Source organism: Poeciliopsis prolifica, unplaced genomic scaffold (genome assembly GCF_027474105.1).
Source record: "Poeciliopsis prolifica strain line A6 unplaced genomic scaffold, Auburn_PproV2 SCAFFOLD009, whole genome shotgun sequence".
Taxonomy (NCBI): domain Eukaryota; kingdom Metazoa; phylum Chordata; class Actinopteri; order Cyprinodontiformes; family Poeciliidae; genus Poeciliopsis; species Poeciliopsis prolifica.
Window position 1 is genome coordinate 8732019 of NW_026562384.1, and position 50490 is coordinate 8782508.

A 50490-nucleotide genomic window follows, 5' to 3' on the forward strand; every position below is an offset into this window, starting at 1 on the left:
TTCATCATCTGTTTGATTTACTTAATGGGACAGAATTCAAATATTTCAGGTTTTTATTTGCAACAAAAATGTTGAAAATCACAACAAAAATCTCCTTTCCCTTTACAATTATGCACCACTTTGTATCACATCACACCTCAGTGAAATACATTGAACTTTGTAGCTGAAATGTGACTAGAGATGAAAACATTCAGGATTTGTGAATATTATGTGTATTGTCGGCATAATATTTAATTTGCATATTCCAATAGTTCAGTATCATTAGTCCTTAAAACAGCTGACTGATATATGTGGGGCAGACCAGTGTTTATTCACCAGAGTAAGTGACAGGTACTGGTGGTGCAATAAGGCTGATTTGGTCTCAGGTGAACTTGATGTATTGTCCATTCATCAACACGGGATCAGCCGAACCTACTGAGGCCTTCCTACTTTTACCTTCATTTGTTCACTGCTAGATCACTCAGTAATCAATTTTCCTCAGCAGTGCATGGAACCTGCGTGAAAGGTTCTGTCTCTTTTCTGAGCATGGAAAAAATTTTAGGAAGGTTAGCCAATCTCTTTGGATATATTAATATGCCTAAAAGATATAAAGATGATATGACAACATGCATTCTCCCAAATGCATGTTGTCAAAAGCACTATGCATTGATCGAATCAATGCTCAACCTTTTGGTTGTATTTCTGAATGACATCGGCCGTTTGCTGATGTCACTCATTTTGTGCAAAAATAACTCACCTTAACTCTTTGATGTGCTAGTTCTGGGGTTACGTTGACATGAATGGAAGATTTCTCTGAGTTATGACTACAACGTGTGTTATTTGGATGTTCAACTTGTGCCTGCATGTTTTTTTTTTTTTTTTTTTTTTTGTCTCAGGTTCTCCAGCTGCCTCTCACAGTCCAAAAACATGCATGATTGGTGATCTTTAATTGACCGAAGGAGGAAGCGTGTGCATGACTGGTTTTGTGTCTCTGTGTTGGCCCGGGACTGACAGCCGATGTGTTTCAGACTGTACCTTACCTCTCTCCTGTGTGCAGCTGGGATGGGCTCCTGGTGTGAGCAGGAAAAAAAAGCCTGAATGGAAAACAAATCTCGTAGACAAATTCTAGAAAAAGCTCCGACTTTTTTGGATAAACCTGGCTGTTTATTACCTCTACCTTCAATGGAAAGAATCCTCTGCCAAAGAGACACTCTGTGTCCTTGACGGTGACTCCAGGCAGATGTACAATACCAAAGCAAACAGCATCTAAACCTAAGGGATGACAGATTTCCAGCTGCCATATGTGGTCAGTGCTGCTCTGTTTGTATCTCACTGGTGCCACTTAACAACCACTTCCTATTTACTCAGTCAAATAGCATATATTGCTCCCGTGAATTGCTTTCATGGAAAGCCGTCTGAAGGTGATGAAAGTAGGCCTGAATAAGTGGGCCGCCTTTTGTTCTCCTTGTGTTTGTGGAGAGAAGGGTTATCGCTATTCCACTTTTTCCATAAGTTGTTTCCAGCACCGATGAGGTAGTTGAGTTTAGACAGGCAGCGACAGTTTTCCGGCTTTCAAGAAGGTCCTTGAATGCAGCGAAGTGCCTACGCCTCTCCTTCAAAGTTCTATTCTGAATATTATCAGGTGGCTAAATACATTGTGTTGCTGTATCATGAGGCAAAGTATAGCTCGGCTGTGTGAGGACAAACGATGATAGCGGTGGAATGAATTTTCTTCAAATGCCGTCTCCATCAAAGCCATTAAAAGAGCTCCACAGAGAGTTTCAGGAACACACAGAAACTGCCCACGAGTGCTTGACGTGCCTGCAGTGTAATGAAATTCCTTTATTAAAAACGCATATAGTCCTCCTATGTGGCGTGGCCATTGAAGTTTCCATGATTGTCGAAGACACAAACACGTCTCCACCCTTGAGCAGATTTATTTTCACACATGCTGGGTGAGGTGTCTGCAATTCCTCCCTGCCCTGTCATTGTTTGTTCTGCTGCTGAGTGTGAATATGAGCAGAGGCTCTGCAGAAATTAACCCTGTTAACGGGCTTCTCCCCGTCTCCGCCGAGGGCCGTTGGCTGATGTCACAGCAGCTCCGCGGTTTTCCAGACGCCCTGAGCCCACCGTGTCCATCAGACCCCTGAGACTCTGCAGCCGCTGTCAGAGTCGGAAACATGTGGCCATGTGACGTAAAATCCAGAAGCGGTGCATATTATTCTCCCTGACATATCCATACATGCATAAGGTGGCAAAACAAGCCATTTTTTCCCCCTGAAATGCACTGGTGTTATTAAGGTAAATTTAGAACTGAAGTAATCTTTCTCTGTGCTGTGTTCAGGTTAATTGCAAATGATGTGGGAGACTGTAATCTGTGAATTCAGAGCTGTGTTTTCTCGTACTGGTCTGCTTTTCTAATTACACCTTATTGCTTATGTCTGATTTCTGCACACACGTTTTCGTATGAACGTGCGCTACTAAAAACAGCAGCTCTTTGATCTGAACCTGAGGCACGTAGGAAAACAAAACGTGTAAGTCAACAGGTCGCCTCCGGGACTCCCCTCTTCTCACACAGCGAAATAGTCAAAACTTTATATTGTTCTGCAGGTATTTAAAAGCAACTCTTTTCTTTTTTTATTTAAAAGTTACATGTACTTGATGTTAAAACTTGATGAGAAATTTATAAGAATAATCTTTAGAGTTTAATGGCCATGTTGTGCTCAAATCGACGCCCCCAATTTGTTGTTTACGTTGCGGTCTGAACTGCTGTTTCTGATTTTCACCAATTTTGACTTATTTGTTTTATTTTAAGGACTTCTGCTTGATGTTCATTGATGGTGGTTCTAGTTTCGGGTCTAACAGAAAGTGTGCAAACTCTCTGCTGAGGATGTAGCTGTGTTCACAATTAGCCCTAAAAATTAGTCCAATTGTCTGGTGCTGCCGTTCAACAGTCGTGCTTCTAATTTAATCCAGTTAAGTAGCTCTACAAAGTTGACACAGAGGCTGTGTGATGCAAGTGACAACATTCTCTTATAGTCCTTATAAATCTTGGCAGCAGCACAGGAGCGAAAGACAGAAGCCATGCTCAACTTATTATTCAACTTGATTTGAGCAAAACCAGATTAAAATTCTCCCAAATGCATGTTGTCAAAAGCACTATGGATTGATGAAATCAAGGCTCAACCTTTTGGTTGTATTTCTGAATGGCATTTTTTGGTGCAAAAGCAGCAATGCACATCAGATATCTGGGTATTTTTTGTCGTTGTTGCTGCATTATAGCGGCTACGGGTCAAAAAAGGGGCAAAACATTCAGAAATAATTTATAGTCGTCTCAGATTTTTTACTTCACAAAACCTCACATTCAATAGAGTGTGAGAATCTTTAAGCATTTCAAGTATCATAATAAAGCAACCACAAAAATGTTTAGCATAATAATAATAATCATTAAAAAACATAAAATTAACTGATTTGCAGTAAAACAAACAAAAAAAAAGAAGCAACTGCAAATTTAAAATAATTGTCTTTTCTGTTTCTTAAACAAAAAGTGAAGACATGATTTTGGACCTATGTTTTATCATAGTGAGCGCTTTGAATCGCCTTGTAGTTGAAATTGATTGATTGATTACTTTATTCAACAAACTCACGGTCCACAAGAGAATTCAAATGTGCTATGAGAAATAAACTTGACTTAATTCTGCCTCCACGCATGTTTCAACAATAATTATTTCCTTCTAATAAACAAACCCATAATTCAAAATCACTTCTTTGCATTTGCTCATCTTGTCTTAACATTTGCCTGATAACGTCAAAGATTTAATCATCGAGCACTGAAAGACCTATTAGTGGGGCCACTTATCAAGTCCTGTTTTTATTTATTATTTTATTTTATTTTTTTCTTGGGCCGGCCCTGCCAATGACAATATGCCACGATGAGGACAGACTTTCCAATATGTGCTCTAGATTAACTTCAAACGGATGCACGCAGGCTGAATTCCCCGTCCAGACGCACAAGCATGCAGGGAATGAAATGGAAATCCTATCAAACGTACTGCATCGACACTGAGGCAGACAAGACAAAACAATTCCACTGCTGATATTCCTTCCCTGACAATACACACGGAAACACCAAATGAATCATTTCATCGTGCCCGGCATCACTCGTGCCTGCACGGCACAGAGGGTCCCTGGGGAGAGAGGGGTGTGGGGTGTGTGTGTGTCTGGGGTGGGGGAGTGGGGGGGGGGGGCACTTCGAGTGTGAAACGCACACTCGAAGTGCCACTTCATCTTGAAGGTTTAACAACAAGCAGTGAAACACTGGATCACACCAGCCATCGTGCGTCTCTTTCCATCCCATCCTGCGTGGCGGCTCTTTGTATACACCCTGATCCTCTCGCGCCCTCCAGCCGCCACGCTCGACTTCTCCCCCAAACGGGCTCCTCTCCAGCTCGGGCTGGCTGTTTGTGTTGACTGCCACCAAGGCGGCAAGGAATGCTCTTCCAGCGCGATCCGCTCCCCTCACGCACACAATCCCGAGCCCGAGGAGTCTATGCCTCAACCTGCTGGTGCCGGGCTGTTTGTGTTTTACTTCTGCACACACACACCCACGCACACACACACGCACACGCACACGCACGCACGCACGCACGCACGCACACACACACACACACACACACACACACACACACACACACACACACACACACACACACACACACACACGGGTAAATGTTTTGATTAAAAAGGCCGTTACTATTTTGCTCGTCACAATGACTTTGGAGCGGAGGGGGTTTGCTGCCGTGCTGACGGATGGATTGCCGCTCCCTGCCTCCAGTGAGCGGTTGAACGAGAGAGGAGCTGTCATCGCCTCGCCGCCGATCCTGATGCCTGAAGAGGGAGGAGGAGGGAGGGGCAGTGGCTGCTGCGCAACAGGAACAGGATGGAGGGAACCAGTGAAACACAATGTGCTGAACTGGGAGAAGATGGACCGGGGCCTGGGAGCTGAGAGCGGAGCACATGTGCGAGGGAGGAGAGAGAGAAAGAGGCGCAGCTCACCTCCTCGTACCCGGCTCCCAGGGGCCGCTCCAGAGAGAGAGTCCGCGTTATGTGAAGATGGGGAGGGCAGGTGGGAGTGTAAGGCGAACAAAGAGGCTCTCCGCTGTTCAGTAATACGGAGGTCCATGACGTGATGAAAGGTTTCAGTCCAATCGGTAACAGGGAGACAATTACAGGTTTTTACGCACGGGGTTGAAGGTTACGTCAGAAGATGACGACAGGCCCATAAATCTATAGCATTAGACATTTATGTTGCTCATGTTGTTCATGTTGCTCTTGTTGCTCATATATATATATATATATTCCCTTCTCAATCACGAGGGTGGTTCTTATCCTCTGAGCTCGGGTCCTCTACCAGAGGCCTGGGAGCTTGAGGGTCCTGCGCAGTATCTTGGCTGTGCCAAGGACTGCACATTTCTGGACTGAGATGTCTGATGTTGTTCCTGGGATCTGTTGTAGCCATTGATCCAGTTTGGGGGTTACTGCCCCGAGGGCCCCGATCACCACAGGCACCACTGTGGTCTTCACCTTCCAGGCCCTCTCCAGTTCCTCCCTGAAGCCCTGGTATTTCTCCAGTTTCTTGTGCTCCTTTTTCCTGATGTTGCAGTCGCTTGGTATTGCTACATTGACTACAATGGTTTTCCTCTGTTGTTTATCCACTACAACAATGTCTGGTTGGGTCACCCTTACCATTCTGTCTGTCTGGATCTGGAAGTCCCACAGGATCTTAGCTCTGGTAGAGAAGGTGACTTTTTGAGTCTGTATCCGTAGCCAGTCTTGTTGATAATTTGGCAGAGGGGGTTCAGGCCTATGCAGAACAGTAGCGGGGACAGAGCATCTCCTTGGTATATGCCACATTTGATGGACACTTGTGCAAGTGGTTTGCAGTTGGCTTCAAGGGTGGTTTTCCACAGCTTCATCGAGTTTGCAATGAAGGCTCTCAGAATCCTGTTGATGTTATACATCTCTAGGCATTCATGATCCAAGTATGCGGCATTGAGTCATAGGCTTTCTTGTAATCAATCCAAGCAATGCACAGGTTGGTGTGTCGGGTTTTACAGTCTCTGGCAACTGTGTGGTCTACGAGGAGTTGGTGTTTGGCTCCTCTGCTATTTACACCGATACCCTTCTGTGCCGTGCTCATGTGTTTATCCATGTGTTTGCTTATCTTGGCCGCTATGATGCCTGACATGAGCTTCCAGGTTGTGGAGAGGCAGATTATTGGTCGGTAGTTGGTTGGGACTGGACCCTTTGAAGGATCCTTCTGGATTAGGATTGTCCGCCTTTCAGTTAACCATTCAGGGTGAGTCCCACTTCATAGCAGCTGTTTCATTTGGGCTGCCAGTCACTCATGGAGAGCAGTGAGTTTCTTTAGCCAGTAGGCATGGATCATGTCAGGCCCTGGTGCTGTCCAGTTTTTCATACCTGAGACTCTTTCTTGGACATCTGTCACAGTGATGGTTACCGGGGCTTGCTCAGGGAGGTTGCTGTGGTCCTCTCGTAGAGAGATCAGCCACTGTGCATTGCTGTTGTGGGACGCCTCCCTTTCCCATATGCCTTTCCAGTATTGTTCAGTCTCCAGCCTTGGTGGGTCTGCTCTGTTGTTATTACCCTGCCATTGAGAGTACACCTTAGCTGGTTGAGTGGAGAAGAGCCGGTTAATCCTTCTGGCTTCATTCTCCCTTGTGTATTTCTTTAGACGGCTGGCCAAGGCTTGGAGCCTCTGTTTGGCAGTTTCAAGTGCTTCAGGTATGGGCATCTGCCTGTACTTTCTGGGTACTGGTCTTTTCATTGTACCCTTGTGGAGCTCTGATAGTTAGCTCACTTCCCTCCTTGTTACCTTGATTTTAGCCTCTAACCGTCTTTTCCATGGTGGGTATTGGGTCTCATGGTTGCTCTTATAGCCAAGCATCTCAAAGATCACTGATGCTGAGTTGTAGATCAGCTCATTGGTCTCTGTTATGGATCGTTCTCAATGCTGCATTCACATTTTCAATGAGACTTTCTGATGGTACTTCACTCAGCCGTTGTAATTGGTGCTGAGGAGGTCTGGTTGTCATTCGGGTCATGATTCTCTCTCTCAGGTCAGCAGCTGTCTCGTTCAGCTCTGATTCATTCATCGGGGCCGCATATCCCCTCTCTGGGTGGGGACTTGTGGTTTAATCCCAACAGTTCTAAAATCCAGGTTCCTCCTTTTTCCCGTAGCATTTGTGTTGTACCTCATCAATCTCAAGTTGTGATAGCAGTTGCCGTTTGCGGATGTTGGAACACTGAGCTACTAGTTGTTTAGCACTTAGTGTTGACTGGGGATGTCAAAGTAACCATTCCTTCCCCAGTCTTTGCATGTAACCTCTCTGACTAGGGTTACTTGAGTAGTAGCATTCCAACAGATCCACATTTTCATCTCTCGCCCATTTCCGTCTTGTTCCAGTAGCCCATTTGTCATCAAGGTGCTCTGGTTCCCCAGCACCTGACGCAGACCTTGTTTGGCCGGGCGACGTCTGAGCCGGCATGTTACGCATCTCAGTATTTCTCATGATATGAGGTAGACAGTAGCTTGAAGGGTCTTGCCTAAGGACCCAGACTGGATTCGAACCCCGCCCTCTCAGGTGAAATATATATATACATATATATCTTCTGCAGTGCTTCCTTTTTGTTTACCACAATCTCAACTCCCCGCCACTAATCTCTGTTCAAACAAGTCTATAACTGGATACTTTGATCCTCACAAACACCATTACTCAGCTTCAGTCTCCTTTGATGCTGATACTAAAACTTGCAAGGCAAGGTGTGCCGAACGCGCAGCCTACAGATTTAAGGGGCCGCAGAAAGAGATGTGCTGAAAGATGCTCGGAGTTTGGTCGTTTTCAAAAGGTCTCACAGTGCCACCCTCTGGACGGCCCTGCAAATTACACCAGATTCAGATTTTTTTATTTTATGTTATTTTTTTCAAATATACAAAAGGAGAAATCAAGCTGCAGGATCTGGAAGCTGCTCAAGCTGCCGAGAGCCAAAGATTTCCGGCACAACTTCACCATCTCCTGAGGAGCGCGGAGAAGGTCAAGGGTCTGGTGAGATGGAGACCCAAGCAACATCGGAAGTTACAGACTAGGAAACACTTTTATTCATCGGGATCATTAAAAAAAGAAATTACTGAGCTGTTTCTCATCGCGTCCAGGTCAGACCAGGTCGATGGAGTAATTCATGCAAAAAGATCCAATAACAGGCATTCAGCTGATAAACAATACAATACGTGGGCATGGTCAACATTTCAGCAATGGAGTTTATTTTATTTATTTATTTTTTAATCTTACTTACTTTTCTAATTGTAAACGTAACCGAGTTTTTACTTTTCACATGCTATAAACTGTGCTTGAAACCCGTTATTGTCCTAATCGATCAAATAGGTCTTTCCTCCTCTGGCCTGATGAGTCCAGGCCAGCGAATCGCTCGCAGATGACGTCGATGGATGAAGCGCCAGGGAGGCTAGCGGAGCTCAGAGGCGGAGCGGCGCTCGGGTGGACATGGCTCTCTCCAGGGGGTTGAGATGCTGTCAGAGGGTTTTCTCCTGGATCCCCGTCCTCATTATCACCGCCGTCGTGCTCTGGTCTTATTACGCTTACGTGTTCGAGCTGTGTCTTTGTAAGTGTGACGGGCTGCTTGTCTGCTTCTTGACCTCTTTCCTCCACAAACAGCGCAGCTCGCCGCCGAGCGCTTCGACAATAAGGTTGTTGGTCGGCGGCGCAACGCGGAAGTGGCTTTTAATGTTTCCTGCCGGTGGTTTTAGTTTGTGTTATGCCTCCTCTGATGGGTTAGCGATAGCTGGTGTTCACTGCTGTTATTGTCTCTCTCGGCTAACTACTCCCCGGCTAGTTGTGTTAGCTTTCGGGTGCTCTGAACAAATGGTGTCACTTTCAGAGAATCACTAAATCTCTTCAATTCTCTTGTTTTAACAGTTACAATCAGCAACACACTGGAGAAAGGTGAGCGCTCGGGGCTGTGAGGTTGAATTCTTTATATCTTAGATTTTCAGGTTTGTTGATTTCTGTGTTTCTTGGTTTGTTTTTCCACGTACAGCGGTCTATCTGCTGGTATTCCATGTCTGCTTTGGGATGTTCTCCTGGACGTACTGGAAGTCCATATTCACCTCTCCTGCCACACCATGCAAAAAGGTAGACTGGACACCAGATTGCCCGTGGAAATTTACCATATAAATGTTGGTAAAGTTCTCATTTCTGTTGGAATGCATCTAAATGAGATTCTGGATGAGGAGTGATCCCTCTGTATGCCTCTGAGGATCTTTGTTCTCAGACAAATCTGATTAATTTGAGGAATCTGATTAATTTGCCTTTATGCCATGATCCAGTTCCAGCTGTCCTACTCAGACAAGCAGCGGTACGAGATGGAGGAGAGACCAGACGCTCAGAAGCAAATCCTCGTGGAGATCGCAAGGAAACTGCCCATTTTCACCCGAACCCAATCTGGAGGTGAGCTGCCTCACGTTGTCTGTGTTTGATTAAAAACAAGTAGGTTAGGACTATCAATTGAAGGCTCTCTGGAGCAGCAATCAGCAGACGCATCTCTTTCATTAGTGGTGATTACGAGTCCAATCTTAGGCTGCAGGAAGTGTGTGAAGGGGGGGATGCTCAGCTCAGATGTCGCCCATTCAACTCGTCCATCTTCTTGTCTCCAGCTATCAGGTTCTGTGACCGCTGCCAGGTACTGAAGCCTGACCGCTGTCACCACTGCTCCGTTTGTGAAACGTAAGCTTCTCTTTCCTCCCCAATACCTTAATCTCGAGAGATTACCCTCCGGCAAGGAGATATATTAGCTGTTGTGATAATTAGGAGAATGCTGCTCTGTTCATTTGAAACAGAATCCTGAAGATCAATCAGTGCATTGTTTTGGCAGAAGAAGACGGACAGCATGCTCACCTCTTGAACTTTTTTCCCCGTTGTTGTCACATTATGACCACAAACTTCAACTTATTTCATTGGGATTTTGTGGGTCAGCACAGTAGTAGATGTAAACTGGAAGGAAGTTATAGAGAATGTTCAAGATCATTTACATGTAAAATCTTTTTTAAAGTACAGTGTTCGTTTTCAGCCCATTTTACTCTGTTTCTAAAGAAAATCCATTCAGCAAGTTCAAAGGTGATGTAGTTAGTAAATATAGTCCATCGGTGTGGAATTTAATCTCAGTATAATTAGTCTCGCTGTTCTGTGAGGTTTGTGAGGAGATTGACTCTAAACATGCGGTTAGAACAGCAATGGATATTTGTGTGTTGGAATGGTCCAGTCAAAGTCTAGACCTAGATCAAACCGAGAATTTGTGGCAGGACTAGAAAACTGATGTTTACAGATTCTTTACATCCCATCATCTGAGACACACACCCCAAAAGCTCTGCAACAGTGTGACAACTTGAAGCTTGTGGCTGTAATGTGACGGGACATGAAAGTTGACAATTTTGCCGAACGCTGTGGATGCCAGAAATGCTTGTAAAAAAGAAAACAAACAAAATATCTTAGTATTCAGACAGTTAATATTTTTCTATATTTAATATGATGAGACTTGGATGAAAAAATCATCATGAAAAACATTTATCCTTGAAACTTCATTTGGCACAATAATTCAAGAGCATCTGATTTAACATACTGTTTTAAGATCAATTACTGTTGGAAGTGATGCATAAAAAGTATATTTTTATTTTAGTTGTGTCTTAAAGATGGACCATCACTGTCCCTGGTAAGTTGGAACTTGGACTACTTTGTAGATTGATTGCATGGATTTTCTTTCTGTTCCCTGATAACCGGATCTTATTTTTCACCCAGGGTGAACAACTGTGTTGGTTTTTCCAACTACAAATTTTTCCTACTTTTCCTCGCATACTCGATGCTGTACTGTGTATTCATCACAGCAACAGTCCTTCAGTATTTTCTCAAATTCTGGGTGGTGAGTGCCATTGTTGTTAATTTTTTAAAAAATATTTTGCAGTGTAATCTTACTGTAAAGTTTCTTTTTGGTTAGTTGTTCTTTTTGCCACTGGTTTTCCTATTAACTAATGTCTCCTGTTTCTTTCTGTCCTTAGGGGGACCTACCAAATGGACCTGCCAAGTTCCATATCCTCTTCCTCATGTTTGTTGCACTCATGTTCTTTGTCAGTCTCATGTTTCTCTTCAGTTACCACTGTTGGTTAGTGGCCAAGAACAGATCCACTTTAGGTGAGAGGTGACATGCTTTTTATCAGGGAACATCCAACCATTTATGTGATGTCTGTATTTTTCAATCCCAGGAAATCAGGAAAATTGTGGCATGAAAACGTATTCTAATTTACAGTTCCCTTTCCGTTTGTGTAGAGGCCTTCTCAGCTCCAGTATTTGTCAGTGGACCTGACAGAAACGGGTTCAGTCTTGGTCTACACAAAAACCTGCTGCAAGTGTTTGGAGAAGACCGCAAACTGTGGTTCATCCCCGTTTTCACAAGGTAATTACTGAAGGAGAAAGTAAATTATCTTATCATTGAGATGTCAAAAATCACTATTAAGAAAAATAGGGAAGTAGTTGTGTATGTCTATAAAAAATACACTGACTAATTTCCTTTTTCATATGTTATTATGGCAGCCAAGGGAATGGTCACTACTTCCCTTTAAGGAGTCAGAGCTCTGAATCCCATAACCCCTTGTTAGCTAACGAGGACATGTGGGATGAGTCAGATGATGGTTCAGAAGGAAGTTTGGGTAAGTTCTCTTTACTGTTCATTACTCAGATATGCTCCAGAATCTTTTTCTTTAAGTTTTTTTCCCCCCTACATAATCATTTTCAGTAGCTCCACTGATTAGTCTTAGGAGCTGGATATTGATACAGTACACTGTGCAGCGCTCTCTGAACTTTACTCCAGGGAGAACAATGTAGTCTTAAATAAACAGATTTTTTTATTTATTTTTTGCTGTAGCAAAATCTCACTGAAAAATTAGGAACATTTTATTCCATGTTGGCAGGGATCCCTTAAGAAAAAAAAGTTTTCTATAATATACCAATGGAAAAACTAAAGAGATTTGTTCCCTTAGATTTTGCTGTTTTTATTTATCATAACTGTATACTGTAGATATGAACCATGAAAACAGAATCTGGGCGCATCAGTCACATGCACAGCTGTTTGAATACTCTGCTACCACCTAGTGGTGAAACAATGCAACAATCCTCCCTTATGAAACCCATCGGTTAGAACAAAATCTTGCAAAAAGTTCCTGATTTGCCCACTAAAATGAGTTTTCTCTTTTTCCAGTGGAGGGCGCAGATCCCTCCGTTACTATCGAGATGGACGACTAACCTGCACATGCACAGATAATACTGACTTTTATCAAATGCTTTGTTATGATGTGTTTGCATTCCAAATAATGTGGAAGTTGGGGAAATGCTGGAGATGGTGATGGTGAATTCTGATCTTTTTTTAATTTTCTTTTTTTTTTTTTTTTTTTTTGCCAATTTTCAATTAAGTTTTACATGATGAGGAAAGATAACATAAAATGGATGACAAGTTGTGGTACAAATTATGGTTTATTTAGGAAGAAAACCTATTACCTCAGTAAAAAGGATATGTTATTTATTATTGGTTTGTTGGTGATGCTGTGTGGTACAGTGCTATTTTACATGCCTCTGTTTCACAGCTGGGCTGCGTTTCCAGTGTTGCACCTTAACGATCCCTCTCAGCAGGAGGGGAGGTATTAAAATCCACCCTGAGGCCTGCGGAGGTCTAACGTAGGGACCCAGCTGGCCAATCAGTTTGACGTTTCCCCCAATGTAACATAGGTTTCGATTTCACTCTAACAAAAGGTTATGAGCATATTAGAAGATCTGACTTGACCTGCGCCTTACATAAGTATTCCTGTGTGCTGTGGAGAAATTTCTCCTGAGAATGTATCGTTGCATCATCCTTTTCTGGCAAATGGTGGAGTTTTTGGGGAAAAAAAACAACAACAAAAAAACGTGGTTTTCGAAGCAATGAAGTTAACAATGTTATCTGATTGGACATATCACAGAAAAACTATAAGCAAGCACAGCTTCATTGCAGGCCGAACATATCGTTTCTTCTTTTGAAAGAAGTAATAGTCTGAATATCTTGTATATTATGACTTGGATGCTGTTTGCTGAACTCTGGAGTGCTCTCATTGAACATTACTATTATGTTTATCCTCCATCATACCAGCTGTCCTCATTTGTTGTACATATTTATTAAATCTGTTCTCATCAACTTACTGATGGAGGACGGTGATATTCTGCATTGTTTTAATTTTTGTAAAATGTTAACTTAGAAACAGTTATACAGGATCTCCTGCATAACTCTTAATTTCTGTACTTAAACCTTACTTATAAGCCTAAAAATAAGAGTTTGGCCTTTAATAAGCTTTGATGCTGTTCCAAATAGACTTTAAAATGCTTCCCAGCTGTTTAAACCCATATCTGATGCTGCTCCAGTGACAAATACTTATTTTGATTTTTTTTTTTAAACCATGTTCGGTGTGTATAAAGCATAATGAAATATTGATGAAGTTGATAAGTGTATCATATGGTCTTGTCTATTTATTGTTACATTCCTTTTTTCCTGTATGTTGGTCCACTGATTTATACCTGCTACAGGCAGTGTTTGTATATTTTGATCCTTTTGTGACAAACTTTAAAGTGGTGTGCTTTTCTTAAACCATAATGTATAAAATCCATGAGATTATTGCAGCTAGGAGATGAATTCCTTTTTCTTTTAACTGTTTCGAATACGGTGAATGGTGCTTCCACTTTTTTTTTAAACCATTACCAATGTACAAAAAAACCCCACCTCAATCCACTTTCTTGTATTGTTCTCTGTAAACAAATATAAATTCTTTATTGATCATGTTCATACAAACGCAAAATAAAATGATCATGTTTTAATCTTTGTGATTTTCTTTCTACAATCTGAGCATAGAAGCAAAAAAAAAAAAAGAGAGAGCAATAAATAAAAGTACTGGGGTCAATCATTAGGTGTCAGTTCAACAACTTGAGTAAATGGTACTGCATGAATACAGAGACAAAGCCTGCAGAAAATATACCAAAAGCATTTTGTCCTGTTTTAGTCAGTGCCAAAGTATCTCTGTCCAAAATGTTGGTGCCACTGGGTGAACCTCTGTGGTCAGGATGGTGATGTCTGGAAACTCCTGGATGATGGACTTGGCTCCTAAAGGAAACATGGATGATACTTTAAAATGGGCAACTCAACATCCTAATGCAGTGACATAGATGAACGCAGCTGTAGAAACATGAATTATTAAAAGCACAAAATGCAACAGAAAATTAATCTCAAAGGTCTTAAATTTCAGAAACTCAAACTTTTCTTCTTAAATTGCAACTTGAGAGAATTGGCTTATGTACGGATTTACTGCAATAAAAAGAAAATTCTATATTTGAATAAATGAGTGATAAACTGACTCCAAACGTGAGCCAGTTTATCAGCAGAAACATCAAAACGTGTAGAGAACTGCTCTGGGAAATAAACGTGAAGGCTGCTGATTTTTGTTGATGCTGATTGCTAATAAGATGCTAAAACTGAGAATTGCTGGAGCAAATCATGGTTTAGTGGAGAGTAGCACTCATGCAATATGGAAGTTGTGTGTTCAATTCCTTCTACTGCCTTTAGTGACAAGCGATTCGAATGGTGAGTTTGTAAGATTGAAAAGATTGGTAATTTTTTATTACTCAGTTTACCATTCATCTTATTGCTTCTGTCTGATAACAGATCATGGCAACTAAAAAGATTTTGAATAATCTTTTACTTTAATTTTCTAACTTATAATTAACATGATCTACAATCAGTCACAGCAGGTCAAAGTTTACAAAAACAGATTTTAGATGCAACATCAAGAGAAAAGTGGGAAGGAAATGAGGAATGTGGTTCTTGATTTAGTTCTCAGCAGGTTGGATTGGCTACGTGTCAATTCTCTGTTCTTTTCCTCACATTGTCTCATCTCCAACCTCACACTTTCTAACTGTGCCAAGAACAATTCTTAAAAGAAAAAAAAAAGTATCTCATAATGCATTTATAGCATCGTGCCCTTCAGCTTTAAATATGTCTTATGTCCAAGTTTTAGTTTTAACCTGACAGGAGGAAAGGTCACAAAGTCAAATTACCCTGAAATCCTTTTTTAACATCCACATTAAATGTCACTGTAAGCTGGATGGAAGCTATAGGAACTACAGAAATTAAGAACTTCCAAACTTATATTGTCAAAAGCCACCAAAGCACCAGTGAACAATCCTGCACATGCATATAAAAGATGAGAAAGCAGAAACAAAAAGAAAAATGGGGGTGTGTGCTGGTTTACCATGAGGTGTGGAGAAGAGGCTGAGAAGAATAATGTGCTTGGGTTGGACTCCGTGTTCTATCAGTACCCTGACGGCCTCGATCACTGTGTTCCCTGTACCTGCAGACGCAGCAGATAACGAGGTTAGACGTGCTCTTTCACCTGCCTGGTTACACTGGACACTTCGTCTGAGGGAAAAAAAAATTGCATTCTTGTTAGTTAAACTATCCATTGTTATGAGACAAAAAAATAAATAAATTATCTTTAAACCAAGCTCTGCTTCTATTACATTTTTAAGTAACAACAGAAATATGCCTGTTGTGACATCAGGAAACCAGGACTATTAGGATCCTATTTTCATTGGTCCTCATTATGTTATTCTGCAGCCTGGTGGCTAACTCTGAGGCAGTGTATAATTTCCCCCATGAGAGCTATAATTATCAGAGCAGTGTGAATGGTTCTGTATGATGTGGCAATGCAGAGTTGGTGGTGGCAGTGAAGGTCAACTCAAGGGAGACTACTTACAATGAATAAATACAGAAAAACTTTTTTTTTTTTTTTTTTGCATAAAATTAATTAGACGCGCTTTGACATTTCTGTACGACTGGACGTGGTTAACCGGAGCCAGGTGAGCCTGCAGCAACTCACTGAGGATGGGGTACATGAGCAGCACTTTTCTTCTGTACACATCCGGGGGAAACTTTGCGTAGTAGACCTTCGCTTTCTGGGTCTCCTCGTCGCTCTGGATGAGGATCTTTCCGATCCGGATTGAGCGGCAGCAGTCCCGGAGGCCCTGCTCCATGGCTTCACCTGTGGAAACCAAACATGGTTCTGTTGACAAGGTTCCCACATGCTTGTCATCACAAAGCTCCAAACTGAAATTTCCAAACAATCAATTTGGGATTGATGGCTGAAATTGATGGATGAACAAACAAATCAGTCAATGGATGGGATATTCTGACATTAGGACAGAGAATAAAGTTTGGAAATACACGTTTCCGAGCTCAGTTTTCTTTTCCCATAATTATCGAAATCTGGGGAAAAATAATCTCAAATAAAATAATTGTTGCAGAAATTAATACTAAAAAATACTTTTAAAAAATTACCCTCCAATTATATATTAATGATCAGAATGAAAACAGTTTGTTTTAATGAATTATGCGATTGATGAATTGATTGTTGTGACAGGCTTACATGTGGATTCTATCTGATCATGTGTCCCTATGTATGTTTGTAAACAAAACTGCTGTTATGCAAGACGAACTTCAGCTATGCTCTGACAATAAAGCAATACGATATCAATACACAGTCAGTCTATCGCTGTAGATTTAACTACACGCATTTACAGATATGATCTACGAAATAAAAACTTTTTCCAAGGTTCTTCATTACTAGCTTTAAATAAAGAAAACAAACAAAAAAAAAAACAGGCTTTCGTCTAACCCTTTAAATTGATCTCTGTCAACAGTTCGCCAGCTTTCTGAAGATCCTCAAACAGTTTTTCTTTATACATATTGTTTGCTTTTTCACTCTGTCATGTTTGTGTTGACAGTGACAGCACATTGTGACGTTCATGCTTAAAGGTAGGAGGGAGGTGAGGAGCCAAAGAAGAAGTCTGAGGACTGAGGAATCTAGATAAGACCTTCAGTAAATGAAAGTCGCATGTTTGAATAAATTCAATGTAAAAGACATGAGACAGAGATCTGTTAGTTGATTCTCTTCGTAAGGGAAATATTTCAGCTTACAGCTCTTAAAGTTAAGAGCTCTTAACAGCTCTTAACTTTCAGCTTACAGGAATTAACTTTTATACTCATCTTTGTGGCAGACTATTAGATATACAGTGCCTATAAATGCAAATTACAATCAATTCTGTGTCAGCACTGTAGAAAACATTGTCTCATCCCTTACGTTTATGAGCTGCTTGCTAACTACAAAAGAAACAACTCTGAAAATCTTCTGGTGTGACTCGACTGATGCTCGAGCGAAGAAGCAATGTCGAGAAAAAGAGCTGCTGCAAGCCTGCAGAACTACCACTAAAAACAAAATGTCCTACTGCCTACTAACAAAAACACAGAATGCATTCGTTTGGACTGCAACGTGTAATTAAAGATGTGTCGACACGGGTGAGATCAACACGACTTTGTGCTTAGACTTGCATCACACACTGATGACATGTGCAGCTTTTAGAAAGTAATTTACTGTGCCGATTGGGCAACAATGTTCTCATCCTTGACATTAAGTTACAGCTGAAATGAGCTTAAAGCTCATGTTTGGCAAAAAATGACTAAATATAAAATTGTAACCTTGAATCAATCACTCTTATTGTAACTTATCGTCATAGAGTGATGAAAAACGACCAACCTGGCAAACATTTTAAGCTTGTGAGAATGAGCAGCACTTTGTCTTACTGATTATCTTATGTGGGCCGGCCTGCTATGTGGTGTGCCGACATATTTGCCTTCTGTCAATTGCATCCTCTCTCCCATCAGTTAATCAAAAAATGGATCATCAGTACCAAGAGTTTTGTCATCAAGTTCCGCGCTTGAGGAAACTTTTATATTTCCACACGAGCAGAAATATAGAAGTCGAGATTCACAGACTAAAGTGTCCTCACATTTAAAAGCCGTAAGATGCTGCACTTGGCCTCACTTACCACTCCTCATGATGCTGACTCCACAGTTGCCCCTTTCAAACTTGACTCCCTCATACTTGTACCCTAAGGGAAGGAAAATGAAACACGGACTTAAAATGGAGCTGTACTGACTAGAGCTGCAAAAAAATAAAAGTGGAGCAGAGCAGAAAAAACTGGTTCAGTGTTTTGGCTCATGTTTTCAAATCTGGAGCGTTAAACCTGACCCTCTGACCTGTGGGAGTGGTGACGGTGCACTCTGAGAAGGGAAGCTGGTTCAAGCCTTCTTCAACTACTAGTTGATCTGTTGTTGGGGGAAAACAGATATTATTTCAGAAAGCTGGAAACAAATGGCTTTACCATGTTGCTGTGCTGTATATGACCTCACCAGTCGGTCCGCACAGAAAACAAAATCTCCTCTGCTGGTCGTTCTGAAAGTATAAATAGGCACTTGATTAGATCAGCCTCCGCTTTTACACTTTAGTGCTTTATTTCAGCTTGGACAAAATAAGGTTGACAATTTTCAGCAAAGGTTAGATCAATTTAAAATGCAAAGATGTAAAAACACACAAAAACTTTTGATTGCTTCTGAAATCTACTCCACAATTTGCTGGTGTTGCTTCTATATTTTTGCTTCAATCTGTGCATCGAAATCACAGACCTTCCCTCAGGATTACTTTAGGTTTTCTGTTTTACATTATGTCATTCTGCCAGAGGTATGAATACATCATTTACCAACATTTTACTGTATTCTCCACATGTCTGAAAGACGGGAGTATTTTATTTCAAGATAACCAATTAAAGGTCCAGCAAGAGTTTTGTGCACATCTTCCACACTAACAATCCAAGATCTGCATAACCTTTGCAGACCAAAAGAAAAATATTTCTAAGTGAAGATGTTGGATACTGAAATTACACTATAGTAAATATGAGTTTATTGTCTTTTGAAATTAATGATGTCGCATGAAATTTGGGGGAAAGCATCGAAATGATTTATCAAAAACAACTGCACTTTGAACGTGTTTATACTCATGCAATTCACCATATGAACAGTTTTATGAACAGTCCACTTATTTTGGGCATCAACTTCCCTCTTGCAAAGGCCAAGTTACCAAATCGGACAAGGTGCTGAGTCGCAGATATAAGACTCAGCACCTTATATCTGCGGCTCAGATATAAGGTGCGGGGACTCACTTGTCTCTGATTATTGTCTGCAACTCTCGGATCTGGTCGTTCAGAGGGAGCAGCTTCAGCTGAGGACCCAGGCTGTCCTGGCTGACCGATGCGTGGTCAGCCTGATGATGCGTGGGGACATCGGTCGGTTCAGAGCTGGTCAGCACAGCAGGCACACTGCTGCTGCTGTTCGCAAACCGAACCTGCTTCATCGGGTGCTCCTGGCCACTGTTCACACTGTTCAGCTGCTGATTGTGGCATGGCATCCTGGCAGCGAGGTCAAAGCGTTTCGATGCTAAAGCAAGCTAGCGTGTCTTAATGAGAGCGCCACGCTAACGCGGTAACAGGAGGGGGAAACGTGCTTCTTCAACTCAAACTTCTACGACTAACACGGCAACCAGTCGGCCAGGAAACTACGAGGCTCGCATTCAAATAGGTCCAACTACTTTGTCGCGTTTTGTCGAAGTCTGCTCAATCTCTTCCACTTGACAAAAACAGGATGGAAAAAGCCCCCGTTTCCTCTGACTGCTACTAACAGTTACGCTCCGCTAGCAACGTAAGCCGGATGTGACGCATGACCCGGCGTGTTGACTAATCGTCTTCCTCCGCCGTGAAACATGGCCGATATTGGCACCGCTAAAATGCGGCTTTCACTTCCAAAACAGAAAATTGGCCTTTCTTATTCGCCAGACCGGCTCGTTTCACGTTTGGAATAAAGCGGCGCTGAAGAGGGGAGGAATTATAAACGACAGAAGAACACATATGTGGTGAGTGAAACGGGACGTCTGGTCGGAGAGGACACACTCTTTACGCAAGGGCACATATAGAAGTTCCCACAACTAACTTTTAGTGTGACATAAAATACTTCAGCTTGGTTGTCGTTTGTTGGTCCTCTCCTAAAATATTTGCTGACATTCAAAAGTTACTGTTTTCATGGGTTGTTAAAGTTTGAGGTAGCTAACTGCTACCTTAAGTTACTCTTAACCTTTCTTTTGCGTCATTACCCGACAATCTTGCGTTTTATGAAATGTGGGGATAGAGGTGTGAGCGTCGAGCCTTGCGTCAGGTTATTAGCGTTTTGTATCAGCTGTGTGTGAGCTGACGGTGCAGCATTAAAGTAGTCCCTGTCACGTGTCTCCAGTTCCATCTGACTGGTTAGATAAGACCCTCAGTCCCACCCGGGTCCACTCGTGTTGTGGCCGATACAACTGTCATTTTATGTCAACAAATTTATGGATTATTTGGCAATGATCAACGAAAGCCCCTGACTCTGCTGCCAGTTTATTCTGATTTTTTTTTAATCAGAAGGTACTTCTGCACTTGCTCACTGGAAAAGACAACAACCGAAATCAGAGTTTATTTATTGTATGTCATTGGAAACATGTAAGGAGAAACTGGAAAATAAAGCATTAACAGTCAATAAGCCCTCTTTACTACCCGATTGCCTGCATCCGTAAAAACACATCCACTCAGAAACTTCTGAGGTTTGGGTTGTAGATGGATCTGGCATCTAAGGAAAGGTTCTCGTTGCCATAACCTCTGTGAAATAAAACACAGAAATATGATGAAACCACACCACAAAAGTAAAAAAAAAAAAATGGTAAAAACAAGTTTAAAAAAACTTGCTAAAATGTGAGGCGTAGTTGGGTTGAATTTTGTAACTAATTTATCGCAGCAGTATTGGTGTCGTCAATATCGGTATTGCAAATCAGTGTTTAAAGTACAATAATTGTTGTCTAATATATTACAAATAGTATGGGCTAATGCAAATATTTAGTCAAGTCAGGTTTATTTGTGTAGCACGTTTCAGTAACAAGCCTTTCTCTCAGCAAAACAGATGTTCACACTGGTCACAAATGACAGACATTGTCCATAGTACTAAAGGTCAGAGCGATGGAAGCACACTGAGATAGAAGCAAGAGCAAAGTAGACTTTTATGGCAATTTATATCAGTGCAATATTTACCAATATATTGCATAAATATTGAGCTAGTAAAATATGAGTATAACTAAGTAAAATAGAAATCAAAGATCTCATAAATAAGTACCAGAAATAACACCAGACTGGCTACCTGACCAGAATGGGGAGGGGTGCATATTATTCCTGATATTCTCGAAAACTACTTGAACCTATTCAGAACATAACTGTACATCTGTGTTTTTGCTTAGATGTATGTATGAAAATACCCCTAAAGCATTTATAGACTCTGCTGTACATTAAAAATATTGCATTATTATTTTGTAGCAGTTGGAATAATTATGGATTTGCATTATGAAAGTACAGCAGCTAAGTCATGTTTATATTATAAATACCTAGGCTTCAATGTAAAACTAAGTCATGTTTTACATTATTGTTGGCTTCAAGGTATTTATAATGTGCAACATAACTTAGCTGCTGTATTTTTAAAATGCAAATCCATAATTATTCCAACTGCTACAAATAATAAAGCAACATTTTAATACTTGAAGCCAAGGTATTTATACTCTAGATAATCACAATATGATTTTTGTATTACTCTACATGTACTTTCTAATTCGTTCCAGTGTTGTCCTAACTTTTTAGTGTTAGGACTTTACTTTCAGATATCAAAGTAAAATCACCAAAAACACCACTTTATGAGAAAAGAAGCATCCTAACTTATACTTAGTTGCAATAAATCATTACATATTGTATTATTAAAGCTGAAATAGTTTAATTAGAAAAAAAGGATTCAATATTTGCTCACTCACTTTTTCAACAATCTGGTGTGTGTATATATAGATATTCAACCATGGAATTATGCACAACAATAGAAACGGGTCACTATGGGTTAGGTTTACTTTAAGATCAATGTGCTTTTCTTAATCCACCCACAAGACATCTTGTGTTAACAGTCAGCTCAGCTTCTGTAGGCGTGTTTGTAGCTCTCATCCTACGTCGACTGCAAGTGTTCTTAAAACAAAATTCTGTTGCAGATATACACTCATAAGTTCTGAAATGTCTTGGGAGCATGCCTTGACATGTTTGAGTCTTCGATTGAACCCATTGTTTTGAGGATTAAAACAGAGGTTTCCATGATGATGGAAACATAGCCAGTGTTTAAAACGCTCACTGAAGATTTCTGAAGGAAGTCTGACTTGAACTCTATCTCTGATAAAACACTAACACTTTGACAAAATAAACAATATGACTATAAATATAAATATTCAGAAATATTGCCTCTTCTTAACAATCCCTTTTTCGTTTTGTTAGACATTACAATCTTTTGTGGGTTTTTGTCTTCTTTTGTTTCTGCGTGTTTGTTACACTTAAATGTTTCAGAGTGCAAAACTATTTCAATATCAGACAAAGATAACCTGGATAAAATCAAAAAAATTCTGGTAATTTAATTTGTGAAAAGCTATTCAAACTAACCTGTCTCTGAACAAATAATTATTGTCATAAAGTATTTAAGAGACTTTTGCACCACTTGTCTTGACTTTTACAACCTGAATTTTAATTCAGGCTGGAAGTTTAAAGTATAAAATCTATAAGGGAGCAAATCTTTCTGATTCCCGTATTTATTCTGTTTCAGCATGCTTAAATTTTAAAAACGACCCTGTAAACAAAAGTAAGACAGCAGTCATATACGGCATCTCTTGTGTTTCAGCTGAGCTCCTTTCCACACTTACGAACAGCGACATGGAGCACAAACAGATTGGAGAGCAGCCGTCGGATTTTAGAGGGGCTAAAAGTGAGTAGTATTTTCCAAGCTGCTGAAAATAAGTGTGTTTTACAAAGTCAAACCTGAAATTACAAAGTGATTCTATTCATGTTTCTACAGCATTTGCAGGGGATGGACAAGCGGACATGTTGGCATGGACACGCAGGAGGGGGTTTGAGTGCAGACCCAAAAAATGTGGTGAGTGTTGTGCATTGGTCCAATCAGCGACGAAAAGTTTCACACTGCTTGTTTATTCATAGCAATTAAATAAACAATAATTGGAAGTTGTAAATGAGAAATTAATGTAAAATAAGTGCCCGTGTCAGCGGGTATTTAGGGTATTGATTTGACATTGTCGGAGTTAATTTAACTTTTCACCACTTCAACTTATAGATGATCAATACTAGCAAATGTGATTCCAGTAAACCTGCATCTAAATACCTTGTGATTGTTCATATCTGTGCTTATCAGGTCACTGTCAATTAATCTGATCAGTTATTGTTGCGGCTTTGGAATAAATTAGAATCAAATAGAATATAGATTTTTACATACTGTGATATATTAAGGCTCTTTTAAGTTGCATATAAATCAGTTGTGCTGTCTTTGCAGTGTAACACTTTGCCTGATTGTGTTTGATTAAAGGCAGGTGATGGATACACTTTCTCTGTAATTTGCTCCAAGGAGCTGCCACACAGCAGGGCTGGAACATGTTGCCACCATATTGAGTGGATTAGAGGAATTACCTCGTATTCTGTAGCCTGCTGAGAGTCCCCACGGCAGATGTGTGTGGAAGTGCGGGTAAACAGCCGCGCTGGCACCAACGGATTCTCTACCTCAGCTGGGATGACAGCCCAGGTGTCTCCTGGGAGTTGTAGTGTCAGACAGGATGCCCAAGTCCACCTGGAAACTCTCTGATTGCTGTTGTCAGATCTCTCAGGGGACTCCTGCTGACATTTGATGTTCCGTGTGTCTGCCACAGTGTGGTCTTAAGGTTGCTGCACACTGAATGCAGAATGAGCATTACTCACCAATATTTTCCAGACAGAACGCAGATTAGAAAGTTGAAATTATCCTAAACACGATTTTATTAATGTTTCCTGATTTTTAAAAGACAGGCTGGGAATTATCCAACATTTTGTTTATGTTGATTCGCTGCAGCTGAAAGAAGTGAATTCGACCAAGATTCTGTCTGCAATGGTGGCCTACGTGTGGCCAAAGGACCGACCAGACTGCGGGCGCGTGTTGCCATTTCGCTTGGCCTTCTCGCTGGAGCTAAAGTAAGTTTATTAAAAGTTTATGCTAGTAAATTTGGTGACAATTTGGTAACATTAGCTCTACCTGCTTCCTTACTTGCTGGGTGATAGACCTCTTCTAGCTGTTTATTTTTGGTGTAAATTGCAGCCACTTGACAGGCTACTTTTCATACTGCAAAACTAATGCTAACTATTCTAATTATTATATTGAGTATTATTAATATTTGTCTTTCTCACTGCTTTTTCCTTAAATTAAAATCACCCTTTGTGAGCATGTGGCACCTCTGTCACTGAAAATATACATAACATGGAGACTTTAAGGAAAATGAAAGTGTCCACCTGATAAAATATGTTATACTCATTCAAATTTTTAATAAAAGTTACATACTGCAGCTACAAGGAGATTTGGCTTGAAAACAGGCATTGCAAAATATAAAAGCTGAATTTTATTTAAGTTGTTTTGTTATTAAGTAATTTATTGGGTTGTGTTTAATTCATGTTTTTTTAAAGTAAGTTATAAAAGTCCTACATTCAACTTACTGAAATTTGCAGAAACTCCTGGTGCATGTTACTTCATCTGCTTTGTGTGTAGAGTATTCTTTGGAAACAGCAACAACTGCACTGTTTTCTGTTGGCAATTACTGGATGAAAATGGGAATCATTGATTAACAAACAAAAGTTAAAAAAAAATGTCAAGCTAAAAATGACTTGTGACTGCAATAAGTCTTTCAAAGTCTTTCAAAATCAGTCTGTGGACTCTTGCAGGAGTGATGGCAATAAAGAAGAGGTTTTCTTGTTAAATAGAGGGGAAATTGTTTTACAGGCACAGGGTCAGAAGCCACCTGCTTAGAGCACTTTGCATATTATGTCATTAAATGCTGATTCCATAAATGAGTAATAATGAAACACAAAACTACCTGAGATCAGCTGCTGCGTAGAACATAATATGGTAGAAATTCATTAAGCCTTTCTAGGGGATGAATTGTGCATCTCTTCATTCAAAAAAGGCCATTCCATGTAGTTCCCTCTTGTCATCTTGGCACCTACTGCCCTTGGCCTGGGGCCATAATTGCTTTCCTAAACAAGTATTTATTTAAAAAATATTTTGGCTTGTAGTGTTTGTAAAGTCAGATTAATAGCCTCTCTGCCTTGCTAGTCTTGTGATAATTATATAGATTATGACTAATCACAGTTTTTCCTGACTCTTTTCTTTCGATTGTTATCATCATATCCCTAAATGGCCAAATGTAGCACTGGGGTGAAAAATTTGGATGCATGGCATTTAGTACCAGGTGTAGCCAAATATTCTGTTCAAGCAGTTCTTTTGCAATTGCAGCATTGCATATATTGATATTGTGATCATATTTACAATTTTAAAAATTGTGCACCTCTGATTGTACAATTACAGAATCCCAACCATATCAAGAAGCAAAAGGCCTGAATAATTGCAATAGCATGCGAGAAATCTAAAGATAAATATAGCAGCACAGAATTGTGATTGAGTGGGTAAACTTTATTTTTAAAAATGTTCTAATAACTCTGCCCTAAAGCATGCAGCACATCCAAGGACACCAAACAGTAGTGACTAATCCACGTAGAACAGTATGTGCCTGAACACCACTGGTGACAAACGTCAGCCACATTTCAATCTTAGTCTCTCCAAAAACCTTATTTCAGTGTGGGCACTGCTGGAAGTGATCAGACATGATGTGGGTCTTTTTGTGTGTTACAGGATGCAAGTTATTTGTGTTTAAAGAAGGATAAACCAGCACAAATTTTCTTAATTAGAAATGGTAACATTAGACTTACTCTGATTTGCTCAATAAGTATGGGTGTAATAAACACAGATGACTAAGGAACAAAAATCCCATCAACAAATCATTCAAGGAGGATTGTGAAATCCAAGACATCCTTTCTCTGGAGCATACAGTGAGAAATCTGTTGAATCACTTTAAAGTGCAAACAATTTAATACACCGAGCAATAGCTATCACATTGCAGTGCTGCACAAAATGCCAGTATGAATGTCAAAGATCACAAACCCCTTTTAGTTTCAGAATTTAAAGCTGTTACTAACCAAAAGCTTAAAAAGAATACAGCAAGATTGGTGTTAAAGTACTTCTGTACCATTTCAGACAAACAATTTTTTGTTATTTGCCAGAAGGACATTGCTTTTGTTTCTCTTTGTTGCTGGAAAAAAAACAGACTTACAATAAAAAGCATGGTAATTTGAGTCTGTCATGCTGTGATAAGGTGTTGATTTCCACCAAGCAGAACACAGCAAAGTCCGCGGAAATAACAGTATTTATTTCAATGAAAGACAAATCAAGAATAATAAAGTGGTGAATATGCTACATATCTAGCATTTGTGCATTTCATAATATTCTTAAAGGAAGGGAGAGGAATTTCTTACTCCCATTTTATAGCACAATTTAAAGAAATGTTTCCTTCAGTTGTTATAAATATTTTGTTAATGTAAAAAAAAATTACTTAAATGAAATTTGACTTTCCAATTTGATCCCTTGAAATTTGGTCCTTAAGAAGCCCTTATTCTTTCCAACATTGTCTTCATCACAACAGTGCTGCTCCTTTATTCTGTTTACCACTTTATAGAATTGAGAAGTAGTTCATATGATTAGCTCTGCAGACTCGCAGTTCTAACAGGTGTTTGCAAATTACTGCTGCCGCTAGTCTGGTGGAGCAGAGAGGTGAAGGCAGGGAAGCGATGCAACATGAAGCGTAAGTTCTGCTGCAGATGGCAGCTCAACTCTAACATCAAAACTTCTCATAATCAGTTTTTTTGAAGCCCAAGACATACATTTGAGGATCATAACAAATATAAATGTGTATGAAAATCTATTTGTGATGCACTGTGGTTAACTCAGAGGTATTTTCCTAATGCATTTACTGAAAGTAGATATTACAGAACTCTGAATACAGTTAAAATCTGGAAAAGTGTGTACTTTAATTTTAGCATGTTCCAGCTTTAAATAATTGTGGAAAAAATAAAACATACAGACTACAGAAATGTGTCTGTTGTCTTTTGGAATGGCTGTAATATCTTGGATCCCAATTTAATACAAATTAATTGCATTGGATTTTTTTGAATAATAGCTTAATTACATGCTTTATCTTTTTCCTGGTCACAACCTACTTTGAACACCTTTGCAGCAGTATTATTACCTTACAGACTGACTGCAGATCCATTTAAAACAATCAAAAATTGACACTTATTATAACACTAGTTAAATAGTTAACTAGTGCTTTCGACTGTAGAAAACTTTCTGGCCCTGTGTTTCTGCTTAAATTATTTAAAAAAAATGTTTTCTTTCTGTTTTTGCAATCAAAAATCTGAAGCCATTTTCAGGGCATTATTGTTTCATAATTAGTGCTACCTACAAACGATGAGATTTGATTACTCTTAATTGTTAGATGTTCATATTTGTATTCATATGTCCAGAATGTTATCAGATTTTTAGAAAAAATACGTAAGACTGTGTAAACCAGTGAAAATTAAGAATGTGAAAAGGCTGATGATATTTAGGAATATACTTAAAAGTTGTTGCAAAACAGATCACTTGAAGCGCTGGTTAAATTTTAAATATTCCAGTTTAATCAAATCCTCTCCCTGCACCTTTTGCTGAAACATCATGAGCACTTGCGTTAAGTGATTGCACTTGGAGAAGACGCCATGTAAAACTAAAAGCAGCGTGCATTTAAAGCAGTCTTTTAAATAATTAATTGCATGCATCAATCAGTGTGTGATGTGTTTTCTCTTCCTTTGTTGATAGTCTCTAATTCACACCCTGGAAAATAATCACAAATTCAAAGCTCCTAAATAAGTGTGTCCTGCTGCCGCCCAGCACGGCTCCCTCTGGTGTGTACTAAAAGAGTGTGGAGCGAGCGCATACAATCCAATCGACTCCTTCTATTTTCCTGCGTGGTTGGAGTTAACCTCCATTTTACCAATTTGTCTGTTTGAACCGAAACCACCAGCTGTGTGGATGCAATTTTTAAATCAACTGAATAATTACGTGGTTACAGTGCATCTCACCTCTGCGAGCCACATTATCAGTGACATTTTCATTTCAAATGAATGGTTACACACAAGTTGGCCTCGAATGAAGCCCTCTTTGTCTCTGAGCCCGTCTGTGTCTCATGGCGTAAGGTAAAGCTAATTCTCCATCGCCCGGAGCCTTTTTCTGCTACTTGACACAGAATCTCTATTACGGGATGACTTATCGCCAGGTAGAGATTGACACAGTGTCAATTTAATCTCCAGTGGTTGTCGTTAATGGATTAAAAGAGCGCATCCAACCTTATCATGTATTAGTGGCAGAATTGAGGACATGTTTTGGCTCTGTGATAATAGGCTCAGGCTATTTTTGTGTCATGTTCTGTTGTCTTGGTAGCAAAGTGGCAGATATTGTTTTTTTCCTTTGGGGATTAAGAGGACTTCTATTGTCTGAGTGTAATACCCAAGTGTATGAAGCGGGAGCCATGGGGATGGCTTTTGGCAGGATAAATATGTTTACTTTTCTGGTTTTTCATTGATTTGCACAATTTCTGGAGACTATTTAATGAAGAGCTTGACAGTAAAAGGAGCCTAAAAACCTACTCCTGTGTTCAGGGTTTGAAAGTTCAAAATAAAAATTCTACGCTGTGTGATGCGGTGTTCGTTGTGTGTCCTAATGTGCAGCGGACCGCCCCGACTGACTCACACAGCTGTCCCTGTGCTTTTAATTAGCCCTAATAACCATTTCAATTCCATTAGCAGGAGCCAGCAGCTCCTCTCCAGCACTACTACAGCCAGTCAAAAAGAAAAATAGAGCATGTATACTCAGCGACATAACATAGAATTGTGAGCACTTGGACATATCCCCAAAATGCACTTACATTGTCAGTGTTAGATTTTCTTTGTAAACTCATGTTTCTGGGATGTGAGGTGTGCATTAATAAAAGAGGCATATAGAAACAGAATGTTTAATCAGCATAGGATCATATAAGACGTCAAAGTTTTGGCTTTCAACATGTTTTTTAAAACACATTTTTCAATTAGGTATTTCATTCACTCTAAAACTGCCTCTAAATACAGTTTACAGCGCATCTAAGAAATTCTGAATATCAATACTGAAAAGGAATTTTATTTCAGTAATTTATGTCAAAAGTTAAATCTATTACATAGCTTTATCAAACATAAACTAACTTATTTCAACTTTTTATTTTTGTATTATAGTATTTAATGGTTCTTGGCTCCTCTAAACATCTGGCTTGCAAATACAAGTGAGAGTAAATTAATTTCCAGAAAGCAGCAAAGAGCTAAAAGAAGACGGCAACATTTTTTAATGGCTTTTGCCTCAGTTGGGGGTTCTGTTGAGGTCTGCATGACCCTGAAAGCATGACTGAAGAGCTATTCATTGGATTGCTGAAATAAAAAAATATTAGCTCTGACTTTTCTTTTTTGGCTTCAAGAACCCTCGGAATAATTTACAAAACACAAGGTTGGTGCAAGTATTTGTGATTATTGAAATTGACTTGGAACAAAGTTGTGGGGATGTCTTTCAGGAGATGATGAAAGACATTACATTTTTCAGTGTACCAAGACAATTTAGACAACTTTGCAAGAACAGTTTAGAAATTCCTGTGCTAGCATTATGCTACACCAGTGCACAAAGTTCATAAAAACATGGATGAGCAAATTTAGGAAGTTCTTCCAATTTGGTGTGGAAGAACTTTATTGACCTACAGATTCATGACTGGTACCTGATTGAACACCCTTGGGATGAATCAGGACAGAAACCAGCCATAGGTCCTTGTCCAACATCACTGTCTGACCTCACAAATGCACCTCTGGAACAATGATCAAAAGTCCCCATAAAGACACTCCATATTGTGGAAAGTATCATGGTAGAGCTGTTATCTCTAGAAAGGTTGGAATGACATCCTGATAAGCCTCATGGACATAGAAAGGAATGGTTGTCAAATTTATTTGTGTATGAGTGAGTATTTTTGGCAACATAGCGTAGCTCAAAGACATTTTGATGTATAGACTTCTCTGGGAAGTGTTTCTGTGACAAAATTGATTGATTTTTAGCTTCATTTTTCAATTCATCATCAAATTATAGCAGATATTATCTCAAAGCACTTCAAGACAGGAGATACAATTCTTACGAAATTGTTTGGGTCCATATTGGGTTCAACTCAATAACTTTACTGAATCCAATTAATTCCAGTACCATGCAATTATGCAGACTTAGATTTAAGTTCAATATAACCCCAGCTGCATTATAAAACAGTCAAAGTGGATTGGTCTTACGATGCCGGGTGGAAGCAAGTTGTCTCTCTAAGAAACATGTTGAACATTTCCCATTTTTTTTCTCACCTCCTGTTTCTCTTCCCTCCCAGTTGACCAACGTGATCGTGCCCTTCATGTTTAAGTATGCGGTGGATGAGCTTAACCAGATGTCGGGACACATGCTGAACCTGAATGACGCGCCAAGCACAGTGGCTACCATGGCAACGGCCATGTTGATTGGCTGTAAGTCCAAGACTCGTATTACGCTGCCAGGTGTTGTGCTCATCCGAGGAGACTGCAGGACTCTGCCGTGTACATGCTGACCTTTCCAGCAGCATTCATATGAATGCTGCTACGCGACCTCTTCTGCATGTTAACTTTATTAGCTATTTTCTGCATTTGACTTTGTGTCTATTTATAACTCCCTCATCCATATTATGGGCTTGAAGGGCTTTCAGATGTAAATAGAAAATTATGCACTTTTAAGAGGAGAAGTTAATAAATCTCTTATGTTCTTTTGATATTTTTTTAGTTTCGATGTTAAGGTTTTCTAAGCAAGAAAATATGACCCCAACAAACACTATCATTGAGCTCAACTTTGATCACACCCTTTGTACTCTACTTATAACAAAAAATTAATTTCATCGCCATTTTACGTCACAGCACATCAGTTTGGGGTGGAAGATAAATTATGTGCGGTACTGATATCTGAGAAGTGTGTGTAAAGCATTTATTTGACTTAATGTCCACATCATTTAGTCTGACCTTTATGCCATTAAAAGTATACATCATGTTTGAACATCAAGAGTGGATAGACTGTCCAGATGGCAAATGTATTAACGGTGTATTGAGTGTTAATGCACCGCTCTTAAAATGGACCAAACATTAAGTCTGAACAGTCCTTTGCGATATTGCACACATTAATATTGCAGTTGTAATTTGATATAATGTGCAGCCAGCACTTGATGCTCCACTACTCATGGCATTATTTCAACAATGACTTTGTTTTTGCTACTTTTAAATTAACACACATATTGGAGGATCTCTGGAGGAGCTGCAGAGATCCTCTTGGCTGCTTGTCTCTGTTCCTGGCTGACAGGAATAGAGTCAAGCCTTGGTAGGTTTGCAGTATCACAGGTTCACCCGATGTAGTAGTTATGTAAATTTGAAAAACTATTTATTGCACTTTATTTTATTTAAGGATATTAGAATAAATATATACAAAGACCACTCTTTTTAAGATTTATTGAAAAAACAAGTGCTTTTTTGTTTATAGTCTGTTCCGTACAAGCTCGACATAATTCTTTGCGATTTGACAGAAATGCGAAAGTTATGAAAACTTCATTAGATGCTGTGTTGCCCATTTAAGAGGAACGTGGAGAACCATCTAAATGAGAGAAACCATTGTTTTTGTTCCTTCTTTTGGACACTCTGGGCTCTGGATTTGAAGCCTGCAGTGACTGGTGTAATTTTGCTGTCAAGGTTGCACAGTGCTCGTCCTACCTTGTCAGATGTGGACACATTGTTCATTAGATGAGCATTCCTATTTAACGCCACATTACAGCCCCGTGAAGACCAACAGGCAGAGAGATTATCACCCTGACTTGGTCTCAACAAACTGCTCATGTGTTCGCACAGTTTAGAGGCAGCACGTATCATTTCAACACAAACTCTTATCAATTTGAGACAGTCATTGTAGCACAGTTATATGCATTTTGCAAGTACAAATAATTACCTTAATTTTTAAGTTGTTCATTTTATTTAACCGAGCTAGTTTAGATTAATTATGTTCAGTATGAAATTAGGCATAAATTAAAACAGTGTAAAGAAGGCTGCCTCCCTTGCATCCGCCCTCATCCTTTAGAGAAAGTGTTGAAATTAATCTGGGTAATTGAAAACTTTCCGTGACATTCTCTTTAAGTCCGCCTCCCTCTTGTAGTCTGATCACACATGAGACCCGCACACACAACATTTCTGAGCACGCTCAGATACCCTTCCTGTCTCCAGTCTGTTGTGTATTGAGGCTTTACAGAGCATCATAGTATGTAATTACTGGTGGGAGGCTGTTGCTGGAGCACTGCAGTGCTTACAGGCCAGAGATGATTTGAAAGATAGGTCCCTCCACCTCATACTTCCTCTGCCTTTCTGCAGTCAAAAGGTCTGAAAATCTCATCTGCTTCCAAATACAGTAATTTATTTCAGGGTGTTAACGTTTCAAATCACATTTTTGTCTTATTTCAGAACCACTATGTCTGCTTTAGATCACAGTCACACACAATTTCAGTGCTGTTTATATATTCCTGCTTTTCACAGCAGGTGTCTTAAAACTCCCCATCTCCTTTGCTTCTCCAGATGGTGTCTCTCGGGCTTGTGCAGCCTTCTTTAACGAGCTGAGGAACACGGTGTTCGGCAAAGTGGCCCAAAGCTCCATCCGACGCATCGCTAAGAACGTCTTTCTGCACCTGCACAACCTGGACCTGGGGTTCCACCTCAGCCGCCAGACGGGGGCGCTGTCAAAGGCAATCGACCGCGGCACGAGGGGTATCTCCTTCGTCCTCAGCGCTCTCGTCTTCAACCTAGGACCCACCGTCTTTGAGATGGCCCTCGTCAGTGGTATTTTGGTGAGTGTTGGGATTTGACACAATGTCTACAGAGTTTACCTTTGCTTGGGATTTTTTTTCCATGTGCATATAACTGAATTTTTGTTTTGTGAGTATGATGAGTGATTAAATACAAAAATGTGTTTTCTTAACACTTCATTTTATGTTTATCAAAAAAAAGCTACTGTTTTAAGAACAAAAAATATTTACCATTGTCAGAGACAGCATGACTAAAGTTATCTCTAGCTGTATGTACGAAGAGGATTTAGTTAACCAAATATTACTGCTCACCGCCAATCAGCTGGCTGAAACAGAGCCACAGAATGTTTCCTGAGATTCATTGGAAATAGGCCTCAGAAGCATTTTTAGACTAATTCATGTTGATTACTTTGTAAAACATAGCATAATATGTTGAATTATTATTTTTTTGGAGTCTGTAGCCTACTTTAGGTAAGTAAGGTTTATATACGCATTACTCTTATTTTTATTAATTCTTCAGGATTAACTATAATTGGTCAGCGGAAGACATTCATTAAAATGATCATTTGAGAAGTGAATTTTGTATTTCTTTATAAGGTTTGTCTGAATTTAAATGCCTGAAGGTCTTAATTACTAAACTTTTTTTTTATTATTTTATTTTATTTCAATTTTTTTTTTAAACATTGAGTGATTCCAGGATTGGTCACTGAGCATGGTGTGGTTTTTGGAGATTTTATTCCAAACATGTTGAATTACTGCACATAAAGATGGCCTGTCTTGCTCTTCTCTTCCACAGTATTACAAGTGTGGCGGACAGTTTGCAGCAGTGGCCTTGGGCACCTTGTCAGCGTATACTATTTTCACAATTCTTGTTACTCAGTGGAGGTAGGAAGATTTCTGTGACTTTTCTGTCTGTCTGTAGGTCAGGATTGTTATTCCCTGACAAGCTCTGTAAATACCCCAGTGGCTCCATGCGCTACCAGTAAAAAAAAAAGTCACCCACTGGCTGAAGCGTACTAATGAAAGCTCTCAGGTCACCATGCATGTGTCTCGACACACAGGACTCGTTTCCGCATTGAGATGAACAAAGCAGACAATGAAGCAGGAAATGCAGCGATTGACTCTCTGCTTAACTATGAGACTGTAAAGGTAAGTTACCACACCTACATCTATCTGTTTGCTCCTCTTCTTTTTTTAAACATTGATGATCAATCAAATAATTTGTTAAATCAACTTTAAGTTTAATCTGTTTTGACTCAACTGTAACTTTTTATTTTGTTCTTCTCGTAAAGATCCTTCTAATTCAGGCTTAAAAAGATCCATGTTTCTGCTCTTGTCCATCCAGCCACAACAAATCTACAGAGCTTTTCTGGACTCTATGAAATGTTTTCCCCTGGTCTAGTCAGTGACACAAAAAATGTTGTAGGTTACTGGCACAGGCATCTGCTATTTCAGGCTGTTTTTTTCCAGAAAAGTCGGTGTGGTGCTCAGCTGACTGGTGATGTGTTAACGTTGCTTTACAGCTTTTGCTCTTATTGTCTGTGCGAGATACTTATCTTCATTCTACCATTGAAAACATCAGCGTTAGCTTTTAATGGTCTTTTCTAAAGATAGTTTCTTATAGTTGCACTTGCTTTGTGGATCATGTCCAGTGTGGTTTTTGTAAGGCTTTTATCTGTCAGAGTTGGATATTATCCAACTCTAATTTCTCCTCTAGAACTTCAGTGTAAGAAAATACTTTGTTTCCACCCTGAGAGGTCATATATCAGGATCAGAGATAATGTGATGCAGCGGTATGAGAAGACAGATGCTGTAAAAGTGTTTATTATTTTTACAACAAAAACAAGATGGGCAGCTTGGTGACTCAGTGGTAGACCAGAAGCAACGGGAAGTTGTCCTTAACGCAGCTGTCCTTGGTCTAATTCCCAGCTGCACTTCTTACTGTACAGCTGCTAACACCTAAAAGTGACCAAAACCTAAAAACAACTAAATCGATTTATTGAGCTGACACTTAAATTTGTGATGGATGTATGAACTCAAAAAGAACGTGAAGTCTTACTCTCTTACCTCCTCACAGCCTTGTTAAAAAAACAGTCTCCTTTTTAAATAGCAACTTATGTCTCACTAACCTTTTCTCCTCTTCCCTCAGAAACAGCCTCCCCATAAAAGAGTGTTTTTGTCAGCGTGAACTCCTGGTTTTGTTTCTGACTGGTTGCAGCTCTGGCCCGAATTGATCACCAATTGATTTCTCAGTTCCTCTCTAGCTTGGAAGAGCTTTCAGAAAGCTTATCTAGAGGACTTACAGAATGAAGATAAATACTGATTACTAAGCTAATAATATTCTGTGAACTCAGGTTTAAATATCTTGAGTTCAAATTTTCCTCTTATTTTTCCAGCGAAATTCAAAGCAGCACACAGTGTTTTACTAGACAATTTTACTAGACTGCAGTGGCCGTTCCAAATATATTTTGTTAGTGTTATTTTTCTTGCTGTGTAATTTTGTCCTGTTTTCCTTAACATCTTGTTCCGTGTTATTTTGTGTCATCTGTGTCAATGCGGCCAGATTTAGCATCACTCTGAGCTGTGAGTGTGCATATGTAATTAGATCTCCACCCACTCAGAAATTCATTCCACTTCCACAAAGGGCTGTACCAGAACCTGAACGCAGCGCCTGTCTTCCATGTGCTACTTTCTGATTTCCCTCTCCGATTTCACTGCATTTTCTTATATGCAAATCCGCTGGAACTCTGTAGCTGTGCAGCTTCACTGCCGTTAGCTAGAGGAGCAAATCGCCCACTTAACCGGAACTGGAAAACAATGGAGCAAACTAAACAAACAGCAGTTCTGCAACAATATTTAGTAATTGGCAGCAGAGCGGTGGACTGTTTTTTTAAATTATTTATTTTGTGTGTGAAATAAAGTGTGTTTGTGGCTTATGCACGAGCCATTCTCTCTTAATGATATTAATCATAATTATGTAGGGTAACACTTATGGCGGCTTTATGGGCTCTGTTGTTAATGTAGGCATCTGTGGACGCTGCTACACATGAAAATACAAAGAAAAAATGTTCCAGTGATGAACACTCAGCTGTAATTCTTGTTCAGAAGTGATGATTAGGCTTCACTGTCTAATACGTGTAACTGTTGTTTTGTGCCACAGTTATTCTGCTCTGTCACAGTTTCAGATCTGCTGCCAGTTCAGCAAAGCAGGCTTTGGATTCTGTTCCATTGCCTTCATGTCCTTTAAAATCTGTTGGGAGCAGATGAAGACACAGACATGAAAAAGTGCTTCAGAGCCCAACTGAGACACAGTCTCCGCTCGGAGCGGTCACTGAGAATAAATGCAGCCTTGAGGCAGACTACAGCTAAAGTGTGTCTGCCTGACACTGCTCTCCATGCTTCCTTAACCTTTCACCTCAACCATATTTGTGTCTCTCCCTCTTTTTCCTGTAAACTTGCACTTCCCTTCGTTCCTTTTACAAATTTGCTAATCTCCCTGGCCTCTGCTCCCATCTCCCCTCACTCCTCATGTTTGTCGTCTCCCCTGCAGTACTTTAATAACGAGAAGTATGAAGCGGAAAGGTATGATGAATTCCTGAAGATCTATGAGTCATCCTCTTTAAAAACCACGTCGACGCTCGCCATGCTCAACTTTGGCCAGAGTGCAATCTTCAGCGCTGGCCTCACTGCAATCATGTTGTTGGCAAGCAAAGGCATTACAGCAGGTGAGTAATTTAAAAGCTCATGGTGATTATGTGAATATGTCGTTTTAATTTGGGACATCGATGCTGAACTATTTTAATTTAAGGCCATCCTTCAATTTATCGGAATTGTAAATAGAAAAGCAGAAAAGGAGTCTGAACTAAATTTGAACTCTTCCACAGAGTTTCATTAAAATAAAATCTTTCAATATGAATGCTTGAAGAGAAAACTTAAAACAAAATCAGACAGATGAAACTGTCAAATAAAACCAACAATGAACTCCATTATAGACACTAAATGAGAACAAAGCACCGCATGCATGAAAAGGAGGCATGAATAGGAAATAAAATAGCTTTGATGCAGAAAATGAAATCACAGGATGAGGAGCTGCTCAGACGGCTTTCACTACAACTTGAAAGGGAAAGTGATGACAATTTTTATTTGTTTTTGTCTTGCTTTCAAAGATGCATGCAATGATAGGGCTATTCAAAAGTAATGCAAATCTATCATTTTCTCACATTTTATCTTGTTTCTACCACAAACTTCTGTTTAATTTTATCCCTGATTTTGTCTGCTTTGTTCTTCTTAAGATGCTGTTTGTTCACTAATGTTCTCTAGCAAATCTGCGAGGCCTTCAGAGAACAGCTGGATTTATTCTGTGATTAAACTAGACACATGTGGCGTATATTTACCAAATGGTGACTTCTAAAGCCGATTGGTTACACTTGGCTTTCTTTAAGGCTTTCAGACTAAAGTGGGTTGATTACAAGTTTTGTTTTTACATCACAAGTATACACAGCCTTGTATCATGTAAAATTGCAATGAAATATATTACAGTTTGTAGTTATAAAATGAAAGACAGCTGAAGGAGTATGAATAGTCTTACGAAGCAGTGAAGACTGTGAGCTGCTCTGTTCCCATCGTGTAGGTACCATGACCGTAGGAGACCTGGTGATGGTGAACGGCCTGCTCTTCCAGCTCTCTCTTCCCCTCAACTTCCTGGGTACAGTGTACAGAGAGACCAGGCAGGCGCTCATTGATATGAACACTCTGTTCACCCTGCTCAGCATCGACACAAAGATCAAGGTAACGTGTCAGCCTGACACAAACTTTGTGCCTCTAAAACAGAATTTTTGTGTTCATACATTTGTATCCTCTAATAAAGGAGAACAGAAGAGATTAATTTGTGCACAGCAGCAAGCGAGCTTAAAGGTTGGACTGAAATTTAAAAGCAAAGAAAAATACAAAAGCCTCTTTGCAAGACCCTATTTTTCTTTACCACAGTAACACAGAGAGCAGAAAGAGTTTTCCTAATAATGTGACGTAGATTATCTATCTACAAGATAAATGTCTTAAAAAAATTATGAGTTGTAGTCAAACATGCTAATTACGTGCTTGGTGCGGCTCGAAGGCTGCTTCATCTTTACCACCTGTAGTGCCTGGTGGTATCAGGAAACGAGTTTAGCAGGAATGTTACTGAATCTTTATTAAACTGAACTATTTGTTGAAAATAGTGTTGCATGCTGGGATATTATGTAAAATTGAGTTTTTTTAGATTTACATAATATGATATGCAAAACACACCTCCATTGTTGCCTTGAATCTTTTATGCATGTTAGACATTATCTAGGATCTTCTGTGGCAGCCTTTTCAGGCTCCCTATTCCTGACCCCTGGCCTTCCCCACTCAGCTCCTTCAGACTAGTGGCAGCAGCAATTGGCAAACATGTGGTGGAACTGTGCATCTGCTGAGCTCAGTGTACAAACTACTTGGCAGTCCAATGCTCCTAGGAATGGTTAACACCAAAATGAGGAGCATTGATGTGATGACGTGCTGAAGAGTAGGAGCTTAATTTCAAATGATCAAATTACAAATCATATTATTTTTTATATGTCTTGCTTCATATTTACAGCATAATTACAACTGCTGAAAGTAACATAGTTACTTAATTTTGCCATAAAATGGTACCATGTGCTTGCAAAATACTTTATACCGTTAACGAATACATTTTTTTCCCCTTAGCGTATAATTTATCTTAAGAATTTTAGTCTGTCTTAGATATAGAAATTACAGAGCTCTGAACTTGTTCAAGTTTTGTATTTAGTTACTTTTCTTATTATTATTATTTGAAAGTTTAAGTGTGTGTTTCTTGTAAGACTGGGAGCGTGAAATATTCCTCATCTGCAGCAAAAAAGTAGGTGGCATCTTTTTTTAGGTTTTGTTTTTGCCTTTGTTTGGCACTCGCTCATTTTCCATTTGGAGTTTTTCAGGCTCATCATTATCACTCTCATACTTTTCAGAGCTAGAGGTGAAACAATGAGATCTGTCCAATGTTCCTTCTCAATAACAGAATCAAATTAACAATGTGTTGCTGGTCTGAGGCTGGACCTATTGATTAATAATTGTTTCTAAACTCAACCACCATCTGGTGCTTGTTAAAGTTGTAGCATTAATAAATTAAACAATTATAAGCTTATCGGTTTGACCCCTGTTTAATATATGAGCAGAAAGGCTTATATTTTTGGTCATCTATAGACTCTGATAAGGGAACAAACAAAATAAATCATATGAGGAAAAACTTCCCATATCTACTTCTAATTATGGTAATGCTTGTTTCTGTTCTGGAGGTCAGGAGTACCTTGTGGGAGTGCATGATGTCACAAACTCAAGGAAATACTTAAAAGGATTAGAATCATTTGACTAAGACTTAGAATAGTTCCTCATTTAGGAGAATAGTTCCAAACATTTGAAGAAATAAACACAGCAATAATCCCATGGAAACAAAATAGACAATTTTCCTGGACTCTGGATGATCCAAGGATTTTGTGCAAAAAGAAAAAGTCAAAGGTCACCCTGTCTGTATGCTTCAACCTTCTGAAACTACATGGGAGAAAAGACTTTGGATTGTTAGCAGTATTGCTCCACCAGTGATTGAGAATAAAAACAACCCCACTCAGCATGTGTTGAATAATTCCACTCAAATTAAAGTTTTTAATTTTGTTTATTTATTGTGGCATAGTTTTACAAAACTGCAATAAAAGTTGAATTCATTTCAACGTTCCTCTACATCCTTATCAGAGGTAGCAAAAAGTGTAAATGTATAGCATTGTATTTTTCTCTCTCCAGCTAACAGTTTTGGAAATGTTGCTGCATTTCTCCTTGTTTTTTTTTTTTTTTTAAACACGACAGCCCATCCTGCGTCATAAGAGTGCACTTAAGTGCAAATGTGTGTCTGCCGCCCGACAATAAGAAGGCCATTCCCGTCTCCAGCCTGTAATTATAGTGCTAGACATGAATCTGTCCAGTTATTTTTCCACTCATCAGTAATATTCCTCTCCATTGTGATTCCTTGTGGAATGGCGCTGCCCCGCAGGCCATTTTCGTATGAATGCTTTTTTTTTTTTTAATGCGGAACACATTGTCCCATTATGCAGATGTAAAATTATTTAAAACTACCCCCCTTACTTGAAACTGCACCACACAATCAAAAAAAAAACAAAAAAAAAACTGAATAATAATAATTGTGGCTTTTTTCCATGTTGGCGAGTGGAATAATGTGCGTTCTAAAGCTCTCCGGGTTATTTACATGAATTGAGAGAGGCAGATTGTGGGTGATAATGTTTCTTGTAGGTTTTACAGAAAATGCTTTCACTCTCAGGCAAAGGACCAAGTTTTATTCATTGCTGACCTTGGCCACATCTCTGAGCTCAGTATGAAGCTAAAGTTTATTATTGATCCTTGAGCATTCAAAATGAAGGGCAGAGTGAAGATTCAGAGGGCTTTTTGTAATAACAGCTTACAAATGCGATGAATGTCTCTGCATTCTGCCTCTTTAGAAGAAGCTGTTGCATCACTCCAGGCCTTGACTCATCCTTTTCTCCTTCTCCCATTCTTCTTTTGTCTGCCAACCCTCGGTTGGTTTGCTGTAGGAGAAGGATCTCGCCCCACCGTTAATCGTCGCACCACAGGACGCCACAATCCGCTTCGAGGACGTCTATTTTGAATACCTGGAGGGTCAGAAGGTTTTAAACGGGGTGTCCTTTGAGGTGCCCGCTGGGAAGAAGGTGGCTATAGTTGGTGGCAGCGGGTCAGGGTAGGTTCTGGCTTGAAAAGTAAATTGACTGAAACCTTTAGCGTTGTCATGCCAAGATGTAAAATTATTTAAAACTTTTGTCCAGTGTAGGTGATACCAGTTTCTAATTCTGATTGAAGTTGACCCGCCATCCTATTTTAACTTTGTTTTTCTAAGCACTGAAAGATGTGAAAGAAATCAATGTGTTGCAGGTCCATTGATTGAAGCCGTAGTTTAAGTATTTGCATAATCATATTGAGTTTTACTACTGTAAAAATATTTAGATAATTAAAAATATCTAAACATTGTTAAATGTTTTAGATATTATAATTAGTTTGAGAGAAACAACCTGAGTAAATACAAAATGCAGTTTTCTATTGATGATTTCATTTATTAATGGAAATCATCAATATTAAATTACAATTACTCCCCTTGTTAAATCAAGAACTAACTGCTTTTATGTTTTTTTGGACAACTGTCAGATATCTCAAAAAGCATCACACCGTCCAAAAACTGTTAAATTGCTTCGTTTCTTAGCCATTCAGAGGTGGACATGAAGGTGCACTTTAGTTCATTGTCCTACTCTACAACCTTAATGCAGGAAATGTTACGAGAAGATTTTCAGCTATTAAGTAGAATTCATAGTTCTCTCATTTACTGCATGTCGTCCAGAATATTATTCCCATCATCATGGAGGTTTTTACAACATGCAAGGTTGGTTTTGGTCTCCAGGGGCTCAAATACTCTGCATTTGCTGCTGTATGTCCCCTGATTTACCTGATTTCAATAATTTTTTAAAAATATTGTGCTAAAGTTCGTTCTTTGATTGTCGCGTTTATAGAACAAACAGGGAGGAGTTCTTAGTTTTGGGACAATGTTTGAATAGTAAGAAGAAAATCATGTATTTGACCTGCTGATTACCTCAGGTTGGTTGATTGGTGCTTCTCTACTGTCGCCACTTCTCCAAAGACTGAAAGCATAGTCAATAAACCCCGAGGGGGTGTGGCTGTCTGATTTTTACAGACGAAGCAATAAGAGATTTTTCTCGACTGTCTGCAGGAAGAGCACCATTGTGCGGCTGCTGTTCCGTTTCTATGAGCCCCGCCAGGGTAACATCTACATCGCGGGGCAGAATATCCGAGAAGTCAGCCTGGACAGCTTGAGGAAGGCTTTGGGAGTCGTACCTCAGGTCTGACAAACACCAACACAATAGAGCACCAAAACAATGTGTTTATAGCATCACTGTCCTACCAAATTATATATCTCTAGAGTTCTTTTTAAATGACATTGATTTGTAGTTTATTCCTACAATGTTTGAAGAAGAATGATATTTGCTTTTATAATCTGCGCTACAAGTATGGATAAAAGAAAATGGATTGGAATTTTTTTATTGTTGCATAAAAGATCAAATCAAAATTTCCAATTTATAGTGCTTTCTACGTTATTTCTTTGTTACCTTTACCAAATGCAGATAATAAAACCAAACTTGTTAATTATTCTTAAATAAAAATGAGATGCAATATATTTCATACAGAAGGTTTTGAAACCTTCTAACATTTTCAATGGGAAATCTATAAGATCCCTGTTAATATCATTGTCTATAAATGGTCGATGTAATATAAAAACAACTTTGGGGAATTGTACACAACGATGATTAGCATCGAGTAATGTTAGAGTAATTGTTAGCAATGATCATTTTTGCTTTGCGAGCAGCGAGGATGAGCTGAACAGATGGTGCGTGAACATATTTTTGTCATTTGCTCTGCTCCTCTTCCTCTGCCCCCCCAATCCTGTTGTTTGTATCTGCCGTCCTCTGTTTCTCTCACTGCTGCCATGAAATGATCCTCGGAAGCCTCATTTTGTTCCCTGACTTTATTATCATCAGGATGCCGTTCTGTTCCACAACACCATCTTCTACAACCTGCAGTACGGCAACATAAACGCCACAGCGGAGGAGGTGTATCAAGTGGCGCGTTTAGCAGGCCTCCATGATGCTATCCTCAGGATGCCCCATGGCTATGACACCCAGGTTGGAGAGCGGGGCCTCAAGCTGTCAGGTCTGCTGCACATTTATGTCTACTCATTGTATGTGTTCTCCTGGATACGAACCAGAGCTGTGTGTTTTGTCTCGCTCCCCTGATTGCATTCTTAACTAAAGAATTTAAAAGCTCAGCTGTCATCCTGTTAATTAGCTGCTAATAGCTTATGTTCTATTGATAAAGCTCAGAAAAGACTTGGAAACAAAACCCAGTATGTTTGAGGAGATTTACAATAATAAGATACCAGACAACTGCTGTTTAAAGTCAAATTATGACTTTAAACAATATTGGATATCAATAGTACAAAATAGGTCAGAAAAGAAAATGTGGCAGACATCACATTTTTTACTTTGAACATCAGTGCAAAGAGTGAAAAGTACTTTGTTGGCAGAAATCCAGATTTGCTGGATTGACAAATGAATATGCAACGCTGTGATGCAACTCTGCAAGCTGTTCTCATATAAATACATGACCATTGTTAATTAAACTTAAAATTACCCAAATCTGCTCATTCCATGAACCTGCCATGCTGTGCTCCCTAAGGACCTTCCCTCCTGCTAAAATTAAAATAAACCAGCTACTCATTATATCACAAATAGTGACGAACAATGTTAGGACATCTGTCTGTGGGCTGAATCTCCAGGGAAACAAGGTCATCCAGGAAGACAATACGCTGACGCTCTCGAGCCGTTCCTCCGTCTCTAAAAGCCAAGGTTCACACCTTCATGCATGTTCACAGATGTCTTCTGTTTTTCCACTGAGCAAATGACAAACTAGCATAAATTGGTTCTCTTTGTATGTTTGTCATGAAGATGTGGAAACTAGAAAGAGTTTTGCAGTATTCCTGTCATGACTGTCTAGCTATACACATAAAAAATCAGCTCTTAGAGCCAAATATTTTCCAAAATTGCAATTTTATCAGACCTTGATCTGCAGTTCCGGACAAAATACGGCTGTTAAAGTGTTTGAGCACATAAATCACCAAACTGTTTTCATAACAAAATAATTCAATTAAAAGTTAAATGGACTTGAATTCAAATAGATAAATAGAATCTTATAAATATAGAGCGATCCTCTTGTCAGACACAGCAAAGGTGCTTCTTAATAACATGGAGCCTCCATGTTTCCCAGCAAATATTGATTTTTTTTTTCCATTGACATAGAGGGGGTGCGACTGGCTGAAAAGCTTCATTTTTGTGGGTGGGTTGCATGATTTTTAAGTTGCAGTATTAAGGCCTTTTTTCCCTGCAGGGCCTGGCCCTGTTGCTTCTCGGTTTTGGTGTTTGCATTGAGCAGAGGGCCGCCTCGTAAGTGGGCGGGGATCAACATATCAAGCAAATTCTTGTCGAAGTTAATTACAAAAGTTTTGCAGGCATACGCAAGACATTTGGATTTAATTAAATAACTTTTCAGCGAACATTTAAGGTTTTTTTTTTTCGATGAGTAGTGTTCATTTTGTTGGCATGAGTCACTGATAACTGGCACCAGATCTTGGAACATTTTTAGTGAGCTACACCTGCTTGTTTTGAGTTTAAGTAAAACTAAAAAGAATACACCCTGCTTCCAAAAATAATTTGTATTTTCTGATGAAACATTTTGAAATAGCAGCAATGTCCTTTTTGAAGCATTTGCTTGGAAATGTTTCCCCTCGGATTCACAAACGGCTAAGTTGTCAAAATAACTTTTGTCTGTGCGGAAAAACGGCTACAAACTGCATTAAAGTTTCACTTTAATCACTTCCACCATCACTGCGCTGTCATTCATCTCTTCATTTTAAGACCATAAGTGTGTTAAAGTGCAGGCTGCCTGTAACTTGTCCTAATTCGATCCACACGAGACTTTGTGCGATCGGGTTCTTAGCGTCACTCACTTAGCCCACGTAAACTAGACTGTGAACCGCTTCTGTCTTCGACGCGCAATTACCAGCAGCATGTGGAGTGAGTGAAAGAACGGACAAAATAAAGTCATGACTAAGTTCTCATTAATTTCACTGCTGCTGTATGTGACAGCTGCCAGCGAGCAATGAGAGGAGGGGTGTGGATCAGGAAGGGGCCAGCGTGCGTCGCAGTGCTCGCCGCTCTCCACCGCCAGCCATGTTTACACTCGCTGAAAGCCGCTTTCTTTCAAGAGGCCACACGCCGCTCGCATGTAATAAAGGCCGAGTCAGACACAGTGGGAGAAATCTTTGAGCCCTGCTGACTTTTTTTCCTCACAATTAAATGAAAGTCTGTTTTTTTTCCAGACTCAAAGCCTGCAGCATTGCTATTGTGTGAGCAATGGCCCCTCAGTTTGTGGCAATAACGAAGAGACGAGCCAAACAGCAACTTGTTGCCTGTCTCTTTGTGTATGTCAAACGCCACAGCTCTCTTCACCTCATATTAATAACGTCTCTTTTGTCTATTTCAGGCGGGGAGAAGCAACGCGTCGCCATCGCCCGCGCCATCCTCAAGAACCCGCCCATCCTCCTGTACGACGAAGCGACTTCGTCCCTGGACTCCATCACAGAAGAGGTCGGTCGTGCCGCCGAGACAGACACCGGCGGCATGCGTGCATAATAACAGTTCGCACTGTCTGCATACACATTTAGCAGAACAAACACCCACTCAGTCACCTGCTGTAGGTACACAATAATTCAGCTCCCTCCTGCGTCACATACCTGCTGTGACATACACCCCACACCCTCCCACACACAGGCACACACGCAGCACCCCAATGCACTCCTCTCCCCGCCACCTGCCTCTGTTTCTCCCACTTAATCTGCAGCTCAGCTTAAACCACACAGTCTTTGCAAATGTTACATCTAATGAGAAAGTTCAGCACGATCTTTCTGAACTTGTGCAGGGAAAAAAAAAAAAACTGAGTTGGGCAGCAAACGTGGCTGTTAATTGAGTTTTTTTTTTTTTTTCTACTGTAGCCTCTCATAACAAAGATGTTTTTAGATTACCATATACACACAGTGGAAAGAAAAGCAAATGAAGGTGGATGTTGCTGAGCAACATTGTATTGACTTTGAGTGTCTCTGTCGAATCAAGGTGTGGGAATATGTTTCATATATATTCTGTCATTCATGCTCTTTTTCACACCAGTTATTGCAAACTGTTTTCTTTTGGATTAGGGGATGCTATTGTAAGGCTCAGGATGTTAAACAGAGCCCTGCAGACGTATTCACTCCCTTTGAACTTTTTCACATTTTCTCACATTAAAACAGCAATCCTCAATGTGTTTTGATGGGATTTCATCGGACAGACCCAACGTAAAAAACAGTGCATGGGTGAAAAGTGGAAAGAAAATGACACATTCTTTTAAAAACATTCAATTTCTTTGGTGTGGAGGGAAATGATAAATGGTTTAAGAAGCTGAAAATTAAAACAAAGCACCTTTCTCAGATTTTTCTTTGGGTACAATTTGTAAATCGTGGCTCCTTTTCCCTCCATATCACAATTATGTACTCCATATTATGTCAATTTAACACACGAAGTTGCAAGAAAATAAATTGGTGCAGGTTTTGATCATTTCGTTTGCGCTTCCAGAACATCCTGAGTTCAACGAAGGAGATAGTAAAGGACCGGACGTCGCTGTTCATCGCCCACCGGCTGTCCACGATAGTAGACGCAGATGAGATTCTGGTCCTCAACCAGGTAAGAGCTCGCTTGTGCGTCTTTAGCTTGGCTGCATACCTTCACTCATTAACATTTTCATTCAGAACATAGGTGTGATGGAAAAGCAAATCATATCGTGGCTGACTTTCTGAGCCCAAACATCCTCAGTGTTAATTGCCAGTCCAATTAGTTACATTTGCATTGAAGAGAAGGACGATGACCTGCACTCTGCATAACCTTCAGCGCTCCGTATCTGCCAGCAATGAGCATATAGCCCGCCGCGCCAGTTTTGGCACTCATTTATTTCCCACCGTTACCTTTTCCTCATTGTACGTGATAAAAACCTGCTTCGTTTAACTTTTCTCATTAACTTCAACAACAACAGGACGACTGTCTGCAGAAGAGAATGTATTATTTTCTCCATAAGGGCTCATTAAAGCAGTCTGACTCGACTGGCTGTTTTGGTCAGATGGCTCGTGTTGTTTGTCTCCGTGTCTAATAATGTATGGGCCATCTTCCCAGTCACTGATGAGGCCTTGTTCAGGGCTATACATGGCTCCTCAGATGGCTCCTCTGACAGCCACGATTGTTCTAAACTGTGGCAGAAGTGAATTTCTTTTTTTTGCTTCCAGGCAAGCGGAAATAAGCGCCGCCGTGCAACGGCTGTAAAGCACAAAAGAGACCAGGAGTGAAGTCGGTTATTATCTAGAAAGAAAGAGTTAATATTAGAAGCGATGCAGGTGAGCTGACATTTTCCACCAGTGCTTGAGCGGGAGGATAAAATGAGAGGAGACTTCTTTGAACTGCTTGTCTCGTTCCGTGTTCCCGGAGTCAGATGGCGGGGATCAGAGGGTTGTGACGAGGAGGCACGTCTGCGTGTGATGTCGCCACAGTGTTTGCTAGTGTCACCAGCAGAGGACTGCCTGGGGTGCTCATTAAAATAACGAGCAGGGTACAGTCACATGCTCGTCCTGGGTGTGCTAAAGACACTGCCAACACCTCTGCATGCTCAGCCAAGGTGGGGGAAGGGGATGCCCTCGTTTGTGTGTGGCTGCGTGGGAGGGGAAGCGTTTGTCGTTTTCTTCTGCAAGTTTGTGTTTTGTTTTTTGTTTTTTTTTGCGAGAACGCAACAGTTGTTGGGGAGGCGTCGCGGACTCTTCGCAGCGCGGTCACGATGCGGCGCCGACTGTGTCTCTGTGCTCATGGCCCCTTTATTTCAATCTGAGTGTTTGCTCCTCTCTTGTGTTTCCAGGGCAAAGTGGCAGAGCAAGGCAGCCACCGCACCCTCCTCGCCACCCCAGGCAGCTTATACGCAGAACTGTGGAACGCACAGAACAGCAAAATCCTGAACAGCGGCGCCGGCGAGAACTCAGCCGAGCCGCCGGCCGAGAGGCTGTCCCAGAAGGAGGAGGAGAGAAAGAAGCTGCAGGAGGAGATCCTGAACAGCGTGAAGGGCTGCGGGAACTGCTCCTGCTGAGAGAAGCCATGTTCCCTCTGTCCTCACAGACGGCCTGCGCTGGAATCCTCAAGCTGGAGATGGGCCGCATCTCCAGCTCTTCTCCTCTTTTAACTAAAGGCCGCCGCACGCCAAAATGGAGGTGGAGCACAACAGAGAGCGAGTGTGTTTAGCTCTGGCTTGTGGCCAGATTTCAAGCGTTCATGCCAGTTTTCTGAGCTGAAGCAAAGCGTAAGAGACTCCGTGTATCCAATACGTGTGTTGGAGACATCTGTTCTCCAACATGGCCGTCTCCTTCTCCTCATTTTGGACATCTGGTTTAGTGACATCTTTCATTTGCACTGGAAACATGAAATCACTTGCATATGCCTTGACGTTGACAGAATTTGTATGGGTTTAGTTTTCTAAATTATTCATAAAGAGGAACTGACCCTAGAGTTTGCGTTTTCATTTTTTTATTCAATGTGTGAACGCATCCCAGTTCATGCTGCAGTTAAAATCCTGAACTACGAGACAGATGAACACTATTACATAGAGGAGATGCTCCTCTTATATTCACCAATACTGCGTACAGCACAAAACTTTATTTGCAGTCTCTATTCAGAATATTAAAAATCTGCTTATAAAGAGGTGACTCATTCAGATTTGTTTTTATTAATGAATCTTACACCTATAATAAGAGGAAAGAGCTCTAAATGTTTCTCACCATTTCTTTCATCTCATAACAAAAGGGTGTTGAAGAGGTTTTAAAAGTCAAAGGCGGCTTTTAGATTGTGTGACCAAATATGGAGTCTTCCTCTTCGATGTGTTGTGTATATTATGTCCTCGTCTTTCCGGTGAATGTTTTGGTTGCGGTATGCACAGTTTCCTTCAGATTTGTCCGTTTTTGTATGTAAATGAAGAATATTCAGATGTGTTGTACAATACACTGTCAAATACTTTTCTAAAGAAATCTGCACCATGTTAATGTGAGTTACTTGCAGAAAGTGTAATAAATTTGGGTTGTTTGGGTTTTTTTTTTTACAAAAATGACTTTTCTATTTAATCAAAGCAAAGATAAATGGGAGAGATGCTTCTTTTGAAAAATCACTTGATGCTATTCATTTATTTCATTCCTTAGTTTGTATAAAATCAAGGGAAGCATATAACAATGAACATTTACAAAGTAAGTTTAGCTCTGATTCATTCTGATTCATTTATATCTTTTGTCCTCTGCAAAGGTGGATGCCAAAACACCTTAAAGTTTAAACAAAATAAACAAAATAAAGTTTAAAAACTGTAACGATGACAAAATTTTACAATATTGTGATAGTTTTAATTTTACAGTAACTGGCCTTGATTTATTAGTAGCCAGACAGAAAGAAGACATGCAGGAAACGACCCATTGACTTTTTTATTATTATTAATATTTCTTCAAAACATACTGTATGTTAAGCTTGTATGTGACATTAATGTGATTTAAAGCAGTTTTACTGATTCCCAGCTTGTAATGCATTAATAATATTTTAGAGGTTAACATGTTTAAATGTTTTGCTGCAGGGTCCTTAGAAGTCACAATATCGTATTAAAACTCTTAAATAATCCCAGGCTTATGCCGTAAGTTTTAAATTTAAGAAATAATCTGGATATTCCACGCTACAGTTCTTGGAAAACTTTGGGCGAGTCTTCCTTTTGTTTTTGGTCAGCAAGCCTCTGCCTGACCGTCCACTGGTACAAGTTTCTGCATTTGTGGATAATAGATCCAACTGCATCACCTGAGCCTTCAAATATTTTAACTTTTATGACGTGGCGTTTCGGGGACGTTTTAGCCACTTTGCAGGTCAGGGAGTTTTCTGGCATTACAATTAGTTTGAAGATACGAAGCACACAAACGCTCACAACTTTTTTCTTTTTTTTTTTTGCATTAATCTTAATTAAAGAGAACCAAAAACATATCCAATAGCAAAGCAGAATTTCCCCATTACTTTAAAAATTAATTCATTTTTCTCTTTGTAGTCAACTGTCCGGAGAACCACTGCAGCCATGGCTCCAAGTCTGCTCTCCTAATTATCTCTTAACGTAATATTTTTCCCTCCAGGCCTGGGCTATTTCTGGTTTTGTTGTGTTCAGTACTATTACATAAATAATGTTTAAAAAAGAAAAGAAAACTCTCAGTGACTGCTGGTTTCCTTTCAACTTTCTGCAAACACTGGGATTGATTCATTATAGCCAATATGGATGTAAGCACCCCACAGCACATATTTAATTTAAATCAAATGTAATGTATGAGAGAAATTTACTTTCCTAGATTAGCTATATTAAAGTTGCCATGAAAACTGTCAGGGCTTGGGAAAAAAAAACAACTATAATTGCAATGAAGAGGACAGGAAATTAATAACAGCAGGAGAACTTTCCCATACTTCAAACAGGATTTATAAAAACACAACACATCCTAAAGAACTACGTTTATGAGGCTATGATGAAATTATGATCAGAAACTACATCATATAAACTGCATAGCCTAAAACATCCCAGCTTGATGATGTGGACATTAAAATTTCAGATTTAGCCTGAGGACAGGTATTTTTCATTCTCAGGAAGCCGTCTTCAAAGTCCACCAGCTGCACCAAAATACCAACATGTTGGAGGAAGGAGGAGCAGAAGAAGAA

General features: G+C 39.9%; 3 protein-coding genes across 3 annotated transcripts; 2 read left to right on the plus strand and 1 right to left on the minus strand.

Annotated features, from left to right (window-relative positions):
• The first annotated feature begins 8507 nt into the window (after nucleotides 1–8507).
• Nucleotides 8508–13912, plus strand: zdhhc15b (zinc finger DHHC-type palmitoyltransferase 15b). Its single transcript, XM_055034741.1, has 11 exons — nucleotides 8508–8676; nucleotides 8991–9017; nucleotides 9112–9206; nucleotides 9401–9521; nucleotides 9728–9797; nucleotides 10747–10779; nucleotides 10866–10986; nucleotides 11123–11255; nucleotides 11391–11517; nucleotides 11655–11770; nucleotides 12319–13912. The coding sequence occupies exons 1-11, from the start codon at nucleotides 8559–8561 to the stop codon at nucleotides 12360–12362; spliced, it is 1005 nt and encodes a 334-aa protein (XP_054890716.1). The 5' UTR covers nucleotides 8508–8558; the 3' UTR covers nucleotides 12363–13912.
• Nucleotides 13913–13965: 53 nt separating this feature from the next.
• On the minus strand, nucleotides 13966–19738 carry LOC129362758 (uracil phosphoribosyltransferase homolog). Its single transcript, XM_055034477.1, is given in 8 exon segments — nucleotides 13966–14170; nucleotides 14172–14241; nucleotides 15386–15484; nucleotides 16013–16174; nucleotides 18018–18080; nucleotides 18229–18297; nucleotides 18354–18424; nucleotides 19188–19738. Coding segments are annotated over 8 exon segments (813 nt in total). The 5' UTR covers nucleotides 19433–19738; the 3' UTR covers nucleotides 13966–14136.
• Nucleotides 19739–19882: 144 nt separating this feature from the next.
• On the plus strand, nucleotides 19883–49318 carry abcb7 (ATP-binding cassette, sub-family B (MDR/TAP), member 7). The gene is made up of 16 exons (XM_055034655.1): nucleotides 19883–19933; nucleotides 22795–22878; nucleotides 22969–23046; nucleotides 24007–24125; nucleotides 30506–30638; nucleotides 32748–33016; nucleotides 33771–33859; nucleotides 34036–34123; nucleotides 36525–36699; nucleotides 37605–37762; nucleotides 40606–40769; nucleotides 41808–41937; nucleotides 42634–42805; nucleotides 45194–45297; nucleotides 46318–46425; nucleotides 47639–49318. The coding sequence occupies exons 2-16, from the start codon at nucleotides 22827–22829 to the stop codon at nucleotides 47861–47863; spliced, it is 2064 nt and encodes a 687-aa protein (XP_054890630.1). The 5' UTR covers nucleotides 19883–19933; nucleotides 22795–22826; the 3' UTR covers nucleotides 47864–49318.
• The last annotated feature ends 1172 nt before the right edge of the window (nucleotides 49319–50490 follow it).

Coding starts and splice junctions, on each gene's coding strand:
- abcb7 (XM_055034655.1), top strand. CDS start 22,827: ATGGAGCACAAACAGATTGGAGAGCAGCCGTCGGATTTTAGAGGGGCT. Junction 23,047..24,006: donor GTGCAGACCCAAAAAATGTG/GTGAGTGTTGTG, acceptor GATTCGCTGCAG/CTGAAAGAAGTGAATTCGAC. Junction 46,426..47,638: donor AGATTCTGGTCCTCAACCAG/GTAAGAGCTCGC, acceptor TTGTGTTTCCAG/GGCAAAGTGGCAGAGCAAGG.
- zdhhc15b (XM_055034741.1), top strand. CDS start 8,559: ATGGCTCTCTCCAGGGGGTTGAGATGCTGTCAGAGGGTTTTCTCCTGG. Junction 10,987..11,122: donor ATTTTCTCAAATTCTGGGTG/GTGAGTGCCATT, acceptor TTCTGTCCTTAG/GGGGACCTACCAAATGGACC. Junction 11,518..11,654: donor TTCATCCCCGTTTTCACAAG/GTAATTACTGAA, acceptor TTATTATGGCAG/CCAAGGGAATGGTCACTACT.